Source organism: Pelecanus crispus, chromosome 1 (assembly GCF_030463565.1).
Source record: "Pelecanus crispus isolate bPelCri1 chromosome 1, bPelCri1.pri, whole genome shotgun sequence".
Classification (NCBI taxonomy): Eukaryota; Metazoa; Chordata; class Aves; order Pelecaniformes; family Pelecanidae; genus Pelecanus; species Pelecanus crispus.
The window spans coordinates 130,225,501-130,297,589 of record NC_134643.1 but is presented as its reverse complement, the minus strand read 5'-3'; the positions used below and the strand labels follow the sequence as shown (position 1 = coordinate 130,297,589).

The window sequence follows — 72,089 nt, the reverse complement described above, 5'->3', positions numbered from 1 at the left end:
TGTTACTGTGCTGGCCATCGAGTGCTCCAGCTCTTTCCCTATTTACAGGTCAAGTTCTGGCCTGCCTGTGTCACAGCCATACATTTGCCCCTAAGGCTTCCCTGTGGTATAGGCAGAGTAAGCAGCTCACCTAGGCTTATTAGGGTAGCATGCGCAGAATATTATTCCTTTCCAAAACCATGGAGATTTGTAAGAGTCTGGTGCATTTGCAAGTGGAAGATGACAGCAACAGAGCAAGAGGTGCAAACATCAAAAGAAAAAGGTAAAGAGGAGCTGTTACTTCTTAGACAGTTACTAAAACACATAGTGAAATATAGAAAAAGAAACCATTTCTCTGTTGATGTGGGTTTTGCCATTCAATCTACATGAGATCCAAGGGCAACCGTAAGGAGGTTCTTCACAGGATCATTGCCCATGTTGCCAGCACAACAGCTAATTTCACAAAACTCAAGGAGAATCCACTACTGAGCACGTGGAAACCACTGGGGATATTAGTGCTGGTTGTTTTGGGTTTTGTTTTTAAAATGAAAAGTTTTCCTTTACAACCAGATGGTCTCATCTGCATATGGGCCCACTGTGAAAGTGTGATATCAAAAAAGTAAACAAGGTACTACTGGGCTCCCAACAGGGTGATGGATAGCATATCCCTGTGCTTGCAGAAAATTTTGACTACAGACCAGTACCAACTTTCTGATTTTCTCAGAGTCCACCAGACATTGCTTTTTATGAATGCTCTATGTAAAAACATGGTAACAGGGATGTGGTCGTGCATGGCCTCATAAACAGCAATAGTCTGCCTACCTCAGTTTGGGGGACCATGGACTTATATCAAAGGTCTTGGTATATGAGACAAATTCTCATAAGATATGTCCAATATCTCTTCCATGAGAATTCAGCTTCTTTCCTGCATATATAACTTCTCTGGCTTCGCTTCCCTCTTTTCCCAGCTCCCTCATCTGCTGTAGGCTGTAGCAGTATCAGAGAAGTCATATGAGGCTTTTGAAACCCACGAGAGTGTTTTTAAATACATTGGGCTGGTGGAGGTGGGAGACTTGATCATGATGCAGGTAATAATGTGTGGGCAGCTCCTGAAGAATAGCATTCCTGGAGGCCTGATGGCCTGCAGCCCCTCTGCAGAAGCAGCACAAGGCACTGGACAGGGAACACTTTGTCTTAGGATCTATCTGCAATATACAGCACCCAACAGTGAGCCAGACCCAGGCTGTCAGAGCCTGGCTTGGAACCTCTGCCAAAAAAGACAGTGAGCCATGCTGTTCTCCTAGATCAGCCTACAAATTGAAAAAAAAAAAAAACCCAAACCCAGATTTGATCTGAGGATTGTCTGCTCAGACAGGCAAGCAATTGGCCTGGAAAGAACAACACTGGGCAACCATTCCCAGTGTGCTGGGAACAAGAAAGAACAAGTTTTCCAAATCCTTTTCAAAAGGAGGTAGACCTGGCGTCTGCTTTTCACTCTTAATTAGCAGGTATCTGCATCACTCAGTCTTCTACCCCAGCAGGGGACTTTGGAGGTGGTTCAGAGCATGTCTGCGAACACTTTTTCCAGCACCCATCTGTGTGTTACTAGCCTCCTCTGAATTCTTTTTGACAAGCATTCAGATCAAGCCAGTCAGTCTCTGGTCTGGGAGTGAGTCAGCTCCGCTGTTTTGTTCCTTTGAGGTGTACTGATATTTAGCTCAGGAATGAGGGGGATGCCTGCAGACGCCACACCTAAGATGAAATAAGCAGTCTCTGAGCAAACCCGCGGAACTTACTGGGACCCATCCACACAAGGATGGATACAGATGCAGCTAGAACCTATGTCCTTATAAATAAGAGCGAAGGGGAAAAAAAATTTGATTTTTGCAGTGTGTGTGGCTAGTATAAAATCAGAGCTCTTTCACAGCAATGTTATGGAATTTCATATCATGGTAAGTTATACACAGAATCTGTGCATGCCAAAATTAGAATATGCACATATAAGGTTTTGAATTCAGCTTACCGCAGGAAGAAAGGACTGCATTTTACAGTGGAGCTCAGGGTGTGTTGTGTCTATCACCGGCAATGCACAACTCAGAATTGTGATAAATAAATGATAGGTGAAAAGCCAAAATATAAAGTGTTTTTTCCCAATGAAGATGTATCATGTCCTTTTCTTCTACCTATATATTACCTGCTCTACCAACAACTCAGAGTCTTGATTATATCTATTCAGATTATTTCCTTTCTTGCAGCAAAGACACTTGTTCAGAGAGGCACATCACTTCTCATCTTTCTTTTGACTTGTCTCAAAGGAGTTTTCTGTTAATGTTGCAATACTTCCGGGCCCGTCCAACAGCAAAGCAGACAGATGGTGTAAGTGGGATTCTTGCTCAGCAACCCCTGCCTAGAACATAATACTCAGCTACCTGCTAAGTGACTTCCTACAATTTAACGTGAAGAACTGTCCATGTTCTAAAATCCACTCAGGTGAAAGTATAAAACAACCTGCAAATGGGCTGCTGGGGGTGGAAAAGCTAAAGCAAAAAGACCTTGGAGTGAAGAGGTGAGCCATTTCGTCTGTATCCAGCTAGCCTCTGACATCACTTTACTGATGAGGAATCCTTTTTCAGCACATTTGATCAATGTTAAGAGGGAGAACTAAAGGTTTCTGGTTGCAAATACAGCAGATTTTCATAAGAAAAGCAAATTTATTACCTTCCATTCTTGTCTTAAATACCTCGAGCAGATGCAGAATATTGTTGATTCATACTACCCGCTTAAGCAATAACGACTGAGACACAGGGCATTTCCTAGGGATTAATGAGTAGCTGGAAGAGTTGATGGCCCAAAGCAAACTGGAGGGCCATTAACCCCAGCTAGCCATTAATTCCCTGGGAAATGCCCTATGCCTCAACTGCTATTTGCTGCTATGACCTCCATCCCCTTCTTTATACTGTTATACAGAGGGAAAATACATCTTGAGCAGGGGGAATGGTAGTTGCTGTTCCTGCCGGACAAGGATATTTCTCAGCCTGGGGAATTCCTGGCCAGGCCAGGAGATACTAGCGGCACGCTGTGCTCGGTTGTGTTCATGTGCTGCAGATGCCAATCAAGAAATATTTCTCTAGATCTTTGCTGAAAAACTGCTTGTCTGTCCAAAATACACAGATAGCAATGGAGTAAGTTCTTCTGTTTTGAAAGATAAGCTTCTGAGCCACAAGGAGTGCAATGGTCAGTGCTCTAACAGCTGGGCAAGGACCACATTGCCCACCTCATCAGAGATGCAACAACAAGCTTTCCAGAAAAGAGCCATTAGAATTAGTTCTTGTTTCTCCTTTTGGAGGTGCTGTGTATGTCTCCCATGTTTGGAGTCTCAGAAAGAGCAAGGAGATGGGGACACCTTCCTGCTCCAAAGCTGAATGTAGCAGCGATGGTAGTAGAAGAGATGCATAGCATCTTCCCTGCTGCACAATACAGAATACATACCATGCTAATACTAGCTGGAAGACAACTGCTCCTATAGGGCGTGTAATGCTATGGATCACATGGTAACCTACTGCACATAGTGTTCATTCAGAGCAGAGTAGTTTCTGCCCTCCGCTTTAAGCCCCATCCTCCTGCTGGGACACCAGGGACAGCAAAATACTTAGGTCAAAAAAATCTCTCAGAGCAGCTGTGGCTGGTTCCCTTTCCCTGTAAGTGCTGGAGCTCAAAATATGCTCCTCCTTCTGGAGAATGGGGTTTCCAGGTCATTTTATTACAGTTTTTCAGAGCATGAACTTTGTGCCAATTCACAACCTGCATAACTTGGAGTTAAATTAGTGAGGCAATCTAGAACACAAGCCACTGCCTTTTCTACCCTCCCTGGTAGTTGACATAGCGGACAAAAGCCACAATCACTTAAAAACTAAACAACATTACATGAAATAAGCACTTAAAAGATATACTTATTTAAAGTAAATGTGAAATTAAAACAATTCATATCAAGGCCTAAAATTATCTAATTTATTAAAATAACATTCAGCAACATATTGCTACTGCTGAAGTTCTGGTCAGATGAACTAGATGGGTTCCCTGAGAAAAACATTTGCTGAAGTAGAAAAACAGATTTGGAAGCAGTAGCCTCTTTGCACATACAGAGTATTTAATGACTTAATTTTATTCAGTTAGTTCCATTCAAAAACTTCATTTCAAGTTGAGAAACCACAGAGAAGTTAAAAAAAAAAGAGAAGGACTTGTTTTTCCTTCTCCAATCTATGAATAAAAATGTGTGCAATGAGTTCTGCAATTTCTTGACTATGACTTACTTTAGTGACTGATAACTTAATTATTAATAGTAACAAACCAGTTAGTTACTTTTAAACTTAGAAAAGCATGTCTTTTTTTTATTTTCTTATGAGATATCACTTAAGATAGTTTATTTAAGTAACAAGGAGAGTATTAGGCTATTTTGGGAAATTTTGATTGAATTCTAATTTTCATTCAAACATAGATTCATAAAAACAAGAAAAAATCTGTAAATAAATGAACCATCCTTCATTTTCCAATTAAAAACATTACAAAATTAAGAATCTGCTAAAGTTATTCTCAATTTATCAACATAATAAATGTGCATAGATAAATACTTTTGGTTAACGAGAAGAAAGACCTCACTGAATACTATCTCTTGTTATAAATCAAGGTGTTCTAACGGTTACCAACCCATGAAAGCTAACTTTTCTTTCAAAAAAATAACTAGCATAACTTACAACTGCAAAAAGAGATAAAATCTATTACTTAAACCAAGATTTCCTGCTTGGTGATTTAATTCTTGATTTAAATCAGTTCACTGTGGGTGTTGGAGTTGGCTTACAGCCTTTAAGGGTTCATCTGCAATTACTTTCAAGTGGTATAAGACCAGCTGTGATCTACCAGTTGCATGGGCTTAAAAGGGATGCAACATCAATAATACCCAGTGTAGTGCTTAATCTCTCATCTTTGCGATGGCAAAATGCTTCACCAGTGTACAATGCTTCCCCTCGCTTCCCAGTTTCCCCCTGGAAACCTGCAAAGCAGTACATTCTCCTTACTGGAGATACGGTTGTGTTGGTATTCAGATGTGGTTTGTTCTGGTACAGATGTTCCCTTAGGGGACAAGGAACAACTATGCCACTTATTATTTACATATAACTACATCTACAATGGTATTTTTTTACAGATATGACAACACTGGTGAAAAGTCACCCTCACAACTGATGTAGTTACTTACATGCAACTTTTCAGTTCTAACAAGGGTAAAGAATGACCACATCCAATCAAATACCAATATAAACTAAAAAGTTAAATCAGTAATTTCAGGGGAAGGGGAGAGAAAGATTTGGGCACTTTTGAGCAAAGTCCTTCCAATGAAGCAACCCTTTCCTCCTCCAATAGTCTCCTGATCACTTATGAAAAAAATCTAGTTGTGTATGATGCTTGAAGTGCAGTTTGTGAGCAAGCAGTCAACAACAGCTAGGGAATATGGTACCTGCCAGAGAGCACTCTGTCTCACAAAACTTAATCTGCTTTTCTCAAAATTAGATGGCAATCTGACTGTGGCTAGACCGAATGCCAGACATATAGTAACATTCGTATTACGCCATTCACGATGGAAGGAGAGAGATAAACTTTTTCAGCCTTGCCTTTATATTGAGGCTTTGACAACTGTGGTACAGAAGTGATAGCATTTTTTGTGTAAAGGACTGGAATAATTGTTGATACACAGCTTAATCAAGAAAAGACCAATCTTTCTTTTTAAAGATTCTGTACTACTTGCAGACATTTTATCAGTCCTGCAAAACCATTCTCTGATGTAACTAAATATTATCCATTTTACAAATGGGCATGCTGTGATACAGGAGGAGACTCAGTCACACAGTTGCTGGTGCTAGATGACCTATAAAACACTTCAGTTTTGACACATGGGTATTATTATAACCATTAGACAAGGCTACCATCTTAGGAATGCAAAGGTACGTTTGCAAAGGGTTTTGAAAATGCAGCACTCACTTGACATCACAGCTGAAGTCAATGGGATTTCTTTAAGGTCAATAAACCCCAGAGCATCTCACAGGCTGCAGCCCATTCATTGCTCTAGAGCTCCTCAGAAAGGCAGACGGACTGTGCATGAGAAACGGATCTTCTCGCTTTTCAGGTTTGCAGGAGGACTCAGTGGAATGGCCAAACACGCTACTATTTGATGGGATCCATTTGGCTGCAAAATACCTTTTCCCAAAGGCTTCTCTTTACAGCAGTCTGGCTTGGCTGTGCAGGTCTGGAGGAGGCTCCCTATGGAGCTTTTCTATGCTGCTTCTCGACCGCTGCACAGTGAAGTAGGCTTTCCAAGCCTTAGAGAAACATGCTGGGCAAAAGTCCTTTACCAGACGCTCAGAGCCCAGGTGACAGTGCTAACCCTCTGGGTCAGCTCTATAGCTTATCTGTCATTAAATTTCAATCCTTCATTGTTTGTGATAAAATAGAAGCCAGAGGGTGGGTACACAATGAGCATTTTCGAGAGCCGTGCTTGTGTGATAGTTTATTCTGTGGTGGCTTAAATTCAGACCAGAATGAATGCTTAAATCAAAACACAAACTTCTTCGGCCTCAGGGTAAGAAAAACATTTTAAACATTGCTGGCCTCAAGGTACAAAACCAAATATTTGCTAAAGTTCCAGACTTCAAAGAGTTGGCTTTTCTAAGGCAATTCCTTATTGCTGCCTCTCTGGAAGGCTTTTCACTTTCTCTGCTCCCCACCCTTCAGGAAGGACATAGACAAGGACCAGGAGTACAGCCTCTATCTCCAGTTCCCTCTGCTCCTGTGGGATGATCATCTCAGCTCCACAGGTGTCAGCCAACACTGAAAGCAAAAGGAAAGCAAGATGAGAGAAATACTATCCTCTGCTGATGGTTCAGAGATGGCTTGCATTGTTCTCGTGCACTTAGTTCACTACACAGGCCTCAAGGAAACACTGATCTCATCACACCTACCACAGGATCACGAAGCTTGTTGATAATATAGGTACGCTTTTCCCTGCCTGGCACAGCACACCCTCTTACTTGGTGAGAGGGAATGTGTCTTGCAAGGTGTCAAGAATGTAAAAATGTGATTAAACGAAGACCACCACGACCACCACCTCTCTTAGCTCCTAGGTCCAGTCAAGACACAGGATTGGATTAGGCATGACATACAAGTTGTCATTTATTTATTTTTTGTCATCTTTTAGAACTTACTATAGCCTTTGTTCAAGTTCAGGTTAACCTCCTTCCATCCCCCTACCTATTACACAAACAACCTGCTGGGAACTTACCCTGCCAGTGCAGTGTCAGCTCTTTTCTTGGCACCTGAGCATGGTTTTACGCATAAGCTTAGCAGCAGACTGCCCATTAACTCACCATCTGACTCAGTTCCCTCATCGCTGGCAGCAAAGTCAGGGAGAAAAAGAAACCATTGCCATAGTTTGCTGACCATTTCCTTCATCCTCAGTGCCAATGCAGGCAGCCCCCACACCTTGCTGCTTGCTCCTACACCATGCTATGTCTTGACTGTGCTAGAACAGCTGCTCATGGGGCCGTGTTGTGAACCAGACTGAAGAACTGGTATGAGTTAAAAATAACCAATGTAAGAAAAAAACAGTAATTTTTAACCTACAATGGTTCCCTAACTCAGCTGGGCCACATATGAGACACTTACAGGATGGCCAGGCTACACCTTCCACACGGTAATGTGAGATGTTACATTGATTTTGCACTGCATCAGAGACCTAGGCACTGCAAGGAGGTACAGACTGTCCCGCCAAGAGCCCAGCGGTTAATAGAGAATTTGAGCATCTGATACCCGATACATGTCCCATGGGGCACCACAGCTTGCCAGACAGACTGAGGTTAATGTCACAGTGAACTAAGTGGCAACGGGTCCTCTTCCTTCACCAAGTGCAAACCAAGCATTTGAGACCAGGAATATCCAAACTTTTTCAGAGGACTTTTTGAAATTAAATGGTTCAAATTGAAATATTTTAGGACATTCCATCCCACTGAGAAATTCATTTCATCCTGAGTCCATGTGAAGACAGATTTTAAACATCTGAATAAAATTGAGCAAAAATTCTTATTTTCAGTGAAGAAAGGATTATATTTATGCCAAGTATAAATGACAACAGGGACAAGAAGTGTTTGCACAATATATGATGCACAAAGAGGATGAAAATCCAAGGATAAAATAGGTATTATCATCTTAACACAAATCTTTTGTAAATGTAATAAAATAACATAGCAAAATATAATACATTTAACAATTGCTATACATTATAATACATTGTCATATCATATTGTCATACAATGTACACATAACAATTTAAAAATTGCACGTATGCATATAAAATATTCACTACTTGCTCCTCTGATACTTCAGTATAATTCTAGTATTATTTTAATCATAAACACTCTGAAGTAGCTTTAGGGGAAGACTCCAGAATATGAGAAATGTTGAAGCAATAACTTAATTTCAAGAAAAGTGTATGTAAAGGGATTGGTTCTGTCAGTGCAAGGTAAAAAAGGATTTTGTTAATTTGGTCTTTTTAAAATGCTTTTTTAACAGGCAAGCAGATTAGAATTTTATTGCCAGTGATGGAAAGTCTCAAATGTTTTATAAAAAACCAGAAAAATCTCCACCAAAAGAAAGACTTTCTTCTTTCTGTAGCATATCTTGCCACTGTCTTGATCAATCAAAGATCTGCTACTCAGATATAAATGCTTTGTATTGCAAGTATTAATGCTATACAAGGATTTCTAATAATAAATCCATACGACTATATAGTACAGTCACTATGCCACAAACATACATTGAACAGTCAACAAGCTATTGGGGAAAAGCTAGGAAAAAAGAAGTTACAGCAGGTGAGAAGAAGTTGAGAAGAATTTCTGGATTAATTATGGATTTACAAAAAATAGGGCTGAAGAAAAGACCACGAGAGGTCTATACTTGGACCAGGAGGCAAAATGACAAACATTTCTGACGTGTTTATTCTCTCTTTAAGACCTGCCTCCCTAAGTAATCTACTGTAATGCTTGCTATTCTGACCTCTTACCACGAGGCTGGGAGGAAGTCTGCTGCTACAGCTTAAAACCCTTACATCCTGCCCACCCCAGCCCAGATTTGGTGAACAAACTATTCCTTTTTCTCTTTGCAACAGACTTTTCCACAGGATTCAGGGAGTGATTTAAAGTGGAAAAGAAGGAAGTTATCATGGAGAGAAAAAAGGTTAAATGGGACAGAGCTTTGGGGACAGAATAGCTGAATGTTATTTATCCAAAATAAACAAACTGACCTTGGAGGAAAAGCACTGTGAGTTACTGAAGGAATGAGTGGGAGAAATAGCAAAGAATCAGAAAGAAGTAAGATCCAAGATTTCATGAAACAACTTAAAAATGGATTATGTGAGGACAGGTGAAGCAAGTACCTCCTGAGCAAGAACAGAGACACGATGGCATGCTGAAGCCTTTGCTGGAAGTGAGCTGTCCTTTATTATATTAATCTTTTTTTTTTCTCTTTGGTGTGCCTAGAATAAAAAGACCTCGGATACATGCACAGCATCTGCTTCCCTCCATTGTGCTCAGATGCAAAGGGAGAGTAAACATTAACCAAACTTGATGCAAATGAGAGGCAAACATTTACCTTAAAACAGCCTCTGTCTGCAGGCCTGGGTTTGGAATCTCTGCACTTACGAGATCTGTGGGAATGACTCATTTTTATGGTAAATACTCAGCAACGTTCACTGGGCAGTTTCTTACCTGAAACACACGTGCCCAGAGAAATGCTTTTAAATCAAAAAACCTGCTTTATCAGAGCCTACAGTAGGTAGGATTGCAATAAATTAATTGCATACAGTCCCAGTAATAAATGCTGGCTTATGAAGGAGATGCCACACATCTTATCTCTCAAGCTCTCTGAATTATGGATTTCTCCGTACTATTCAGGGAACTCCTGGAAACTGATCCTTGCATGGGAAGGACAACGTGAGGAACCCACAGAGCACAGCTTTTTCACTCAGGGTCTTTGGCACTGGGAGGATAATCCTTGCAAACTCTGAAGCTCAGAGCCTATAATCAATGGCTTGCCGCTGTTACTAACACCTTTTTGTGATCTGCTCTGGGAAAACAGTGGTTTGTGCAGCACAGCTCCAGTGGTGCCCAAGTTCACCTATGTACAGGACCATGGAGTCAAACGCAGAGACCAAACTCTGTCCAGGACTCGGGACTGACACTTTGAGTTGTCCGTTCTCTTCACAGCATTGTTTAATTCTCACAGAAGCTACATAAACTGAACTTGAAGAAAGTGCACCTCCACATTTGCCTGGATTTCCTCCTCTCTTCCTCCCTGTGGGTGTCACAAAAGGCTTAAAATAGCTTGTGACTTGCAGCACTTTTCCTGTACTATTTATTGCAGATATTTCAAAAGGGTTGAGGGAGGTTAAGATCTGGGGTAGTGTTTATAAGCCTAGGTAAATCATTATAACTGTGCTTATCTAGCTCAGGACCAGCACCTCTTGGACCTAGAGGTCAGAGTTTTAATTCCACAGCATCTCCTGATTTTGCTGTTTCAGAAATGCACATCGTGTTAAGAAATTAGGAAGCTGTGTCTCCTTTTGTCTCAAGGGATTTGGCTTTGTTCACCATTCTGGCAGTCCTCTGTGTCCTTTGAAGACAAAACCCCTCTCGTACCTGCCACTATTTTTAGTGTGTGTTTTTGAAGGAAGAACTCTGTCTTCAGGGATCTGTTCGATGTAGACAATCTCCAGTACAGACTCATAGTGACATATGAAAATGAACGTAACGCTCTGAACGTTGTGCCTCTGCTTGACAGGCCAGTTCTGCAAATCTACCACAATTTGTGATTCACAAAGGTTTACCTTGTCCTTAGACACAGAACTCTAATTCCCCTCTTTCCTGCATCAATCCACTGAAACACTAATTCTTAAGGAACATAATGTTGTCCATTTGCTGATGTAAAAGGCTTCTGGTATGAAAAAAGCAGCTTTTCCTCTACCACCCTGTGGTGGGAAGCAGACTTTTCACAGCAAGGTGATGTATTATTATAACCAGCAAAATCCACAAAATTCCTTCATGAGATTGAAATAAATTATGTTTCGTTTGTAACTGTGTTTGCTATTTTTGTTAAACTGCCCCCTCTCAGGTCCTATCCCAAGAAGAAATCCTGTCAAGAAGAATTATTTTGGGCCAATTCTCCTTCAAAGAGTCACAATCAATAATCTCTTTTATAGAATGCAACCTTCGGGAACACAGTAAAGGATGTTAATGGTAGTTCCTATGGACATCTCACTTTCTCTAAAGGCAACAAATGAAATATTAAAAACTAAGTAGCATTTAAACGAGTCACTCACCATGAAGTCTGTCTCAAAGCTCACAGAGTAATCAAAACCAGAGCAACACAAGGGACCCTGGCTTTATAAAAATAATCTTTCCTCCTATATCATCAATTTCATAAAAGGCCTTCAAAATCCACAAGAGTAAAACTGTTTCTCACTTAGAGAGAGAAAAAAAAACCCAGTGTGTGAGCATTTCAGGCTTTTTAAAGGAAGTAATGTAGCAAATTGTAGCCTTGTGTAATTCCTTTTAAGTAAGCCAAGGTAAATACATATGGCCTACAAGGTTGTGGGGTGGGAATTTGGTAGGCTCCAGAAATTTGGAAACATTATAATCTCCTTACCATCACCTGTAAGTGGGATATCACTCCATAATTTTTTCAGCACTAAGTGGCTTATCAATACAGACTCTCAAAAGAAGAGTTTCAGATTTTGTTACATACCCTGAAAACCTTCGGTTTGAAACAATGTGTGCTGTTTATCAGTCAGCACCATGACTACATATACAAATATGTATGTTTTTGTTGAGAAAGCATAAACTGAAATATCCCGTAATACCTTTCCTGCCAATATCTGCCTATAAAATTATTATGAACCTTATGCAAATTTGGGTATGTCTGTGATCTGTCAGGTATTAGAATTAATAGTGGGGGTTGTTTGCAGCTGTAAGCAGACACAGAAGGAGGTGCTGGCGATGCTGATTCTCAATAGTAAGGCCATATATAAGACATGCTGCAGTAAACTGCCTTTTGCTTTCCTCATTCCCCCCTTGCCCCCCTCAGAGAGAAAATACTGAGCTTCACTGTATCAGGAGCAGGCTTGCCTCTTTGTTGCAGGAGCGGAGGCAAGATCTTTCCCGTTACAGTTGGTGCAGCATCGGGAACAACACAACGAAGATCAACCAGAGCCAAATCTTGTTTCTTACTAGACAGTGAGGTACTACAGATCTTCCTCTCTTTTATCTCAAAGAGGTGGTAATGACTTTTCCTTCTCCCTGTTCCCCTTTGCTCCTGGCTGCCCTGTGTGGGTTTCTCTGCACATGACCTCTGTATTGTCCACGCTGAGTTGAGCTCACTAAAACTGCAGAAAGAAAAGCAAAGAACTACCCAAACAAGCAAAAGGGATGGCAGCCTCTAGCGAGGGTCCCTCCCGTGCATCAAGTGCATCAAGTGCTGGAGAGCCAGTATGGCACTGTGTTCGTCAGCCAGAACAGGACTTTAAATACTCCAGACAGCTTAACTCAGACTACAGCTATCTACAATTTCACTATAATGAGTGTTATATATATATATATATTCTGCAGTCCCATAGCTGTGAAAATTGTTCCTATGCAACTGTGCTCTGCCATCTCTGTTTAGCTTTTAATTGTGCTTCCAGCCTTTTCATTGCGAGGACAACCTAAAACCCGTAAGCTGAATGCGAACTGAGACAGCATGGCTGCCAGAACCTGCAGGAAACCACAGCCATCAGTCTGCAAGGCCTGCCCTGCCCTGCTCCCCTCCCTGGGGACTGTAGGACTGTAGCCGTTGGTGGCTGCCCTCAAGTGCAGCCATGAGCACGGCGTGGTCTCCCAGCCTCTAGCTCGCCCCATGCGTGGCTGCTTCACATGCAAACCGCAGAAGATGTGCAGAGCACTGCAGGCAGCCCAAAGGCAGCCCGTTTGGGTGTGTGCACCGGGTACCAGGCTTCCAAAGCCTGGAGATACAGTGCTGCAGGCCACCATCCCACCCCACCGGAGGCTATGCTTCCAGCTTCACCCTCAGCGCTAGCAGGTAAATCTGACCACGTGAGCCTCCACAGGGTCCCTTTCCAGAGGCAGTAAAGATACACCCAGTGAGTCCAGAGGCCATGCAGTGTGTACCTTTCCCAGTTTGGCACAGAGCTCGCCACCCTGCTGGAGTGCAGCATGTGCACTGCAAGGCTGTGTGGCCTCAAGCATGAGAGCTGGAGTCCGCTTTGCCACAAAGATCAAGAGCAGCCAAAAGGACAGGATGGCAAACTTTCTTGCCTTGAGGTTAGTGCAGAGCTCTCTGCTACCCGGAGAGCAGGGGAGATGATTTCTTAAAGGTGGCTATGAGCTTCCCACTTTCCCAGCATATGTAAGGAACATGTGGAGAACATTGAGGAGCCCAAACTTGGAAGTCAGGGAGATGCATTGCTGAGAACAGGCATACATTCTCCCTTTTCAAGGCATGGGGCTTTTCAGATGGGCACAGAGAATGAGTCCTCATCATCTCTGCTGTTGCTGAAGGAGGGAAAGGGAAGCTCCAGCAAACAAATTAATATATTGGTCTCCTATGTCATCTGTTGGAATTATGAAAAAATTATTTGCCTAGGACACTTGACTGCAGAACTTACTTCTAAGCCTAAGCATGAAAATGTCGTGTTAATGTTCAAAGCAAAACTAACCAGCAGCAAATTCTTTGACATCATCTTCTCACGGACAAACTGTGGACCAAGAATTATTCACGGGAATCCTTCTGTTGGGACATTTTCAACAGAAACACTTCATATTTGACTATTTGACTTGAATGGAAGCAGACCTCATCCTTTCCATCCAACTAATTAAACAGGTGAAGTATTTATCAATCATATCAAAAGCATGGGCACAAGGTTGGGGTCTTTTTTTACTTATTTAAAATAAACTCATCACTACTAAGGATGTGGAAACTAAATGTTCTGTTATCACAAACATCAGAAGAAAATACAAAATCAACATACAGCAAATACTCTAGTATAGCTTTCCAAATCCAGTTTGAGTGAGGTGGGAGATGATACCAAACGGGCTGTGTCCCCCAAGTATTTGTACATGTGTTCACGGTAAAGAAAGCGAGCAATCTGACTATATATTCTTTGCTGATACTAGACAAACCGAACAATCGCAGTGAAAACTCAATCAGACATTTTAGTTGGTCTCAAGTCACTGCATGCTGCAGAGATGTGCGTGGCTCTTAAAGCATGTATTGACCTTACCACATACCTAACATTACGCACATTCTTAACTTTAAGCATGGGAATAATTCCTTTAATATGAATTATTTCTGTAAGTATTTGCAGGACTGGATCCTAACTCTGAGCTGGTCTTCACAAAGATATTCAGGAAAATTAATCCAAATTAACCAAAGGCTTAATTTAAAGCAGATTAGTTAAAGTGCATTTAACCCTGTAAAGACTTTTCAAAATTAAAGTAGTCTTAATTCAGCTTTGTATAAAGCTTAATCCATTTTCAATTTATACTTTAAGTGAATTTGGACTAATTAAGTTGAATGTCCTATGTAAATGAGCCTGAGGCCCTAATTCAGAACTGTGTCCAAGCACAGGTATAAAACTATCCCTATTCAGAAAAGCATATCCTTGAAATCAGCTGTTTTCAATAAGATGTATACAGGTACTTAAATATTTTCCTGAATCACACTCTTAACTCTTTTATATTCTTAAACCATTTGAGAATTATAGTTTGATGGTAAGGAAAAATCATAGCCCAAAGGGCTGAAAGGCAGATAAATATATTTCATTTATTGTCCTCCAGATGATACCAGTGTGTGTACAAGAAATCTTCAATCATTGTTTTCTGTTGGAAATCTCTGATTGACACAGAATTAAAAACTGGTTCTTCAGGCTGGAATTATTTTTTTCCTTAGAAGGGGAAAGGAAGATTAACCCTTCATTTTCTGGGAAGACTTCATAATGGAGTATTTTTTTCTCAGCCCAAACTGGCAAAGCATCCTATCTATTGCCAATGGAAAAGATTAATTTCAGCAATTTTATTTATCTAGGATTTTACATCTCAGATTTTGCCACTCTTCTTTCAAAGCTCCCTTCCATGGAAGTGTATACTCGAAGTGTTTGATATCTAAATTCTTTTCTTGCTGGATATGCAGCAAGAAACTGAGAAAAAAACAAGCTTTATAACAATGTCTGAATAAGTAGCCTAGTTCATATATAAGTTTAAATATTCAATGTTAGTTACATATGTGCTTAACTACTTCACAGAAGAGAGGTAAAACTGTACAATAGTATTATCGCTAGCAATGTAGCATCAAAGGTGTATTAAGTGGCAAGTTGTCTGCGGACTACCTAAAGTGAACTAAGAAAAAAACATTACCTCCACAATAGAATTTGCCAACTAAATTAGGCATGGAGCCAGAAAGGCTATTTACAGAGTCATGGAGCCTAGGCAGACATCCCACGTTTGCTTACTCAGAGTGAGTTGGAGAAGTCAGCTCACACGTGATACAGCTAGCTCCTGATCCATCTAACTTCTTGTCGAAATACAAATTCCTTCAGCTCCCCCTGGTACTTGAATAGTCATATTCACACAGCGCAGCAGCACATAGGTTAGCAATCTCCAAGATGCTAAAGACCTGAGATGTTATGATGTATATATGATGTGCTGTATCCTAACATAGAGAACCAGTACAGTTGTATTTTCATGGCACTGAGCCCAAGCAAATACTCTTCACCTCTCAGCAAGACCATATAGCTTCCAGACACAAGCTGGCACAGATATGGCTGACTTATGCATCTTCAGCTGGTCTCCCTCTACTAGAATAGGTACGGGTGGAAGAAGATTATGTCTGCACCACTGCATTACTACTACAACCTTTCCCACTTTGATTAAAAAGGTGAAGAGAAAAGATATTCACAAGAATATAGACATGGTTGCCTTCAACAGTGCTTTGCAGAATGGCTGTGTTGTGAACATAGCAGTCAGTAGTATAATGTGAATGGGGCACTACTTGTAAATGGGGCTTCTTTTTAATTTCACTATTCCCTTTTCCAGAATTTCCATGGCTCACTTTTAGTTGAAGAGATGTTTCTGCCACACTGAGCTAAAAGAGCTTTTTAGATGTGTTTGAAGGCTGTTAGCCACCATCACATGCCAGCCATTCTCTCCTTGTATTCTGTAGCTGCTTCACATCAAGCACCCAGTGGTCTCTGCACTTGCTACTATCTGCTCTTGAATCAAAAGCTTTTACTATTCTTCAGTTTGCAGACATGGTCTAGATAAGGACCAGTGCCTAGCTGAGGTGTGTACAGTAAAGCAATCACTCCAGACACAGAAAAGCAACTTCTCTCATCCACACATTAAGCTGGCAGCATTTAACTGGCACCAAGATAATAAGGACATCTACTTCACTGCAAAACATGGTCAGGACTTGCAGCCATGAAATGGACTTGATAGCCTATAAATTCTGTTTTACTGTGCTGGCTTACAGGGATGGCTTGGAGCCGATGTGGCAGCTCATTAACACTCAGTTAACACTTCTCTATATAGCACAGCATTGACTTTTACATTTTCTTATTTTCAGGGGAGCAATGCCTGTGGAATTGAAGGGAGGGGTAATAGCTTAAGACACACAAAATATTATGAACAAATCAGTTTTAAAAACATTGAAATAAAAAAGCTACAATGTCCTGAAAGTACCATTTGTGAATATAGAGTCTAGGAGAAGCATTACTTTTACCTTGCCAAGTTTCCAATGCACGTGAGTTCTGAGAGTCCTGGCTTCAGGTACCAGAGACAGACATCTACAGAAGAGCAGTTCGTTATCTGAGGAAGCATGCATCTAAATCAGCTTCTGTTTTCAACCTTATAGCAGCATCTGTTTTTTTTTAAAAAAAAGTATAACTCACTTTTAACTGTTAGGCTGCAAAACCGGGAAGAGTGCAACTCATTTTTTTTGATGCTGTAGCCTTCAGCTCTGAAAGCCAGAATGATCTCTTCTTGCAAATAAAGCAGTAAAAGAGGAAGTGAAAATGTCAGACTGCATTTGATTGCCAGAAAACTGACTGTTTCCCATAATAAAAGAGAGTAATCCCCATGTGAAATAGGGATCTTGTCTACTAGTTATCTCAGACCTCAGACAGCGCAGCGAGAGCGTGCAGGAGATTAATAGACAGATTATCTTCCAGCCCTCCCCACTGCAACATCTGTCTGTGTTAACGAGCGGCCTTGCACAGAATGTGCTGAAAACCCACTTAGGTTGCTCTTCATCAGCATGAACCCTGGTCTAGCAGCCACCCAGAGTCTAACAGAGGATTGGCAAGCAACAACCTGCAAAGCGACTAATGCTAGCCAAGGAGGAGGAGGGCATGCCGAAGGTGACCAGTAGATACGCTGACAGCCAACACAGCTCCCCAGAGAAACCACCCTCTCCCTGCCTCAATGACTTGTCTCAGGCAACTTCTCCTGGAGTGCTCAGCAGAAACAAAAGCTGCTTCTCCCTGCACGGGACTTTGGCAGGCAGCATTTCCACTTCCCCCACCCCAGGTCGAGCCTGCCAGGAGAGAACTGAACTTTTCTGACAGAAGGAAGTACCCCTCACATTCCCCACCACCTGCAGGAGGTCATGAGGAGGTCTTTTAAGGGTCCCTTTCTTGCTAATCCAGGCACTCTGTGGACACGGGGGGCCTGAGTGTGCTGCACAACATGATGCCCCGCAGAGCTGCCAAGCTAGTTTTAAGAGAGCTAGCGTGGTAGTAGGGGCAGTATAGCTGCATTACTGCAAAGTTCCACCTGGCCCAATTAGCCCCACTGGAAACCACTCTGGGTGTCTCCGTGTGGCCTTGTGTTGTGCCAAGTAAACAAATACATACAGCACATTTGCAAAGACGGCCTTTGCAACTACGCCAGAAATGTTCATGCACAGATTGAGTCATTAAGCAGATTTCAGCCGGATGGCCGTGCACGAACTCTGGCGTTTTGCACATGGAAGATGGCAGGCAACAACTGAAGAAGCAGCTCCTGGCCTCTGGCTGGGGCTCGTCTCACAATGAAGAAGCAGTCCTACCTGTGGAAGCTAAAAGGCACTGAGCTTTCTTTTGGAAATGTGATTGCCAATGGAGATGGAAAGCAGTAGAAGAAGCAATGAGAGATGACGTATTCAGACAGAAATCTCTTTTTTTGGCTACAATGCCCAAGAGGAGTGCCTCCATGTAATGCAATGAATTCCTCTTTGGTCAGGGGGCAGATGGGACAAAGGCAAGCCTGATGCATCCTCGGGTTTTGCTCATATTTGCAAACAAAGCAACTATAGTGTAAAGAGGACTTTTAATGACCTCTCCTCTTCCCTTTTCCTTTCTCCCCAGATAACCCTAAAAACATTCAGCTGCAATCATCTTTCTAGTTGATCTGTTAATGCTGGGTCTCCTGAACTTTTTCTTCCCACGTATTCGATAAACTGTAATTCATCATAATACCATCTTTGGGTTTATTTTTTCAGATCTACCACTAATTCAGTGGGGTATATTCCATCCTTGAAAAGCAGTCAAATCCTTCATACTTTTAATCAATAAATATTAAATGACACCTTATTTTCAAATATTACATCACTTATATATTGAAACACTGATTTCAAGTATTGATCCTGATGTAAGTTAAAAATTTGACATCTCCATATTCTACATTCTCCTCTAATTCTCACCTACTTTATCTTCTGGACATCAGAGGCCCAGAGTTTCCAGCAGGAAGTAAAAACATTTTACTTTCCCCAACCATAGAAAAAGCAAAGTATTGTCACAGAATATTTTACACGAAAAATTCAGCTTTGTATCTCCTTTTACACTCCAGAACACCCCAGCTCAGAAATACAAAATATTTAGGGGCTCACAAGTCGGCCAAATATGACTCTTTGTTACAGCAAAATAAAAAAGTGCACCTTGCCACAGGAAGGATCTCCCCCATTTAATACTGTGTCCCTGCTATGGATGCATGGATGCACTGAATTTCTTATATAAACTGAATGTAAGCTGTTTGATGTGGAAAAAACAAAGTTTTATAGCCAGCCTCATTTTGAAAAATGGCTAAATTATCTTATATGAAACCTCATCATCCCTGTCTCCTTCCCACAAAAAAATTATAATCAACTTAGGGTATGCAGAATGGAAAATTGCAACCCCAACAGTTAGAGTTTGATAAAAGGTCTGAAAAAAGAGTTACAGTGGGAAGTGTTAGGTGCGCTTAAGCGAAAGAGTTACTACCTGCTTCACCTGTAATGTCTTCATTATTGGGGCCTTGGATACTAAGGTGATAGCTGCTACTAAAACACCTCAGACTAATAACCCTACATTAATCTCTTTTGGTGATATTGGAAAAATGCCTGTAAGCTAATAAGTGCTCAGCACATGGGAGGATCAGATTTGATACAAGTGAACTATTTTTTCCGGGGCTTTGGCACTTAGCTATATACACAAGAAGCAGAAAATAGGACAAAAACAGCAAAGTAATATGAAAGCACATGATAGTGGTTTATTAAAAGACTTACAGCTGAAGAATATGAATGCCACCTTTTCGTCTCTATACATGATGTACCAGCCCCTCTCCTGTAGCTCTTTGAAGGCAGAGAATCCAGAAGTAACAGCTGAATTCTCAAATCAAAAAGCCAATGAGCTGGAATATTCCCCTCGAAAGAGATGATGGTGGCTTTATTGAAATGACTCTCCAAGAAGTGGCTGGCTCCCAGAGTGTGGCGGGGGAGCCAGCCATCTCTTGGAACAGATTTGGCGTAAATGAGGAATAATCCAGGGCAGTGTCCATGCCAGGCCTCTTGTCATCAGCCGACAGCGCTGCTGGGATGTTTTGTCTCAGGACCTCTGACTCCAGGAACACAGGCTTCCCCTTGGCCAGCAGCTTCACTCGGTCTCATTCAGAATAAGGAATCAACAGTAGCACAGCCAGGATTTTCAAGAAGGTACTTGGTGGGGCATAACGAAAGGGAGCCTGAGCCTGAGGGGAGAGACTACAAGGCAGCATTGGCAACTAATGCTGCTAGAAACAAAGCCCTTGCGATAGCATCTCCTCTGCCGGGAACGAGCATGAACACCAGCCAAGCTTACATTCCAGTAGACTGCAGGGGTATTTGAGCAAAAAAGCCATCGCATACCCTGAATGGAAGATCACCTTGCTCTTGCCAGTCTGCCTGATGTAGGTGAGCTGCTGTATTTACAGATACTTTGGTTTACAGAAAAATGAAATAACTACAAGTAACTGCAAAAGCACTGTCGCATTTACCCAGTATAAATAAACTTGTAACAAGCACATCTTGCACACAAACTGTTGGGGTTCTTTAGCATGCAGTACTGTGGCCCAAGACATTACAGAACAAAAGAAAACAGAGTGCTTAAAGAATTCTATGTTTGTTTCACTATACAGTATATATAACACAAACTTTGCATCCAAATTTAGCAATAAGTCTTTATTGCTTTCCATCGTGCAAATTGCCAAGTTGCATATCAACAATTGCTTTAGTTTCAGAGAAAGTTGCACATAAGAGGTGGAATTATTTGCAAAATAAGATGAAGTGTTGATGATCATGTCTTCACCATACAATAAAAGGATATTTCGCTGAGCTTCAGGATGCAGAGTAACAGCATGGTCCCTCCTGTGATCTCGCTCAGGGAAAGGTCAGCTAGCTAGAGAAATTCTATTTACTTTTGGAGCATTCAGCTACATAAGCTACCAGCTGGGAAAAAAGTGTCGAGTGACTCAGAGGGAGATGCTTCTACACCCCCAACATGAATTGAAGTTATGAAGGGTTAACAATGAGAAATGGTGGAAGATGGTTCAATCAACTGATCTATGCCCACTGTTCCAAAAAGAAAGCCCAAATGTTCCCAAAGTAGGGAGGATTCTCCAAAGCATTTAAAGCCATTCTCTATTTCATAGATGAAAAGGTGCGTACACATCCATGTTACCATGGAGAAAACTACATCTTTGCTCTCCCCTACTTGCGGATTTCAGGCTTTGAACTTTAGATTAATACAGGTCATTTTTTACCTTCACCTACCCTTCACCACAACACAGATGGTCCTGAAACTGAAAAGTAAAACCATTTGCTAATGGACCCATAGGGTTAGATTCAAACCCCAAACATTACACTAAAACTCTCAAACCTTTGGCATATTTAAACCTAGCACTGCATTTTGCATGGTATCTATTTTACTAAGGCGTTGGATCAAATCCTGAAGCCTGACTGCTTGGGCCATATTCTGATACCTTTCACAATGAGCAGCATTTTTTCCCTTGAAGGGCCCCAAACTAATAGAATTTGTACAGAGAGAGACAGGAATGTGACACTTTCTAGCATTCAAAATCTGGATTCAAATTCGTATTTTACAGGTTGGGTCTAGCCCACAATCCAACTCATTTGGCAACACTTTTTCTTCTAATTGAGATATATAGTTCAGCACGAATGAAATACTTCCACAGTTAAAGATGACACTAAAAATCCTTTTACCAACAGTTAATTGAAATTAATTTTAAAGTAGTAAAAGTCTGATTATAGAGTGATGTCATTTGCATGGACTAACTTCATTCTAACATTAGGCTAAGTCAAATGAACAAAGGTAATGAAGGTGAGAAGAGTAGCAGTGGTTTTAGCTGAAATTAGTACTTTCAGCACTGTATGTTAAAACATGTAATAATCTCCTAATCTTTACTTTGATATGTGCTTTATTATCATATACACATTAGTGGCAGGACATAAATTAATTAGTAAAATGAAAAGAAAGACGTCTAAGGCAATATTAATATTTAAAAATTCAAACAACATTGTTCCTTATGCTGTTATCTTTAATCTTAAGTTTTGCTCTTGGAAACTGAACCTAACTTCTCCAGTGCATATATTGCTCAGGGCCCCCTGATCCTAATTTGACTGCTGTTCTATATGGGTTTCAAAAGAGTGAGAACACTTCAAGTACAAAAGCAGAACAGAAAAGAGCCTGTACAAAACCGGTACTTTCTCATGCCTCATGCACCAAAACAGCAGGGCAAGGGAACTTCATGGCACACTGTGATTCCCCAGCTGCTCCCAAGGGACCTCTTGGAGAGCACCACGAACACACCCCTGACCCATCGCCCATGGAAGCCAGGGCTCACACAGGGCTTGGGGAGGGAGGTGATCTTCCGTATCTCCCCTCCATACGCAGTCAAGGCATCGACAGGGTGCTCCTTCAAAGCCAGAATTTAGGACTCGCCCTTGGATCCCATGGTTTAGATGTAGCCTGTATCTATCCACTTTATAGACAAGAGCAGCTGCTCACCACCGCACCCCCAACCCACTTGAGAAAACTCCGATCTGAGAAAATGAGCTAACTTCTATCCCGAATCCTGCTTTGTCAATAACATTTTCTGTTAATAACACTGGAGCAGAAAAGATCTCATGGGTCATTGAATTTGAGGTCCTTTATCATAGAAACTACATCACAAAATCTCTTTCATAAACTTACCGAGCACAGTCTAATAATAAGGTATATTGTTTGCCACAACCACTCTTCCTGGGACACTTTTCCAGAACCTCACTATTTGGATGACTGGAAAACTACTTCTATTTTCTAACTTTAATTTATATACCCCTGGGGATTTTTACTACGAGCAATGATAAGCAAGCCAAAAAGAGCTTAGTTTAATTCTCGAAACCAGCATGAGCAATGAAGGAAAGTCATTAGCAGAAGGAACCTCTTGGGAAGTAAGCAAGTTAGAATTCGAAGGTATAAGAGAAAATAAGCATCCGCTGTTCTCATATTCACCACTGACAGGTCTTAATTGAATTTTCTGGACCTACATAAACTTCTGTCTGGTTTGGTTTCATTACCAGGAACACGGTCCTATTATTTAGAACCAGGGGAAGTTGTACCTCCAACTCTCCTCTCAGCACCTAGCCAAGAATACATACTTCAGATTAATGGCTACCAAAGAACTGAATGATGTTTATGAGGACCATTATAGAAAAATTTAGATATAATCCAGCCTAGAAAATGTTCTGTTTAAAAATGTTTATTATTTATTTACAATAGAAAGGAGCACATGCTTTTGCAGATGAAAACTGCCATTTTCTAGCCAATTCTGGTTTAATTTCTGAGTTCACAAGTGACTCAGCCTGCGTTTTCACAGCAGTCCCTTATCCTCTCTGTCTCCATTTCCTCATCCTTAAAATATGGGTAATAATACTTCTGCATCCCTTGAGTGTTTCTTAAGCTTAATTAATTCAATGCTTTAGAAAGTGCTTTCTGATCCAGAGATGGGAGTACCACACATATCCAAAGGATTCTATTTTAGACCATTTGTAAATAAATAAAACTGTACTTTCTAGACCTTATTTTTAATACAGAATAGGCATGACCTGGCCTCAAGTGATCTGCTCTCATGGAAAACACATTGGAAGCCAGATCTGCAGCCAGCGTTTTCTCCCAGGTCAGTAGTCCTCCCTTGCCTGGGGAATGTGAGAATGTGGCTGCAGGCCAGGTCTCTCCTGCACAGAGGGAGGGAATTGGAGCACCAGGCCTCTGGCCAGCACTTGCCAACCAAAGCTGCACTTTTCTCATAGAAAGCTAATGGGAAAATGCATGTGCACGCCAACGGGTCTTGCTCAACTGAGAGCTCTGCAGCTGTCCTGCTAGGAAACGAACGTGACACAGGGGCAGCGAACTGTACAAGAGCTCAGGGGCCCCTTGTACCTTGAAGGAAGGGGAAGCGGAGGTCAAAAACTCTGGCTGGTCTTGTACTTCATTAGGACTACAGCTCCGCAAATCAGATTGCTTAAGGTAGAACATGATTTTTGGAGCTGACACTATGCTGCAAGGCCGAAGATCGGAAGCCCAAGATGGGACCAAGGTTTTCAACTAGGGTTAAAGTGTTTAGATGTATTCAGCTGCAAATGTGTGTGGAGTAGGGAAGGAACAAGAATTATTAGCCTATTACTTCTTAGTCAGGAAGGTTCTACTACTCTCTACACTGAAAGTAACCAGAGCAACTAGGATGCTTTTCCTACAATACCTCTGTTAAAGCTGGTTTTGCAGTTACACATTATGGTGAAAATTAATCAGAAGGCAGCTTCTGGCTAGCCATGATGTTTCTTTAAAAAGAAAGAATGCTTTGTCATGAGAAAAGTGTGGTCAAGAGGTTAAGCAGCACGTTCAGACTCAGAAAGCCCAGGGTCCATTCCTTACCCTACCAGAGGTACCAGAGCAGTACTTGTATTTTCTGCAGAACTCCTCACTGAGAATGCAAAGTGCCTCACACTATTTTCAGTCACCCCATCTCTGTGTCTCAGTCCCCCATGTGTAAAATCGGAGACAATAGCAAAGAAGTCTCACAGGGACTGTGAGATGCTCAGATGCTAAAGAAAGAGAGGCCATATGTGTTCCTAAAATAAGTAACAGCATGGATAGGGCTATTTTGGGACGATAGAGCTGCGCTAGCTTTGCACACAACTGCCTCCACCACAGCAGAAACAAAATCTATAGGAGTTTAAAAAAACATGTATACACATACACACTCCCCTGTAAGTTATGTTTCTAAAGTAAATGATTTGGGGTTTTAGACGCTCAGGTGATAGCATTCAGAAATTCTGGCAGCTACTGAACTCCACTTTTAAGTGGCATAGATAATGCTGTGAGCTAGTGTCAGGAAGCTCAAGAGTTACGGCACTACTGGTTGGTAGTTTCAAGGGTGATGTCCAGGGAAGGGGACAGGGGTTTGGTGACTGCCTGGGGTGCCTGGTGTACCCTGGCTGCCCAGACAGGCAGGGAGAGTGAGGTGAACACCAGTGCCATGTGCAGGACCAGAGGTGCGGTGAAGAAGCAGTGACGGTGGCAACGCTGTCTTGTTTCAGTAAGTTTCTGGCTGAGGCTCTAAATACCAGACTTAATCACCTAATGTGCCTAGTGGTGGCCTATGACCTCCTGCAGGTCTAACTTTTTATACCTACCTCTGAACAATAAAAGATCAAAGCTTTGAAATATATAGCTATAAAATAAAGAGCATGTGGGACACATATATAGCTTATGGCTGTTTGCCACAATTGGGGTCTGCACAAACTCGTTTTTCCTTGTCAGGTACAGCCATGCCCCAGACTGTGCCATAATCCCAGTAGCAGGGAGAAAAGAGGACACCAGACACGATCACTTGAACTTGTAAACAGACTTTCAGCAACTGGAGATGAGAGCAGGTCACAAGGGTTGCTGTATGTCTGGCACCCAGGTACCTCATCGCCCAGAAATAGTTTAGGTATTTATTTAGATATGGACCTAGCAATTTGGCATGTGTTCAACATAGAAATTCAAGTCTGTTTTGGTCAAATATCCCAGAGTTTCACCTTATAAACAGGTCTTTTATATGTGTGTAGTAACACATATACCCATATGATACATTTCTCATTGTGTTTAAATTAGAAATGTCACAGTGATGTTCACTGCCTTTTAAATCCATGAACAGATGCAAAACCTAGAGGATTGTGAAAAATCAATGCTGAAAATTAGCCACGTTTCCTCCAATCTCAAAAATACTCACATTTGTATTAAACTGCTTCACATATTGTAATTTATTTGCTCTTATTTATGGGTAGTTCCCAGGCTTCTTTGCCAGCAAATACAGTGTATAGGTACGTGTACATGCAAGATAAATTGTTAGACCCAATTGCTACAATCATCATAATATTCACTCAGGGCTCAGCTCCGAAAGGTGCTGAGCACCATAGCCAGATACATTTGAAGTCAAGAGAATGAATGTGCTCACAGAGATTGATGTAATATACATTAAAGATAAAGATAATTGGAATGACTTACTATATTGGGCATAATTGCAAGGTTTTGGTAGGAGAAGGGGCTGCAGGGGTGACCTGTGTAGGAGGAGATGAGGGCCTGCCCTGTGCTGGTCACAGCTGCTTCCAGCTGGCTCTGCAATGGACAACACTGACCCACCTGTGCACCAAGACCAAACCGATGAGAGGACCATAAGGTGCCTCAGCAAAACATATTTAAGAAAGGCAGTAACCACTAAACAAGAAGAAATGCCAGAGAAGGAGGGATGCCAGAGCAGGCACAGAACAAGAAGAGGTGCCCAGGCAGGGGCACTGGAGACACCAGAGGAGGGGAGATGCTGGAGAAAAAGGAGGGACAACAGGAGCCTGATCCAGAGCAAAGCAGGGGCAGAGCAAGAGGAGAGGCTCAAGCAGGGGTGAGGAGTCTCTGGAACAGGTACGCCTCTGAGGGGACTGTGGCCCGTGGAGAGCATTTGAATACAAAACAAGGAGCAGTGAAAGAAAAGGAAAAACCACGCACTGACCACCTTCTTCTGTGATGCCCATTGTCTCATCAAAGGGACGAAGCATGATGTGCAGTGAGGGGACTGGGGATGAGGAAGGGGAGGAGAGCTTTTGCAGAGGGAAGTGGTATTTTCCCTAAGTGTTTGTCATCTTTATTTCTCAATACTGGAATCAAGAATTAAAAATTTACATTAATTGCAATAAACTAAATTCTGTGAAATTCCCCAACTCAAAGACTGCTTTTTTGTCCGTAACAATTGGATAACAGAAGAATCAACCAAAACCTTTATTCCAAACCTGAAATAACTACCTACAGTTTTGCAAAAATGAGAACCTTTCCCCTCTCCTGCCTTTCTTCATGTTTACACCATACTTACCCCAGATCCAAACAGGCCTGCATTTTATGAATTGGACAATGCCCAATAACTATGGGAATTAAAAGATAATAACGTGCTAAAACACTGACTGCCAGAGCTAGACAGACACAAGGGACAAGAAGAAATGTTTTTTCCTGACTATCCAGCTGCTTTGAATTCAGCTGAAACACAGTCTCTCTCTGAGAAACCAAGCGAAAATCGCCCGCACTGTGCGAAGCCGACCTGCCTGCTTGCTCGCTCAGGACTCAGCCAACCCAGGACATGGAAGAAGTGACATGAGCTTTGTGAAGAGGGGGCCAGATTGCTCCCCGTGCCAAGATATGTTGAACCCAGGAGAAGCGATGGGATGCTAGGGAGCCTCTGCTGATTCTCGGATGATGCTGGCCCTCGCCCAGGCTCTCTCATCATGGGGTGCTTGAACTTGCGAGAACTGGACAGGGTCCCTGCAGGGCTGGAGCCAGAGAAGCACCATGAGAGTGGAGTTTCTCCCCCTCTCCACATTCATTTCCCTTGGCGTGTTGAGAATTCCCCATCACCAGACTGACCAGCCCAAAAGTGACAAGGAGTTTGGGAATGAGCCCTGATTGTTGTTTAGCACTCACAACAGCTAGATAGACCTTGGAGTTTCCCACTTTTTCCATCCTAAACGCAGGAGTACTGCAAATGCTAAAGTTAAGGTAAACTCATATTTTAACTGCAGCCCCTGCAATTCTTCCCCACATACCCCATTTCTACCAAACAGGTTCAAACTTAAGTGTGTTGTGGACAGAAGCTGGAAAGGGCCAGGAACTTTGCAGAAAGCTCCTATGGATGATTTATGGGCAAACCATTGCTAATTCACAAAGGGTGTCCAATTTTTAAGTATGATTGCCTTTTCAGTCATTCCACACAGCTCCAGACAGAACAAAGGCTGGGATTAGCACTTTAGGGGATGTATAATCAACAATCAGCAAGGCTGAGGTATGCAGACACTATTTATCTCAATGAAACTCTTTTTACATTATGATGACCTGAATTTAATTACATCAGCTTCATCCATCAGCTGACATGCAGCCTCTCCAGTTAGATTGTCTCTCAGAGCACTGAACTTGCAGCATAACCAAGACGACATCAGCCCTTAAATCATCTTCTCTAAAGCATGGAAACAGACAAGTTCTTTTAGGTAACAAAATTTTTTTTTTCTTTAGTAGGGCCTCTTTTTTAGGCATGTTGAGCCTAGTATACCCACGTCCTGTAAAACTTTACCGGCTTATTTGTTTTGTGTAAAGTAGCACAACACAGCTGCTCTTTATGGACTGAAACTTTTACCTGGCACTGAAACAATCCTTGGCTTCATTTTATAAAGCTGTGGAAAGCCTCAACCTGTGATTATTTTGTTAGCTTTAAAAATGACTTTTGTTTTCACATACTCTCTAATTGTGCTAGGGCGTTAGCTGCATAATTTCCCTGCGTTGATTTGGAAACTATTCTTTCTGCCATAAGATCCATGTGTGTGTTTGTAGCATGGAAGTTCCAGTTTGTGATTCAAAAGCTGCCATTCAATTAGATACGGACATTTCAACTTCAGTCTGGCAAAAACATTACAGTGATTTCCCAACATCACAGATGCTTTATCTGCACACAAACCCTCCAGATGCTCATGCTGTCACATACATACCATTGCAGGCTGTCCAACAATGCTCCAAGATCCTAAAAGCATTTACAAAATCAAGCTCAACTGCACTCACTAATGGAGAAATCACACTGACAAATGATGAGAGTGAGTGAGGTCATTGTAATGAAAGTGATGACCACAATGGGCAGGCACCAGCAGGAGCTGAGCACCTCTGGACAATTAGCTCAGGGTGGAAAGGGACCTCCAAAAGTCCCAGCTGTTTTGTTCTTCATTTTGACAACCAATCCATCATTTGATTTTAAAGACAGGCAAAAACAGGTTCAAAGCATTTAGGGCCTGACTCAAAGCCCCCATGTAATCAGAAAGAAAATGTCATTGCTGTAGGGGTTGGTCGCGCAGGTCTGTGATGTGTCTTTGAGAAAACGTTAATTAAAAGATTATAAAACACAATAAATTGCCAAATTTCATGTGGAAAACTGTTTTCTAAAGCTTTATTTTTCTATTAGTTTTAATTTTGCTTGTAGCCCTTTCTATTTGTTTGAAATTTTGCTGCTTGTATCCATGATCTTTCAATGCAATGTGTTGAGAGAGAAATAGTATCTGATGGAAACACCAGTTCAGAAAAACATTAACGGGTACTTAATGTAAAGTTAAATACAAAGTAAAAATTAACTGAAGGCAAGTATAATCCACAAACTTCCCATGGCTCTTTTCAGCTGCTTCTTTGCATGGATTTATTGCTTACTTGACCCAAGAAACCACCATACCCGATCTATTCGCACTTATCTCTTCTAGGAATGGGCTAAATATTTTTTTTTCTTCCCCAGAAAATTACTTCAGTAAAAAAAGAAATATTCCCCACCCTCCTGCTTATGGAGAAGATGTTCTTGGGTTATACCATGGACTTCAACAGATGCTCATAATTACACAAGTGTTTTCCTGAATCAGAGTTTGGAAGAAAAAATGGTATATAGCAGTAGAATGCTAATTATAACCTATTGAAGTCACTGGAGAAGGCCTGGCACTACCATGGATGAATTTGGTTGGGCATGTGCATATGTCAAGGATTTGTTTTAAAAGAACAAGATTACAGAATGTCAAAAGGATAGAATTAGTATACTTAGGTAAATTCTTGTCTCAGAATGCTGTGCGCAGGTTCTGCAGTAATGAGTTTGACAAAATCTCTCAGGTTCATCTGTGCCATCCTGTACTCTTTAGAGGCACGGGGAAAAATATCTGACAAAGCAAGAGGAAAAAATTTTGGATCTGAAAAATATTTAGCTCCCAGGACAGCAGCCAGGCATGCAGATACAAAGTAGAACTGAGAAGCATGTTAATCTGACCAACTTCATGTTGGCCCAAGGGTGGGAAACCTTTTCCTTGTTGAGGGTCAAAGGGACCTGTCTAACCTCTTTTCTACTCACCTTATCTAAAAATGAAAAGAATCCCACAACACAAAATTGTCACAGGTCACAGCCAGCCAACAGCCAATATTTCCCATCCTTGCCCTAGATGAAACTTTGTGGAGCATGAACCTTGTCTTCTTGACTGTAACTGTAAAGCCTAATGCATATATATATGACACTGTAAAAATTGCAATTTCCATAGTGGAACACTATAGGTTCTGAAACAGCCCACACTTTTATAAGTACTGCTCTGTTCATAGCCTTGTTTATGGAATGTAATGTGTAAAGACTTTCTGCAGACTTAGAAAAAAAAGCATGACTTAAAGATTTAACTACCATACAGATTTCAGAATGAGGCAAGGATTTTTCCAGTCTTCCTGATGTAATTCCTTTATTTGCCTGATTTACTAAGTAAGAAAAATAATGCTCGCTTTTCCTTCCTACTTCACTAGGCTGCTATGAAGACCATACATACAGCACACTGAACATGCAAAATAGTTTTTAACTGTGATATTTGATCTTGCATTCAGTAATCAGAAAAACATGTTCCTTTAAATTCCATCTAGTTTTATTGGAAAATTATTTGCTTCAGAAAATTTGTTTCTGGCACTTTCAAAAACTGTATTGTGTGATAACTTTGTTTTATTCTCATCATTTATTGGCTTGTTAAGCCATTTCATTTAGTGTTAATGATGCAAACCATCTTGTTTAATGCTTTGATGCTGCCCAACATATTATTGCTTTGGCCTGCAGAATAGGGCACTTTTAATACCTCTCTTTTAAAAAAGATTATCATTATTTAATTTTTATTACATAAGTTTTACAAAAATGCCGCCTCAGAACAAGTAATTTATAGATTAACTAATACCACAACAGCTTTTAAAAATCACTGCAGTGTTCCAGAGCATTGGCCTAAGACATCATAGCAAGAATTTTATGAGCTCTTGTGTTTGGGACAAGTACTGTGATTTATCCACACTACAATGTCCCTCTTTAACAGCCAAATGCAGTACAGTGCAATGCAGTGTCACTGCAGCATCACTACACTGGAATGCCGTGTTTATTGACACGAGAATGTTCTAGGCACAAGTTTTCCAATGAAAGAGACAGAGTAGCTTTGGGGGCAACCTTTCCTTGAACAAAGTTCCTTCTTCAATGTCAAGAGAAAGTGACTTTTCTGATTCTTAAGAGACTGCTGACAGTAAAAACACAGGCTAGAGTAAGCAGCAGTGGCAAGCTGAGCTGCTTCAGGGAAATACTACAAAGCTCTTTTATGACTACTACCAAGCTGCTGGTGGGGCATCAGCGGGACTACACTGAGATCTCAGCACAGAATCGCCAAAGAATACAGCCCTCTATTTGTTACTAGAGGTAAGACCAAGCCCTTGCAACCTTACATAGGAGAAAGAAATGGAAATAGGTTGAAAATCCAGAATTCTTGCATGGTGGCATAAAAACATAGCAGAGGTACTTTGCTTTACTCTATGTACTCAGGCTGCAGTCCCCCAGCGACCCCTCACAACACCACCACTACCTATACGTGAACTTCAACTAGAAATTTCTTGTTACTTGAGTAGTTCTTAAAATTCAGCAGGTAATTATAAAACCTCTTCAGCACCAGAACTGCTGTGATGTGCTTCAGACCCGTTGTTCTGACCTCACTTATTCCTTTCAGGCAGGTGTCTATAGCATCACAGACTGTCAGCCCTGGCTGAATACTGCTGCTGACATTTCTACCCTGTTCCTAATGGATGTAGCAGTTCTTTGGGCTTCATTTATGTTTTGAATGGTTTATAAGGAGGTAAATGTTTTTAATGTGCTCCAAGAACAAACAATATAGAGATTCAAGAAAAAAAAAGACACTGAATTCTGCAAAGGTACAACAGACATTCTCTATTACACGATTAGTATACATAAAAATAGTATACAGTGCCTGTGTAGTAGGGTCCCCCAAAAAGTAACTTTCTATCAGCACGGTCCTTGTTTTTATAGGTCTTACTGTGTTGGTGGGTTTTTTTTAAAGAAATAGAGTAAGCAAAATTTAATCAGAGGAGTCAGTCTAAAGCATCTTTTACCCACCCCCAAAGTAGGTAATTTTTTTTTTATGAGGTTTTTTGTTTTGTTTTGTTTTGTTTTTTAAATCTCTTCCCCGAGTATTCCAGGTTACAACTTTTTCTTTTCCATTCCAACAGTTCCAGTAACCAAATTGTTTACTTCAAGGCTCTATTTCTTCCTCTATGATTCTCAGCTTCTGTTGTGCCATTATATGAAAGACATTTTTGTTTGACATTTCATAGAGGCTTATGAGAATAATACACTGCATGCATCACCTTTGTATTTCATTTCAAGCCACTAAAAGGTAAACTTCCTTCAACCCCGTTGATGTTATCCGTCTTATCCCGAGTCCACACTGGCCAGGAGAGCTCTTTCACACAACTGCTCAGGCAAAGCCCTGCATTTTCCATTGCTAAGGCTGCTTCTTCACCCACAGCTCAGAGCCCTTTTGACCAGTTTCTCTCTTTCACTTTATGAACAGATATTTTTTTCTTTTTTAAACACAGGGACAACCCCCCCACCCCCAGTGGTTATTTTAAATCTGACAACAGCTCTCCAATAACCCAATGACAGACAGAAAACCATGAGATGGAAATCAACTGAACAAGTCTATAATCAGCTTGTGGAGACCACTAGGGATAGTAGCCAAAGCAAGCACCAAAACTTACTTATAGAAATTGTTAAATGAGACAAAGCTATTGCAAGCTTGAAAAGCCTTTCTGTGGCTTACTGAAAATGCTGAACCGCTCTTTACCCTCCCAAAGGTGTTTGTAGCTACACTGTGGTTTCAAATTCCATGAGGTAAGATGGAACGGGAAAAGGGTCATTTTCTCTTACGGTATATTACCAAAAACATTCTCATTATCTCCCTTAAGTTCACTGTTTCACCTTACAGATGTTAACTATTATACTGCCATCCCTTCAGCTCTCAAGCATGCTATCAAGTATCAGTAACAAACGAGACCCAGGATGCAGCACAACTGTGTATGAGTAGAACTGGCCTGATTTTCCCAAACATTAAGTCACTACTAAAGAAAGTGGGATTAACAGGCCAGCATGTGTGTATTTAGGTGTCTCATTTGGGAGCCTGATTTGAAGGGCACAGAAAAGAAAAGTCTGGCTTAAAGCCATGGATACATAGTCACTTAATTCAGGTATGAATCCGCGCTAGTGCTGAGATGGTCCCACCTCCAGCCAGTGGCTCCTGCCTCACTACTTGCAGCAATGCCAACGTTCGTATGGCCGCACCACGACCTAGCTCACGGAGCCCATCTCACCAAGGAGTGACCCACCCCAGAGGAAGAAAAGCTCCCTCGACTTGAGCTTTAGCATGAAGGAGACAGCACAAACAAGGGGAGGGAACCAGGGATTTTTCTGGCAACAGCAGCAACTGGATTAAAATGACTGTTTAATCATGGACCCTGACCGTAGACGTATGGCCAAGAGGTGCAATGCAGCCTGCGCTAATCAAATGCTATCAGGGCACTGAAACAGGGAGGACCCCACTTCCTCCATTCCCATCCACACACTCCTGCCTCTTCCCTTGCCCTAGCTTTGATACTCATCTCACCTCTCAACAAGTCAGTTCAGCTTCCTGAAGTTTAAGAAAACCAACTCCACAGAAGAGCTGGGTCAGAATAACCACACAGCAAACTCAGAGGAGACCCACAGCCCATGCGATGCAGAGTGGGGGATAACCAAACTTGGGGGAGAATAGAAACATCATCACCCCTTTCAAAAGCAAGAAACTGTAAGCTTAGCTCAGCAATCTTCACCCTAATGGTTGCAATGATTACCTTCAAAATATAGGACACATCTAAAGCACCTGGACTCTTCAACATGAGCTTCTATTGAGCTCAGGATGGAGATAACATAAAAGCTTAATGACAACAAATTATATTTTAAGTCTTAACTACTCCATTGTTAACCATTTTAGTAGAAACAGCAAGCTAAGGTGTTTATATGCTGGTAGTGACTTCTCCCCTGGGTGAACTTCAATTAAATCTCTTCAAGCATAGGGGGAAGAATGTCAAATTTAACTCACTCTCTCTCACCATATCCTAAATCTTCTCAAACTGGAAGAAGAGGTGCATTTCCAGAAAGGCTGAGTAGTCACAACAGGATATTAGGTTTGTGGGGCTGCAAAACACAAGAGGTCAGAGCAGAGAGGCCTCATTAACCAAAAGTATAAAAGACCGCATTTGTCCTTCTCAGTTGGAGAAGTCATAAAGGCAGATTTCAGAATCCAACTCTTAAACCTGCTAGCTAGGGACAAAGCGTAAATTAGCTTTACCCTTCACCGAAAGGGAGCCAAAGCACCCTGCCCTGCTGTCACAGCTGTGTATGAGCACGCATGCAAGCAGTTACTGCTGAGTTGCTGACCTGCTGGAGAGTCACTCCCCAACTTAATGTGTGACAAGTGGCTGACATGCCTACACCTACAAGCTCAGGTTGGGTTTTGATGTTAATATTAGGCAGTTGCGCCAGAGAAGGGATAATGCTCTCGGTACATTGTATATATTCTGCATTTAGGACAGGATGGAGGAATGCCATTTCACAGTACCTAAACCAGCCACCCAATGCCCCAATGTCTCCTCTCTAGCTGGTGAGGCTCTAGGGTTTCTTGGAAATTGGGGGAAAATGTAGAAACAAAACTGAATATCAAAGTTGCAGGCAGGAGACCAGGTAGAGAAAGAACTGGAGTAGGACAGAGGCTTCTGGGGAGAAGAGGATTAGCAGCAATTCTCTACTGCATATGACCAAGGCCTCTCTCCTGCTTTATGGCTTTCCTCTCCAGAGCTCAAAGCCATGATTGAAAGGACATAGGAAGGATTAAGGCCTTCCTAGAAGGTGCCCAGAACCTCTAAGAGTGGCTGTATGTCAAATAAAAATACAGTCTAACTTGTTCTTTTAGCTTTTGGATGACTAAGCTACCATCTTCAGTCTTTAACAAGAATTAGGAACAGAGATGCTTTAAGTGTTGTCAGCTAAAATGTGCTAAGCTCCCCATGGTGCAGCTTATGAGATTTTGCAGATTGTCTGTAAAATTTAGCCTGGCACTACTGAAGGCAAGTTCCCCGTAATAAGCTAATAAATTGTTGTGAATGACCTTACCTCTTACGAAAATGCGTAAGCTCAGACAAGTGGGATAGAAGAATTTAAATTCTCCACTGACCTGGAAGGAAACAGTGAATGCTGATTTCACCTCAGTTCCCACCAAATTTTTGTGTTTCCTTGTTCTGACTCAATTTCTGTCATCCACTTCAGTGATGCTTTTAGCCACTGTTTACTAGAAGGGCTGGGCAGTGGGACAGAGTGGGACACCAAAGGAAGTGCCCCTGAGAGGCTGCAGTTCATTTAACTTTTGGTTTAAGTATGAGAATACAAACCCAGAGAGGCTGCAGACGTATTTTCGACCACCAGATGGTGGCAAAAGTGCTCACTATCTATTCAAAATACCTACCAAAGGCGGCTGGCAAATCTTTGCTTTGCTTAAGTCCTTAATTAATGCAATGAACAAACCAACTACAATTCATATGCATCACACACACACATCTTAATTTCCCTCCACAATTTCAGGAAAAGCCTGGGTTTCCTTCTCCCAGGCTTCCTTCCTCATTAGTGCTACAACCTCAACATACAGAAGCTGTGAACCTTTAATTATATCAAATATCCTTAAAACCATACTCTCTCCCTACTTTCGAGGCCATTAAAATAGCACATTAAAAGTGTGTTTTGATTAAGCTGACTTGATTAAAAGATAGTGATTAATGTGACTTTGAAACTAGTGAAACTAAGTAATTTCTTCTGCGTGGATTACAGATGACCATCTTCCTCAGAACTGTTACGTCAAAATAATATTCTTAGCAGACTGCTAAGTTGTGTTTCTGTTGTGTACAGGAACAAAATATTTGTAAAATACGTTTCTAAAAATCATTTATGATTACTGAAGGCAGAGAGATCCCTAAGGGCCTGAGAGGGCAGCATAGGCTGAAGTACAGGCAAGAGCGGCAAGGTCCTCGTCCTTCCACTGATCTGCTGCAGGAGCTCGGACGAGTCAGTCACCTCATCAGTACTCTGTTCCAGCCCCTAACACTATTTGGACTGCAAACTCTGCAGGATGAGGACCGCCTTCTACAAAACACACGTACAGTGGCACAGTCACCTCCAGTGAGCCCATAGGTGCTGGCAAAGTCATAAACAAGGCCATGGAGAGAACTGAAAATGCCAAGAGTCTACAGAAGCTGCATTGCAAGACCACAATTTTCACGTTGTGACATTTGTACTGATACACAAAAAAGATGTATAGTTCTCTTTATATGATGTGCATATAGAACCTAGCAAAAAAGAACTCTAAAATGGGCTTCTCACACATATTTGGAGGCTTTAACTGTAGCTCAGTCCCACAGATGAGAAAGCTAGCAATCCTCTTTAAGACCAGAAAGTCAGCTATTGACTGACAAGAATAAAAGAGAAAGGCATTTTTCCTTCCTTTCACAAAGAGGTATAGAAGACATCTCCACCTTTTAGAGAGGGCAGCACTTACATTTTGCTTATGATTTGAGTTTTCATGAAATCAGCTCTGGTGCAGCCTAAGATTTAGCTGAGTGACAAGTTGGTTTTTTTTCTCCTTTTCTTCTTGTTTTCAGGGCTTTTTTTTTCAGTAATTTAGAAATTGTTTGAGCTGCCTTTGATTAATTTAGTCTTGGTGTCCACATCCGCAGGAACAACGACTGTTTCTGCTTACATAGATGGAGTCTGCAAACAGGGAGAGGAGAGCTGAGACCGAAAAGCAATTCAGTGGCAGGGACTAACAACTTTTCATGCGAGACCTGTCTGTCAGTTGCAACCAGTATAAATCGCCAAGCCAGGCACAATCATCTCCAGTCTCTCACCTCCCAGTCTCCCACTATATTCGCAGCCCCAAAACTAAATGCCTGACAGAGAGGCTTTCCAGCTTGTCCTGTTCTGCCACCACACCAGGACAGGGGGTGTCCAACTAACCATACGGCATTAGAACACGTTTCATTAGTGTGTCAAGGTCAGAAAGCACCACAAAACCCAGTGTCTTATCTTCTCAATTTTATTCTAAAAGCTTACGCTTAGCTTCTGTGCACAAATTTTCTGTGAGGCTGTAAAGCCTAGTACCAAAGGGGCTATTGCTCACCCCATGTGCTTCTGGACCTGGTAACTCCAAATGGGACCTGGCACTGGGATTTCGTTCTTTCCCGTAGGATATGACTGGCCTGGTGTTTGCAGCAGCTAGGCAAATATTCTCCAGAAAAAGCACCATTTTGGAAATAATGGTTGAGGCAATTACTTCTGCTAACAATTACACTAGGTTTAGCAGTGACACAGTGAAACCAAATGATAACACAGTAGTATAGTACAGACAAATGGCTGGCTCTTTGACTTAGCCTTTTCCTCATATTCCCTCTCCTACCATCATTCATCTTCAACGCTGTTTAGTACAGACAGGGCTGTAGGCAAAGGCAGCATCCAAACACCACATGAGCAATTCCTGCTGAAGACATTTTTGCACAGCACTCTACTAAAAGAGTCAGTGAATACTGGTATTTTGCCTACAGCTGGCACTTTGATTTTGTGACTGCTACTAGTAGTATATGGCTTTATAAAAATTATTTCTGACCTAATGTGCATGTTGTCTCATTTTTTTACTTGCCCTTAGCGGAAGCTCAGAATGAAATCAGTTTAATAGAATAATTTTACTGTGCGTAGATTTTGTCACAAATGTTGCTTACAGGATTACAAAATTCAGTCTCTTCAAAGCACAGCTGGGATCTAAATGAAGCCTAGAGAAAATAGCTAGAACTCTGCCAGCCTGTAAAGCGATGGTATTATTCTCTTGTACTGGGCTTCATTGACATACAGATATACCCAGTGGGCACTGAAAACCGGTGTACAGAGTTAGTGAGACCTGACTGTTTCATAATGAAATGTATTGCTTCTATTTATTATTTTCCCAAAGAAGAAATGAAGATGAGAACATGAAAACGTTAAGATAGAAGAGTGAGTTCTTCACAAACCATGTTTCTATTGAGATTTCAAGAAGAAAAGAAATTCAAGTAGCAGAGAAGGAATATAAGAATATCCAAATGCAGAACTCTGATTTCTCTTCTATTTCTAGAATTAAATTATAGTATTGCCAGCACCAAGAGTTCAGAAAAAAAGGGGAATGTGAACCCTAAAGTCTCAAAAATACAGTTCCTTCTGCAAATATGAAAAAATAAGATGACACCCTTTGGTTGTAGCGTGACATACAGAGTGAACACTTTATGGAAAACAGTGCCAAGGTAATCATAACAAAACTTGAAAGGATTGCTAACGTGCGTAGATATGAAACAGAGAGAGAGATAGTAACAGATGTAAGAGAAACAACTTCTTTAAAACAGTCTTACTGCCCTGCCCCCTTCTCTTACACATGATATTTGTAAGAAATCATTGATTTAGATGGAGAAACTTCTTCCTTCACATGTTCCTTTCCCTGCTCTGCACTTTCCGCTACATTCCCATCTAAAACACCATCACATCCACCTAATGCTCTCTAGTAGTTTCACAAACTTACTGCTTTGAGCCACCCTTCTTGCCCTATTTCTATGAACATTTTGGGTGTAGACCCAATCTGATGGGGGCAGGGGGGAGTAAGGGGGACGATGCAGCTCTACAGCTGCTACCGTGACAAGGCAACCCAGTGTATACCCATATTTGATGTCCTAGGATCACCTACTTCAGACTACAAGCATCTTGGTGCAGGAACTGTATTTTCCCAGATAGGCAAAACTTCATGAAACGATGCTAAAATATACACAGCAAATACGAGCACACTACACTTGCAAAGTAAAGCACCCAAGAGCCAGGAAATGCCAAAAATAAGGTAAGCCACATAACCTTAATCCAGAACCCATGGGCATACATATTGCAATATCATTGTCAGCTTACAAGATAGTATTTTTTTTAGTATCAACCTGCCTTGCTCAGTGCACAAAACAGACTGGGCTCATTGAAAAAGCAATCATTCAATATCTTTGTTGTTCAGTGATCCAGGCCTTGTCTCCTGTATGCTCTTCTAATCCTGTTCTGATGGCAGAAGAGCCCATAAGGAAACAAATATTTTGATCATACGCTTTGCTATAGTATCCAAGCAATCTCACAAACATTTATTTGCATTTATTTTACAAAAGCTGTTATGTGGTGCTGCTGTTGTGATGCACAATACAGAGTAAAGAATAAGTATTGATTTGAAGTGCCCAATACTTGCCTGGCTGCTGAATTTGAGAGTAGTCTACGCATTTGGCCTGCTTTTCATATTCAAAGTATAGTTTCCACCTGACAAGAGCAGGAGCAGTAGCTCCTCTTCATTTATGCAAATCATCTCACAGACAAGGAACAGACTATTATTGCCACCTATGAAAAGCTGGGTTTAAGTGATTTGCCCATTGTCATACACTATCATGTGGCAGATGCAGGGATATAACTTTCTTCTTTTAAATACTGCTCAATTGTTGTACACACACATTCATTTTACTACCTGCCATTCCCCAACTCATTCACTGATTCTCTTAGACACGGCCCCTTTTTTGGTACAGAAATGTTGCTCTGGCAGATTTTCAAAGTATTTCTGTAGTTGGCTGGAATTTCTGAATACATAGGAGAATAGCTCTGGTCAGATAGCTCTATGGCCAGCAATCTCTGGCATGTTCAGCACATAAATACAGTCTTACCATGTGGATGTGACACAGTGGATGTGACACAGCTGCTGTATTCCAGCAAAGCAGATAAAATACTCCCTAGCATTGCCGGATTTCCTGTGAACATGCACTGCTTTCTGAGGAATCCAGGAGAGAAATAAGACAGTCTTACTTATAGGATGTCCTCCACAATGAAGCAGAGGTCTTAACCTCCTACTCTACATGACAATTCACCATCAAAGCCCAGTTTTCTCTGCCTCAACTTGCAGGGAGTCTCATCAAGACCCCTGAGCCTAATAGGGTACAAAGACCCCAAGAAATACTCGCAACTTGATTGTTCATGGCCTATTACCGGAATACTGCACATACACTGAACAGCAGGCACCCAGCTGCCTGCTTCTATTACAACCAGGAACAGCTGAAGTGAGATGAGCAGGGCTGGGGCAGCAAGTGCGTATGTTACTGTAACTGTTCTCAACAACAAACCTTCAGGGAAGTGGGCAGGGATTTTCCGGACAAACACTTCATCTTGGCACCTCTTCTTCACCAGCTTAATAAACCCTCACAAGCTTAAGGGACCCTGTGAAGACCTTGAAGGCAGCTTCGCCCCTAAATATCCAAACCACAAACTATATGGAGGTGCGCAACTCACTGATTCAGCTCCTTTGCTTGCCTTTCATGGGTGAAGCGCTAAGGCAGGTGACAGGCATAAACACACAAACTTTTTATTATTTCAAACCCCACTGAAGAGAGAAACAAAGAAGACAACCAGCAACTGCCACCCTCTCCCCCCTCCCCGAAACAAGCCCCCTCACTAAAGGGACTAACCACCTTTAACATGGATGCTTGCCCTCCCCTCCTGTGCCTCCTCAGGTACGCCAGGCACGCTGCCAGAGGGGCACAGGGGAAGAACTGGGACACCTTAGCGCCGGTGCTGCCGCTGAGGGCGAAGGCGAAGGCGAAGGCGAAGGCGAGGGCCAGGGCCAGGGCCAGGGCCAGGGCCAGGGCCAGGGCCAGGGCCAGGGCCGGGCGTGCCCTCATGGCCAAGGCCTCACCGCCAGACAGCCCCGCGCGGCACAGGTGCGAAGAGGGTGGAGGAGGGGCGCCCTTGCTCTCTGAATGGAGCATTTAACTGTCAATCAGCGCTCCTTCCCTCCCCCCGCGCCGAGGCCGCCCGATCCAACCGCACCTCCGGCGAACGCCGTGGCGGTCGTACTGATGAGCGGTGGGAGGAGGGAAGGCCGCGATCCCTCGCGCTCCGATTGGCCGAACCAGCCGTCAACTCATTCCGGCGAGGCTCCGCCTCCTCGCCGCTCCCCTCTGAATTTACGGTGGGGGGAGGAAAAATGGTGCAGAGATCCTTCACGATCTGATTGGCCAAGCGGAAACGCCACTCAAATGAAGACCCCGCCCCCCCGGCGGGACAGCGGCTCAGCTGATCGGCCAGCGCTGTGACAGGCTGGGGGTGGGCTTCACTGGCGAGTGGTCAGCTCCGTCAGTCACTCCTGCAGAGTCCCGCCCAGCCGCCCGGAATCTCACCTGCAGATTGGCTGCGACAGTTGTCCGTCAGCGCTCCCTAGTGGGCGGGGCGCTCGGCGTTCTCTGTCCGACGGTGCGGCCCGGCGTCTTCCCAGAAGAGGCTTCTCCCAGCGCGGCGGCCGGCAGCGCGGCGGACATGGGGCGGCGCGGCGGGGCTCCCTGGGCCCCGGAGGTGGCGGTGCTGGTGCTGACATCGGCTTGTCTCGCCGGTGAGCCAGCTGCCGTGAGAGGCAGGCGGGGGGGGGGGGGGGGGCAGCGCTGCGTAGCCGCTGCGGAGGGACGTTGAGGGGGAGGGGGCGGTCGCGCGCGCCTCGGCGAGCCCGGCCGCCGCGGTGGGAAGGGGGCGCGTGAGCGGTGGGGGAAGGGGAAGGGAGGGCGGGAGGCGCGCGAACCTTCCGCGGTGGAGGCGGGGGGAAGGTGACCCGGCGAGCGCCCCGGGGTGCCTGGTGCACCCTCGGAGGGCGGCCGGCCGGCCCCGGAGGTAGCCCCGGGGCTTGTCCCACCCGTGGGCTGCGCTTGGTGGGTGTGCGCGGGTGGGTGGGTGCGCGGCCGCCAGCTTCAGGGCGGAGGGGCGGGAGCGGAGGGCTGCCCCCTGAGCAGCGGCTGCCGCTCCTGCCCCCGCTCTGCCCAGCCGGGCCAGCCCCGCGGGAGGCCGCGCCGGCCGCCTGCCCTCTCCCTTCCCGGCGAAGGGCCGCGGGGAGCGTTTTGTAGTTAGGCGTCGTTTTGTTACCTGCTACGAATTTTCATGTTTGGCCCGGCTGCTTTTTGTGCTCGCCGGAGGCTTTCTGTCGGTTCGTTGCGAGTCAGGCTTGTGATCTGCACTTGAGGCTTCCAGGCTACATAAATGGTTTTCACTCGGGTATACCTTAGCTCTTCAGTCCAGGTTTGCAAAGGCTTTTGAGAGCCGGAGTTCTGAGGTACCACTCTGGTACGGTAGAAGTTCGATTTAAGTTTTCCGTAGGTGGGTGGATAACAGTATGCAGGATGAATTGCATCTCAGAATTTACTCTCTAGACTTCATGGAATATGTGGCCCAGTGGGGTATCATGGTCAAGCAATTATAGCTTGTCTGAGGGGAAAGGCTTATGTTCCCAAGTTCAAATTCAGTTTTGCTCACTGAGACCTTGAACAAGCCTAGCAAGGCAAATTTGGTTAAAAAGGGTAATGCTGTAATTTTATCCACCTAAGCAACCTGTCCCAAGTAAGCTAACGTGTCCTAAATAATGTGTGTGACTGTCTTAACAGGCCTGTGGAAAATGAAAGCAACATGTGAAATCCTACACACTGAGTAAAAATGTTTGCAGCAATTCTGTAAATTCCTTCCTAAGCAAATTGGTCTGGAAACACTTCTGTTCTTCCAAATATGGGTTGCTACACCATTAAAATTGATAGCAGGCCATCCAATGAATGCATATCAATTTAAAACAAAAAATGCTTGAATCTGCTCCATATACATCTGTTGGTTTGGCCTGTTTCTGTCCTTTTCCCAACCATCCCCAGCCTGCTTAGCAGTACTTTGTTCCTTCAGAATTTTTATCATAATACAGCTCAGATTTACTGTCAACATTTGTATGCATGATCATGATCCAGGCTTTAAAACAGCATCTGCAAGGTCAGATTGGTTAAATTAATGTTAGGGAAGATTACAACTGCACCACACATCAATTTACTATTGCATTATTTCTGTAAATAGCCTTTAGATTTGCAGATGCCCTGGAAAACTACTTTATGTAGCTGCTTGGATTGGTAACTAATTTTCAGTGATCATATGAGTAAATACTTCTGGTTTGTTGGGTGGGTTTTTTGTTTGTTTTTTTTTTTTAAGGTTACCTTTATTGATGTAATTTTTGAGTATGTAGTCAGACTGATTATATAATGAGAACTTAAACTTAGATGGTCTGCCAATACTTACTGTCCTCATACTTGATTTTCTTGAGTCTTGTATCAGATTAGTTTTCTGGTAGAAACATACACAGATTGCTCATTGGGGGGGATACGTCTGAAGTTTTGCATTGTGCGTGTTACTGCTTATATACACCAAATATGTTTTAAAATTTATTTAGATAAATGTTTGTGTATAGAGTATTGCAGTTATGCTTAAGCATGACTTTAAAACAGCAAGCTAGGCTGAAATAAGCCCATCTCTTATTTCCTGGAGTCCTCTGTGACTTTATTACACAATAAATTACTGTCATCATAATACAGATTAGAAATAATACTTTTAGTCAACTTTGCTATCAAGGTAATGGGGAAAAGAGGGAAGGGGGGATCACAAATAAGTGAAAACCCAACATGAGAAGTATTGCAGATTGTGGCTTCGCACAATCAGCTTAGGTCCAGTACCGCATCTGAGCAAGGGAAACGTCTCACAGCGTCATGTGGTTGAGAAGGCAGAGCAGAGGCACTGGAGCTGTTCTGCAGAAGCCAGATTGTTCCTGGCAGTGCTCTGTTTAAGCCGGCACTGACAATGCTGATCCTCCTGGCTCTGGGTTCAGTGGCTCAGGCTGTTGTCTGCATGAAAAGAGGTGTTATGCCAAGCAGTCCTGGAAGCAAACAGAGCTGTGTCAGTGCATAGCTGCTTGTGAGCTAACAGGATTTTGGAGTCTGCCTGGCTCTACTGAGAGTTAGCTTTACCAGGTCTGAACTGTAACGCTGCTCACAGCCTGCTAGTGAGTACACAGAAGTGTACTGTGCTGTTGCTTGAATAATTGTCCTGCTTTTGTTAATGCGGATTTGTCTATTCTTAGTCATCACTGTGTAGAAACCTTATTTTGTATTCCAGAGCATTAAAACGATCGGTTCTCGTTACTTATGTTACATAAATTGGTAGGTATGAGAAAGAGGAATAAGAAATCTTACTAAGCTCTAATACACTCTTTTTCTGTGGTGTAAGGGAAAGATTGTGAAAACTAACAGCTTTTTTTCTTTGGTTTTAGGTGTATGCGCTGATGAATTTAGCGTCTTACGATCACCTCAGTCAGTTGTTTTTCGAGATGGAAGTTGGCCCATTCCTGGCGAGCGGATCCCAGATGTAGCTGCATTATCCATGGGCTTTTCTGTTGAAGATGTATGTTTCAGGTCTTGATTTTGAAGTGCCTCTAAAACTACGGACCTGCTCACTTAACATGCAAATCTTCCTGTCATGTGCTGGAATATATAAAATATCATGCTGTTTGTCTTGAGCAATGCATGACTTGTCAAAGTGTGGTTTCCAAGCACAGAGCTGTATCAGTCATATGAGCAGCAAAAGGCTGTGCTAGCTGGCTAATTTGAATCATCAGCTACAGAAGGAAGCAAGCCTGTGGAGTCTTTACTGTGAAGTTCTTCGGGTCCTCTGAGACCCAGCTACATGCTGTATCCTCCCATCTGTAGTCACGCACTGAGAATCTGTGGAAACCACTGTTGTTTCTTGCCTACGAGCTATATCTGTAGGGCTCTGCTCTTGAGTGCTCTGAAGATTGTGAGAAATGGCTTGGCTAGGCAGGCATTCTGTCAGGTCAGCAAGCTTGTCTGCTGAGCATAGTTAATAAGAACAAATAAACCGAATAGCTGGGAAGTAATCCAAAGACTTGAAAACCTAATTTGAGGTAGTGTTTCCCAAATTAGGTTTCTGAACATAGCTTTGGTGATGTTTAAAGTGGGGCACATGAGTAGGAGCCCTTGGGTTGATTCCATCTTGCCTACTGAATTTTTTGCTGGGCTTCAGCAGGGTTGAGCAGCTGTTGAAGCAGTATGGGAAAGCTTGATAGCCAGGCGTCTCTAGCAGTGTCTGTGTGTGGCCAGATACTCAAAGCTACAACTGGGATAGTCTCACAATGCTGGTGAGGGAGGCCAGTTCCCATTTCGTCCGTACTGCAGCTAAGCGAGGGGTCTGATAAGTCTGGTTTGAATGCAGGTCTGTTTAGCCTGTGTTTTGGAATTTGTCTGAAAATATCTTGCTGTCAATTAGTTACACTTTTTTGTCATTAAACTAGTAACAGAAATTCTTATAAGTAATATTCCTACGAAGTATATTATGATTATTTTATCAAGAAAAAACAATACATCAGATACTATTGTGTGCATTGCATGTAAAGACATGCAGCAAAACAGTAGGTTTTGGCCCCTTTTGAACGCTTGACTTTTGGCATACTGGTCACCTGGAGGTATAACATGGTTATTGTGGAAAAAAGTGTTTCAGTACTCACTCTACACCTTTGCCAAAATTTGGAATTCATTTGCTGTGATGGGTCCATAGCATCCTTTAGAAATAGTTCTCTCTTAGTATTATTTCAAATCCTAGAAGCAGGCAGGGAAGGAAGTGTTTAAATTACTCTATTCAGTTAAGCCCTGAGACTGAAAGTTATCAGCACTGTCACTAAGGCAGAGATCACCGTGTAGGCAGCTTCCAGCCCTGGTATGGAGAATGCTGCAGGGCCCAAACACTCTTTTTGCAGTTTACATCAAGGCTGTAGTCTAGGAACATAAACTGACAGTGCAGTAGGTGCACTGTAGAGAATTTAAAATTCTTACTGCATTACGTTGGGGATTCTTAAAAACAGTCATTCAGTATTCTTCCCTTGTTAAGGCAAGATAAAACTGAACCCCTTTTTTGTCCCTGATGATGCTTTAAAAGGTTTTTGTTTCTTTGAGTTGATACAGATCATAATGTCAATGACATTTAATTCTAAAATCCAAATAAATTGGTTTCATAAAATTTAAACAATCATTTATGTCTTTTACACAAATGAAGAAATCTGTTTGAATTCATTCCAAATAGATTAATTTGTATTTTGTGCCTGAATAAACCAGCCAGGTAGCCTTCACTGTGCTCTTACCGATATATAACCATAGTAAGCTACTAAGGAATCTTTTTATGTTTCTGTGCAAATATGTGAGTTTTAGATTAGTAGGCTCTTGGTATGATTGACACTCCCCTCCCTTTGCCCCCCTGCCCCGTTTCTTTCTGATACTGAAAATACCAAGATGTTAGTGGGGTTTTTTTGTGCCTAAACCTTTTCTGTGGTGTTTTGTGAAAGGGTTTGGTTCTGATTTTGCTTTTTGTTTTTCTTTAAATTCAACCTTCATTTATTAAATACAGACTATGATATATCTAATTTAATTATGGGAAATAACTCTTGATATATCCAATATGTATAATGCTTTCTCAGTGTAGACTTTGCTATGAAGTTACTGGCAGCTTTTAAACTAACAGTTTCTTCATGGTTAACTTGAGACAGCATTATTCAAGATGAAAGCATTCTAGTATTAATTTACTTCCCCGTGAAATTTCCAATAGGCTGTTCTGCACAGAGTTATTAACCAGATTGTAAGTTATTTTGCTGTGTTGATGGGGGAGGGCTCCTCTCTTTTCTCCCTGTGAAATACAAAGGTTTTTTTACTATTTTGTAATAGGACCTTTCCTGGCCTGGGCTTGCAGTGGGTGATCTGTTTCACAGACCACGAGCTACTGTGCTGGTAACAGTGAAGGGAGTAGACAAGTTGGCGTTGCCTGTGAAAGGGGTTTCTTACCCTATTGAGAATGTGAGTATCCACATTTGGAACTGTCGCACAACTTCTGTGACTCTTGTGATCTAATGAGAAGTACATGACTCTCTACTGTAGTAGTCTGTGACGTTCACTTACTTCTTACTTCACTTGAAGTTCGCATATCCCCTAGGATCAGGCTGTATAGATAAATAATCCAGTCAGACTCCTGTAAAAGGTGAGAGGCCTTTAAGATCACCCAGGGCCTCCTGTCTTGAGTTCAGTAACTTGTTTGACCAAAGCATGTTCTCCTTGAAAGGCGTCTAGTTTTAATATGTTTGTATCAAGAGGCAGAGAATCCACTGCTTCCCATGTTAACCTACTGATTCATAGTCAAAGTTACTAACTTTTTTTGCCTTGGCTGAGTGTGTGTGATAGCATTTTATATGATGTTGATTCTTTGATGTACTGTATCACCCTCTAAGTAGTCTTTGAGTTTTCCTCAAGTACTTGACTGTGAAATATAGCACTTTGAGACACAGGTCAATTATACTGTATCAAAAAGAAAACAACAAACAACATTACAGTTACCTGTGACTGACTGTCTTTGCTGAGACTCTTTTCTCATGGTTGTCACAGTATCATTAAGGTTGGAAGGCACCTCTTGAAATCGGTCTTATCCAAACCCCTGATCAAGCAAGGTCAGTTAGAGCAGTCTATCCAGGACTGTGTCCAGTCGGGTTTTGAATATCTCCACAGATGGAGACTCCACAACCTCTCTGGGCAACCTGTGCCAGTATTTGACCACCCTTACAGTAAAAAATTCTGGTCTTGTGTTCAGATAGAATTTCCTGTCTTTAAATTTATGCCTGTTGCCTCTTCTCCCGTCATATGATTTTGTCCACACACCTCTTAACAGGAGCACGGTAACTTACAAAATACTGGTAACTGTACAGTGTCTACTCACTTCTTCTTTATAAATACATTGTCTGCTTTAGTCCATTTTGCTGCAGTATTGGACCAGTTCTTCGTTTTGAGCTGTTGTTTGTTCAGCATGAACCCACAAACCCTTTTCAAATAAGTTCTTTTTCAGGTTATTTCTAGTTAGTTCGTTCTGCTTCTGCCCATCATGGAAAACTTTGTTTTGCACCAGTTTACCATGCATTTTGGCTCTGTGCAACTGCTGCACTCCTGTTAAGAATTATTATTTATAATTTTAGTATTTCGGTCAAACTGTGGAATTATCAGTAACAATGTTGAATAGCGTTTTATGTTGACACCCTATTGCACACCCCAAGATGAGGTGATGATTTCCCTACGAAATTACTTTTACAGCTATCAGGCAGTTTTTTAATCTATTTTAGAATATTAATGTTTAATTGGAATGTTATGTGGCTTTACATTGAACTCGGGTCAAATTCGGCTTAACACAGATCTGCTTTCACATCAGCTTTCAAGTACAGCTCACTAGTTCAGACACAGTTACATGTTGGTATCACTGAAATGGTATCTGGACCAAAACTGATTTAGGATTGTCTGCACCTGATCACGTCTGGTTTCTATATTTGTTGGTCTAGCTTTACTGATAAACAAAGGTGTAATCTTAGCTTAAGTAAGCCTCTTAATTACACAGTCATGGCCCCTTGGAGTTCTTAAAAATATACTGTGTCTGCCATATATACAAATAAATTGTCTGTTCATAGATACACAGTTGATGTTTTGTTTTGCACATTGCTTCCTATTGTTTGTTATTACCACTTTGGAAATATTCTTACTCTTTGCTCAAAAAGAGGCTGTCCTATTTTTCCAGACTTCTGTAGTTAAGCAGATTGTCTCCTTTTATATCGTTAGGCCCTGTTTTACCCGAAAATCTGACTAGACTTTGTCTTCCAGGCTGTTCCTTTCAGTCTTGACAGTGTTGCGAACGCTATTCATACTTTGTTCTCTGAGGAAACTCCTGTGGTCTTGCAACTGGCCCCCAGTGAGGAAGTGAGTATTGCTTCACTTCTGATTCCAGATGTTCTAAATAGTAAATCTCTTTCTACTTGTGTGGCTGGAGCAAAACCAATGGTTTAGATGAAATATTTTGCATTGGAGAGAGATTGCAAGTATGATTGATTGTTAATGTGTGACTGGAAAAACTAAAAGGTAACCTCTGTTGTTATTAAAAAATGGCTATTCCTGCAGAGAGTGTACATGGTGGGCAAGGCAAACTCTGTATTTGAAGATCTGTCTGTCACGCTGCGCCAACTGCGAAACCGCTTATTCCAGGACAACTCCATTCTCAGCTCCCTTCCTCTCAACTCCCTCAGCAGAAACAATGAGGTAAAAAACTTTAATCAGTTGGAACTTTCATGATTTTTTTTCTAATATTCTTAGTTAGCTTGTGCTTCCCCCACCCCTTTTTTTTTCTGTTTCTGCCCTTGCTTTGCCTAGGAGAGCCCACTGTATTTTTTTTTTCTGACTGAATTCTAAGAAGTAAGTGTTAAGTTCTTTTTAAAGTAACTTTATTGAAAGAGTTATTTCCTTCTAGCATGTTCTGATGCTGTAACAGATGTAACCTGTTAAAAAATACTGAGACTTGCAACAAAATGAGACTTCCCTAACTTTGGTTTCATCAAAGGAAATACCTGTCTCTTTCTTCCTGCTTCTTCCCCTCAGGTTGACTTGCTTTTTCTGTCAGAACTACAAGTCCTACATGATATTGCAAGCCTGGTAAGAATTTTTTTTTTTTAAACACTTTCCCCATCTTATGTCACAAACTTCAGAGATACCATTTAAAGGTAGAGAAGCTGTAGCCAGGATACTTGGCAACCAGTGGTATATATTCAAGTGTGTCATCAGTTGGTTGCATCAGTTTAAATAATGTATTCTCAAGCTATTTGTATCAGCCCTGTCACTGACAGAAGAAGATGAGAACCTTAATCATCTGTAGTTTCTTTTGCATTGTGTTTGGTGAGAACAGGGGGAATTCTGAGCTGCTGTTTGTCCATACCTAAAGTCACAGGAAGTACTCAATGAAGAATTTGCTGGGACTTTTCTTGTTTTCTTACTTGAAGTACGATGCTAGTTGAGAACATGTTCTTTGCCCTGTCCACTGTTTTACTTCAAAGTATCACCATAACATTTTATCTGAAAAGGCTGGAGTGACTTTTGTAGCGTGAATAGTGGTGGTGATAGAAATGTTCCAATGGACATGGAGGGGTGAGCTTTTAATTCTGATCTTTTTAAGCAAAAAGCTTCTTATGATCTTTTTACTAAGAAGCTACTGTCTTGTTGTTGTGGTTTAGGGTTTGTTTTGGGGTTTGGTGGTTTGTTTGGTTTTGTTGGTGGGGTTTTTTTGTCCCTTAAGCTGCAGCTCTCAGCTACTTAAAGGGAAAGAAACAGTTATGAAGAACTTGGAAGTTCACATTAGGTGAAGGGCTGCTGGAGAGAAATGGGGCTCTTGAGGAAATGTGGTAGAACAACTTGTTTTTGTTTTGCGGACTAGAAATGCTGTAGTTAAAGTAGATGGGAAGATAGGAACAGATTAAATTCCTTGCTTTCAGAGACTGTTCTTTTGTGCAGGCAAATGTCAGTGCTGCAGCTTCACGCCTGTAGAAGTGGAAGAATATGACTATTCTCCTTTGAGATAACTTGGATTATACTGGTTGGATTTTACGACAGTGGGATGATACTCCTTAAGTAAACTACTTTAGTACATGGGCAACAGCAAGGCAGAAGTTGCAACCTACTCAGTTTTGCAAGGGCCAGCTTCAGTGGAGAGAATAGTAGTATCCAAGTATTGCAGTTATGTATTTTTTTTTCCTCCAAGTTTTATTTTTATGGCAATTACAGAACAAGTATTGTGATGTGAGTATGTATAATGTTTCTTTTTAGTAGAGCTCTATATTACATGCATATAACCTCATGTTAGGAATAGATGCTACGTGATGATCATCTGCTTTCTGCTGTAGGATAAGAAAAGAAACAATTGCGGACATCTAGTTAAGTTGGCAAGAAATTCCACTTCCTAATCAATATGGAAATGACTGTGGAAAGTGAGGCTGGGCAAACTGATTTTCTGAAATGTGTTTTTAAAGTAACCTGTGTATGAATTAATTTCTTTCTGCCCTCAATGGTGTGCCAAAGCTGTCTCGACACAAGCATTTAGCCAAAGATCACTCTCCAGACCTGTATTCTCTGGAACTGGCTGGTTTGGAAGAGGTTGGAAAACGATACGGGGAAGACTCTCAGCAGTTCAAGGATGCTTCTCAAATTCTTGTAGACTCTTTGCAAAAGGTATATTTTCTACCTAATGAACGAAACTCACAGGAATACGAAGGAAATAATTTTTTGTGTTAACCACAAGGGAGTTAGTTTATTGTGTGTCTTCTGCTTTGAATTGTCACTTCATTAGTGATGGCTTGACTGATGCTTGGTTTTGTTGTTTGTTTTTTAAAATGCAGTTGTTCAGTTATAAAATTGGATGTTACCATTTGCCACTCTGGAAAGTGTTGACATGATTCTACAATGTGTTAGATATTTTGCTTAAAGCAGTAGGAATATATTGAAACCGTATATCAACATGACTTGATACGTTTGTTTTTCCTAATTAAATATCTTGCATTTAAAACAACCAGTATGTTTCACAAAAACTGGCTCTCAGAAATGTGGAGATATCTTTATCCCAGGATACAGTGGTTAGTTTCACCTTGCCCACAAAACTCTATAAATCTAGATTTCCAAGCCTCTAAAATAACCGCTGTTCATCTATGAATGTGCTCAAGAAAGTAGTTCTTTAGCAGTTCTTATGTAATCATTAGATAAAAATCTGTATTAAGACCAGTCACTTTTGAGAGTTTCAGAAGCATGATGGAAGAGTGTAAAAGCATGAATTTGCTAGGCCAAATAACTGTTTACTCTAAACATTACTCTTCAGCCTCTTTGCAGTTAAGCAAATATATTTAAATACTAGACATACTAGTCTTTGGACCAGATTAAAATATTCAGGTTCATTACTTTCCAGTGGAAGGTTGAGAACCTAAATATTTTGTTGAAACTGACATACAATTGAGAAACTATATGGTGATGGGCCTTTTATAAAAGGGATGAAAGAACGAGTTTCAGCCCAGAAAGCAGTCATAAGCTACAGTCTGCTGAACAGTGGTTGAGGGGTTTTAAAGAGATGTGGTAAACCAGGTGAAAGTCGGCACTTTGTAGTGGAATTCTAAAATAGTGTAAATTTTTACAACTTTCCATAAGCTTCTTATTCCTGAAGCTGAAATCTTATGGTTTAGTACATCTTGCTAACAAAACTCTCCTTAATTCCTGGCTACAGTGTAGGTTTTAAATTAAATCACTTTTGCTTTTCCAGTTTGCAGATGAGATGTTTAATCTGTATAGCGGGAATGCGGTAGTAGAAGTGGTGGCTGTAAAGACATTTAATTCTCCCCTCACGAGGAAGACTCGTTCCATTCTCCAGTCTTCGCAGGTAGTAGATGTACATTTTTCTATATATCATTTATCAAAAGTGGTCCAAACTGCATCACGTCTTCACTTGAGCGTAACTTTTTTAAGGACTAGAATACTCACTACGATTTAGGCATGGGTGCGAAGAGGTCAGCTTACCTGTCTTGATCTTCACTTAATCATATAGTAATTTATGTTGAAGAATGCCTCTGGAGGTCATCTAGTCCAACCTACTGCTCCGAGCAGGATTTATTTAGGAGTTAGATCAGGCTGCTCAGGTCCTTGTCCAGCCAGGTTCTTGAAAAGTCCATGGCTGGAAGTCGCAGAGACTCTCTGGACAGCTTGCTCTAAAGTCTTAACCACTTTCACTGTGAAAATGTTTTCCTTTATGTCTTGTTAGAATTTGCATTTCTGCCATTTTGTCCCCAGTACAGTAGTGCATGCAAGGGCTGCCTCACGGGTGGGGAAAAATTGTTTTCCTTGACTTGCTGCCTATACTCCAGATGCAGCCTGGGATGCAGTTGCCTTTCGTCATTGCAGGGGCACGCTGCTGACTTCTGTTCACCTTGTCTGCCAGGACTTCCAGGTCCCTCTCTCCAGAGCTGCTGCCCAGCTGGTCAGTCCCCAGCCAGCCTGTGCTGTCACATGGGGTTATTCTGTCCCAGGTGCAGGGCTTTGCGTTCATCCTTGTTGAATTTCATGAGGCTCCTGTCAGCCCATTCCTTTGGATTCCATTAATGTCAGTCACATAACCACTTCTGCGTTTTGTGCCCTAGCATCAGAATTGTCTAGACAAAAATGCATCTCTCCTATTCAGATTGCTCAGATTTTCAATGTAGTCGGAATGTGTTTTGTATGCAAGCTAACTTTTAAAGTAATACACTTTATTTTCTTTATTACAGAGTGAAACAGAAAATCCATATAACCTTGCCTATCCATATAACTACAACTACTCTGTAATCTTCAACATTATTCTGTGGATGATGATAGGTCTTGCTTTAGCTGTGATAGTGATCTCCTACAACCTCTGGAACATGGATCCTGGGTATGACAGCATTATTTATAGGATGACAAATCAGAAGATAAGAATGGATTGAACTACACTGTATTTCAGTGCAAGGAAATGAAGAAGAGTAAGGTCTGCTTTAAACTGTGTGGAAAACAAACATTCTGACATGGTTAATTGTGGAATTTTTTTAAAGGTGTATTTATTTCTAAGTATTTTTTTCCCTCTCAAGCCTGTTTTAAATGTTAGTAGTAGCACCAGATGGGAGTTAGAAATTGAAATCTGCTTGTTTAAAAAAAAAAAAAAATCCCCGAACTAATTGTTATTAAAGTAACATCATTCCATTTTTTTATTATGTAACATGAGTTTTTGAAATGCCCTGTACTGCCTGTGACTGTGTGCAAAATGGATAAATTGAATTACGATAGCAACATGTTGTTTGAAACTTTTACACTGGAAGATTAGAAATTATAGCTAAATTGTTGTGTTGTATATTATGAATCAGTTGTAAATGTCTGATGTAAATATTTATAATGGCTATATGTAACTTCAGAGAGGGTAGTAATTATTCTTTAGCAAAATACTAAATATAGAGATATTTCTACAAGACTACGATTCTAGTGGCACAAATGGCATTTTGATCCCATGTTGATGGCTCAGATGTGAGCTGTAGACAGAAGAATCCTTTACCTAGAACTTTAATGATTTGGAGGTAAGTAACACCAGCAGAGCTGGTCTATACAGTGGAGAGTATAAATATTGAAGTAGCACCAGTCTGATCATGGTCTAACATCACATACAGTTGAAAGTTCCTGTTATGATGCTGCATATTCCTTCCATTTATGTTGATGTTGTTATAAAAAAACTAAATCAGTTCTTTTTGATGATAAGAGTGGACCAACACTTGATTTAAATATACCTGGATTATAGTCCTGCTTCAACCGTTCAATAAAACAAAGAACAGTTGTTCTGGAATGCATTTATTCTTTGTGGCTACTTCTGTTTAGTATTAGCTTAGCTGAATAGAGAGGTGCCAGCAGCCTCCTATATGACAGTGGGCCTAAGTCTATAAGGGTGTAGTTTTAACTGTCTTTCAAAAGTAAATGTTGGAAGATCACCTTGTATGGATTAATTTTCCTAAACCAAATAGTGAGTGTAATTAAAACAAGTGGTTAATCTCTGGCTTGAATCTTTTTTAGAACTAGCTACTTTTTAGAAACTCATTTGCTCTTGTGGTAAAAAGAATTCTTCCAGAGTACAGCAACATGAATGGAAACTACTTTTTTCATCTTGTCCTCTGATGTGCGTAACTTTCCATGTTGTTAGGAGAGATTTGTTCAGCTTCCGGAAGAGATCTGCTCATTGAATTAATTTGTCTCGTTTATTGGAAATGTCAGATTTGGAGGGGTTGAAGCGGTTCCTGTCTTGGAGATCCTGGACAATTCTTCATGGTGAATTGAGTTAACATGCTGCAGCTTTGCCCAAGTCCAGGAAATCCAGTTTAGTATATGTTACAATCATTTAAAATTACTTTTAATGGCACTTAATCTGGGTGATTAAGATCAATAGATAGAAAGGAAGAGTTGCACTGCCAGTTTCTCAGACAAGAATGTGTAGTCTAATTATTGAATGTCCTGTAACACACTTGCAGTGTTTTGATGAGAAATCCATCTGATGAAGCTGTACAACTTTATTATGAATACAGATCTATCATCTCATTTGATAGGCATGAACCCTAATGTTTTAAGTAAACTATTATGTGATAGTCTCTATGTTGTTTTAAATTTCTTTGGCTGTTTTGAGATCACTTAATATGGAAGATGATACCCCAGAACTTCAGCAGGAAGCATGATCTAGGTTAAGAAAGGGGTGGTACATTAAAAGAATCTTTCCAACTAAACTATACCTTAAAAAAAAAAAAAAAAAAAAAAGTGGCAGGAGTAAGAATGACAACTGTCAGGTTACTGTCAGATTGCAGGGACTAGTTTGCAGTGAAAGGTTACCAAACACAAAGGTAAGGCAAAGATAAAAGCTCTGGGAATATTTAGAAGCTTGTGTTGTTTTCAGCTGTCTTGGACATAAAGCAGTTGAAATAGAGTAAGCCAAGCTAAGTCAACAAGATTCTGCTTGTCCTAAACAGTACTAAGAGGTTTAAAATGGTAAAATACTCTTTAAAAAACAATGTCACAGTAGGTTCCCTGATATTTCAAATCACTCTCTGAAATTTCTAATTACTGATTTAAAGTTAAGTCTTTTTATATCAATTCCCTTATTCCTTAAGGAGGTGCTTAAGCTCTATTTCTGAGATGCGTTGCATGAACTTTCTGGTCAATTGCAACATCTTTGCTACAAGGTACAGTGATCACAAAATGTGCTAAGGTGACCCCATGTGCTATTGGAAATGAGGAGCTCGGCTCTGCCACAAGAGTAAAGCTGCCATAATTCATTTAAAGTAAATGGGAAGCATTATTGTGACAGACTTTTTCTGAAGAACATCTCGGAGAGGTTCTCGCATATGGAAGAACATGATGTCTGGGGTAAAAATATACTACATCGTGATTCTGATAGGCCAGCAAGCGCTGTAGTATCAGAAAGTTTGATCTCTCTCACCTGCTTTTATCAGCAATAACTCAAATTGCAGCTTTGCAGAGAGTGTTTCAGCAAGGCCTTTTAAAGTAAAAAAAAAAGGAATAAAACATGTTGCACATCTACTATGTAGTACTAGGACTCCCAGTGCTTTTGCAGGATTAGGCTGGCTGGGCTGTGGGTTCTTAATTTTAAACAAATAAAGTGTTGATTACCTGAAAGTTAGTCATGCTGTAGACTCTTTGGTGAGGATTTGCTTCACCTTGAGCTTCTTACTGGTCTATATTGAATTAATGCATTCCTAGTTTACTTAATTCAGAGGTTTAATCAAATTAATAGTCCACTTCAGATACTGGTGCAGAGTTTTCAAGAGCTAGTTGTTTAAAGTGACTGTGTAATTAATTGGAAGTCTTTTAATGTCTGCATGCCAGGTGTACCTAGGTAGCTATATTGTAATCAGTCTGAAGTTGGCAGTACAGAGTTCGTTTAAATGCAGGGCCTGCTGTTGAGCTGGTCATCCTGTCAGCTCTGTTCCAACTGCTTGCTGCTGCCTAATTTTACTTTTTAAAGCGAGTCTTAGACTACTGCCACTTTCTGCCATCTGTTTCAAGGGCACATTTGGATTCCCACTTCTCGTGTTAGTACCAAATTTGTTCGTTCTTATGGCTGCAGGCCCCCCAGCTGGTACTAAAGGTGCTTTTGAGCACTCCAGTGTGCGCTATTTCTTAAATAACGGTTGCTTTGTGCAGCACAAGCTACTTTTTGAACCACTCGAAAGCCGCTGTGCTTTAGTTTGAGCTAGGTAAGCAAGACGCGTTATATCGTACAACAGTACTGGTCCTTAACTGCTTATCAAATAGGCAATTACAATACTGATCCCTGCGCCAGGAATAGCCTTTTTGTATTTAGAATTCAATTAATTAGAATGAAAATGCTGTCTACACCATTAGACCTGCTGTTGATCATTCTCTTTAAATTTAATCTTCCCAAGAATATAAATTGTAAAAAGATGTATGTGATACAGCAGAAATTGTACGTTCTGTGTACAGCGCTACCAGGAAAGCAATGAAACTGTCACGTGAAGCTCTGTGAAGGAAGACGACTGAGAGCAGAAGCCCACAGTTTTGTTTTCCAAAGGGAAGTTATTTTGAGGCACTCCTGCAAGGCCAAGGGAGGGAGAGGGATGCAACGAAAATACGGCCTGCGCTGGGATCCTGTCCTCTCGAAGTGATGCGGGCAGGAGAGTCATTGTGCAATATTCAGCAGCAAGCAACTTTCAGCCAGGCTGGGAAAGGCTTGATGCAGTGCTGTCTGTAGGATTTAGGATATAACTGCTGTAGGGAGTGGTGATCTGGTCACCAAAGAGAGTTTCTCCTCGGGGAGCTCGGCCTCTGGCAAAGAGGGTGAGATGTATTTGATGGGGTCTGCTTCAGGGCTTAGTCGTGTACTGTCCAGTGTTTGGACTGGTGACTACTGCCCCCGGTAGAGTCCGGGTAGCTGTTCCCATGAAGTGCTGACCTTTCTGAAAAAGGAGAGAGTTCCGAGTCAGAATTGAAGCCTGAGCATTGCTTTTGGTAATTAGATTGAAAAGAGACAGTAAGCCATAAAATAAAGGGTGCTTTTAAGAGTCAGTATGCTGCTTTTTCTAGGTGATCTCCCAAAGTCTAAACTCGGCAGAAGGGAGGTATAATCTAGGCTTTGCGTATGCCTCAACGTTCCAGACTTCTCTGTGGCAGGCATGGGAACTTTCAAAAGTTCTTCCAGCCAACGCACTGCTGTTGCAACACACAGGCAAGGGAAGCCTAAAGCAGATCTGAAATGTGTAAATGTTATGTTCAAGTCTTTTTTTTTAAAAAAAAAAAAGGAAGTGGAAATGAGGAAACCATGTTGAAATGTAAATATTGAACAACGTTGCAAGGGATGGCTGGGATTTATGGGTCATCCTTACAGGAGGCAACAAGGACACTGCCAGAGTCTAGCGTAAGGAGATAAGCATCTGTCTCAAAACAAAACCCCCACAATAACAATGACCTTTGGAATCCTATTACTGACACAATTTTTTGGCTATGGTGAAGTGGGTGCTTTTGAGCTACAATTCACAAATATTCTCTAGAAACAATTAAATGTGCTCAAGTAAGGATTGGGGACTGTCCTGTATTTTTTATTTTCTCTTCTGCAGGCCCTGAACCATATTCTTAAGAATTTTCATCTTTACAGAGGGGGGAGAAGGGATCCGCACAAGGATTGCAGGACAGAAAAGGAGGCAGATGAAGGAAGACTGAAGTGGAGCTATAGGATTTCACATCCAGCAGAACAGAAGAAACTGGAATAAATGGGGAACCCAGAAGTTTATTTCCTGTCCTGTTCTGCCACTAATGCAAGGTGTTGCTATGGAGGAACTACATTTGCTTGCAAGGCACGCTAAACTATAAAGGGCTCCTACAGCTTGCGGAGCGAAGGATGGAAGAGAGTGAAAGCTAGCCCATGTACACAGAAGCGCTATCCCTGCAGGAGCGGGCGGTAGGTGGGGTGTCATGGGATCGGAGAGCAAAGGCTCCAACAACTCCCTTTGTGCAGAGCTAGCACAGACACCGGCACCACTGCTGCCAAACCCTCTCCAGGCACTGCTTGCAACCACGGACCACAGCAGGTCTCTGAACTAGGACCGCTCCTGGGCGAGTCTTTGGTCTTGTAAATGACTGCACTCTCCTTGTCCAGTGACAAATTTGGGTCCCTCCGCTTGTGTTCTTTTTTTTGGGGGGAGACCTCTCCTGTAGTCAGTGGAGCACCAGCAGATACTACAACACTTCCCATGCTTCTCAGAGACTCATGCCCTGGCACAATGCAGCTGCTGTGAAATCACTGTGCTGTTCTTTCTACTCAGACTTGTGTTACATGTGTCCTGCCTGACCGATGATGAGGTACAGGGTATGGAAAGTCCAGGTGACCACATTCCTCTCAAATAAACAGAGCAGAGACGGATGGCATGAAGCCATGCATCCAAATAGCCCGCTCCAGTGTGCTCTCCTACCTGAACTGCTGGAAAATCAATTGCTACAGATGGTGTCTGTCTATGATAGGCAGAAGATGGGTCTGCTGAAGGGCATCTAAAACAAGGAACAGATAGGCGGTGCTCTGAAACTGGAGCAATTCTCATAGATGTCTGTAACAAAATTAGCAGGAATTCTTTTCTAGGCTAGGTCAAAAAGGCATGCTAAACTGCATCTGTACTCAAGAGTGGTTGAGGACAGCTTTTAGAATATAAATGCCATCCTTAAATAGGGACTTACCTTGCCAGTGTGCTTTCAGAGTTTAGAGATTCTCCTATTGCTGAAGAACAGCTTCACGCTAAAGGACTCCGGCAATCAAATTTAGTAATGCCATGATGTCACCCAACATCACCAAAAATACATAGCCAAGTTCTCGGTATGAATACACATCCTAAAATATTTAGAATGCTTCATAAGGGAAGTAAAATTCATGGTTGCACCAAATGTTTTTATAAAGGCAGTTGAATTCCACTTTAATTATGTTCCAGTGCATGAATTTATGATGACAAATTTACATGCCCTTAATCTAGTGAGCATATGCTTTTCATTAGGCAATGGGGATAGAAGCAGTATGGCTAGGATAAATTTATAGTATTTTAGTTGGTAGCTTATAGCCCATGCTGTAAGGTCACTGCTGTAAGGTCACTGATGTAAGGTTCACTGCTGCCTACCTACCTACCTGATCAACCTCCTTATTTTAAGTACTTCCTTAAAATGCCATGGTAGAAGTACCCAAGGAATTGATAAAAAAAAGTCTGTCGCAATACCCATGTAATCAATTACAGCATTTGGAACACAGCAGAGCTAAACGGGAGCTCCAACTACATCCTACAGTAGGTCATCAATCAAAATCTTGACTAATGTACAGCATCAGCTTGGAAAGGGAAAAAAAAAAAGTTTAAGCGACCTGACAGCTCTCAACTCCTAGGAATCTATTTCTGTCACACTCAGTCTCTGCTGCAGCAGAAAAAAAAAAGTGGAAAAAAATATATAAAAACAGCTGTACCAATTATTTTCCATCAACCTATCTCAAGCGTTTCAGCTATTGAGAGCTGACCGAGCCAGGAGGAGGCAGCTAGGCTGCACTGCCTGGGCTCCCCATAGCTGAGCTGCCACCTCCACGGCTGCTGGAGCACCTCTGACTGGGGCAGCCGGCCCCGAAAAAGTCATCAGCTTTGCAAAACAGGTGAGTTAGGATAACCGAAGCCACGCTGGTGAATGTGCAGCTCTGTCCTCTGGAAATCTTCAGGTTATTTTTTATATATATCCTTGGGAGCAGAGAGGCTCTGCTTCATGGCTGAATGTGGTCTTATTTCCAAGGGAAATAAGTCAGAGTAGCTCTGGGTAATCTGAAAGGAGAATGTGCTAGAAAAAGGAAGGGAAATCAACTGTCAGTCATGCAGAGAAGCAGATGGGGTGAGGAGGCATGACTGGAAAAAGCAAAAACGAAGATAAGCACTCTCTATACATGAATTGGTTTCGATGTCTTTTGTGTGCGTACGCACGCGCACAGACGGGGAGTTATATTGGTCTTTACAAATGAAACGTTGGAAGAAGAGGTTTCATCCCCCTGTTAAAAACATTACTTTTATTACAAAGGGGAAAAATTTTTACATTCTCTCCATATTTTAAAGGGTATTTTTAAAAAAAACTATGCTCAATATTTTGTAAAAATGAGGATTTATAAACTCAGAAGGCTAATAGGAATACATCCACCTAAAAAGATGCCCAGTAAAAACATCTGCAGGAAAACTGTGCCCGTACCACTAACATCCCAAAGGTGATGCTGACTACCAGAAGCTGGCTTTGATGTGTGTTACTTTTGGAGAAAAAACAAAATAAGAGTACCAAAAATAAGCATGCCAGGACACAAATAGCACCATCGAAGCATAATGGCCTCAGTGTCAACCCGCAGCACAGTGGTCGCTTCAATTTTGCCTTTGCCCCCCTAACTACTGTTTTTAATCCAAGGGAATGGAAGAGTCAGTACTAGAGGCAATACGGAGGGAGTCACAGGGGCCAGGCACAAAACCGAAAGAAATGCTATCTCCTGCAGGCAGCCGCCGATGCCGCGGGACGCGTGCCAAGCCTGTGGTCGCCAGCCCCCTCCGTCCTCTTCCCTGACTTTTGGGGAGCCCAGGGGCACAAGCTGCCAGCGTCCCCGCAGGGCCCCTGCGCTGCCGGGCACGGGCAGCCCCCAGCCCACTGCCGCCTCCTCACGCTTCCTCAGGGCCCGCCGGGAAGCGGCTTGTCCAAACGGCACCAGAAAGCCTGAAACTTCAGCAAGTCGTTTCAGGGCAGTGCTCCCTTGAGGTCTGTCTGCCCTGCCACCTCAGGGCAGAGCCGGAGCCTCCTGTGCTCCTAGGGAGGATCTAGCCGCGGGACAAACCTCTCCATCCCAGGAACCTCGCTTGGGAAAGCAACCTCTGACGCGTTGCAACAGGAGCCATGGTCATCGTCATGAGACCGGCTTCCTTCTCTTGAACGGACAGTCGGGATTTCAACGCCACAAACAGCCGTTCTGCGTTTTACTTCCTCCTCTGCTCCCTTTTCTTTTTTTCTTTGTTGTTTTTTCTTTTTTTTTCTGTTATCCCAGAGGTTCCCAGGACTTCATCCGCACAGGAATCGCCTTTATTTCTTCTTTCCACCCCATGTTTGGCCACTTTCATGCCGCAGACCTGATTCTTAACAAATTCCACAGCTGCTGAAATATTAAGATTGTTGGCAGTGGTAAAACAAGTCCCAGTTGCTACCATTTCCAGCACTGTGTAGGAGTCATTGGTTACTGTAGCCTAAATTAACTATTTGGCAGAGGGGGAAAAAAATATCTGAAAAGCTTAAGTCTTTAAATCCTATCACCTGCCAAATTCCTTTATGAATTTCCCTGTAACATGCAACATAAACTTAGCTAGAAAAAAAAATACTTTTACATTTTTACCTTCATTTTTTTTTCCTTATCGAGCTCTTCCTCTCCAGTCTCTGTTAAAATTTGGTTTCGGTCATGTTTCTATTTTTCAAAGTGTTGTAGCCTCTGCACTGCTGTCCTTCAAAAAGTTCTTTACAATCTGCATCTCTTCCAAGCGTTGGAGCAGCACAAATAGACAAAAATATTCTGATGGAATGAAGTATTACCACATAAAGTGCCTCATCTTCCTGATGTCTAATGTGAAACTGTGTGTTCTCTAGCCAGAAATAAACATTTCTGATCTTGGACTCTTCCGTGAACTGCGAAAAGTAATGGTGGTTAAAATTATTTTAAAAGCTACAAATCAGAGTGGGGATCCAGAAAAGACCAAGATAACAGGAAACACCTGAAGCAAACAGGTTACGGTGATGGCAGGTTGTTTAACACCTCCCAGTGTTAAAAACCACTCAGGCTGCGACCACTCAGTTTCTGGGACTTTTCCATCTGAAGAACTGGCATTTTGCCGCATGCTGTTGTGAAAGCGGAGGCTCGGAAAGACGCAGGACGTGGTGTGAAAGATCCAGTTGTTTCTCAGCCCATCAAAGTCGGACCAGCCGCACAACTACACCGCTTTTCCGCAGCCCTGACCCGACCGCCCGTGGCACAGATCATTCATTCATCGTCTCACTTTGTAATTTACACCCGTAACTGAATGTACCGTCGCACGTGGAGCCCCCCCGCCAGACCAGGAGGTCCCTCTCAGCTGCCCTTGCCCTGTTTTCAGCCGTGTCCCCCGGGACCTGTCCCAGGACGGCCTGAGCCCTCCCCGGCGGCTCCCCCGCCTGCCTGCTCGCCCGGGGAAGGTGGGCGAAAGGCTGCTGAGGTCCCCCGAACTTACTGCTTCTGCCGTGTTCGTCAAAATGGACTGGAGCAAGCTAACATTTAATACCCAGCCACCCGATGTGCACAGTCAGGGGAAAATAATTTCCCGAGCTTGCAAAGTTTTCTTTTACGCTACGGCGTTGAAAAAGAAAATCAGTTTGCAGCCTTACAATCAAGTTGTGCTTGAAAGCAGCGAGGCTGCTGGGCACACCAGCCCGGAGGAATGCCTGCTCGGACCCGGCAAACCTCACTGCTGCCCCGAGAAACTCCCACTAGCAGGGCAACTCCTGGGAGCAGCGATAAGCTTATGCAACGCATATGTGCTGGGGGGCAGCGCTGGACCGCATCTCCACGCTCCATGAGAGTTCGAACAGAGGCACAATAAAATTTCTGCCGTGTCCAACGCCGAAACGCCAGAAGGATTTTTGGTGCTGAGAGTACAGACGAAATAAGTTTCCACGTCGGAAACAAATTTATGAAGATAATCTGTGAAATGAAACAGGGGTTCTCAGATTAACATCTATGAAATGCCAGATTTTGGCAACAGAGCACTGATGGTCAAGATGTGGAGGGATGGAGGGAGGGATCCACGCACAGAGTGGGTGCTCTTCCTCTAAGTGGACAAGGAGAACAGAAGCGGAAAACCCCTCCAATACAAAATCTTGGGTTTGAAATACTGAAAATAGTCCATCTGAAGGGATACTTCTGTATCCTTACCGAGCATACAGCAGAGCCAGATAGCAAGTAACTGTGATATATTAAATAATTAAAGGGAAAAATATTTATTTTCATTTTCCTACAGATCCAGGTATGTCCCAAGTAAACATGAGGTTAAAAGTACTCATATAAATGGAAAACCTACTACAAATTTTAGGAAAATATGTGGAATGCAGAGAAAGCTAGGCTGAAGGATATTTTTCCCCAGAAAAAATCAACACTTCATTTGAAAGAACATTTCCACTGTCATTGTAAGAATCGCTGTTTAAAACAACAACAACAAGGAAAAGAAACCCAACAAAAAAATACCCCACTTGCTGAAGGTAAAATTAGATTTGTTCTATCAAATCATCTGTGACAATAGAAGAGTGGAGGAGGAGGAAATGCCACATTTGCTAAAAGCTGTATTTTAATTCCTGATCTATGGAGGAAAACAACCAAGAGCTGTGCAGGGAGGAGGGCTGGAGGAAGCTGTTAGCCAGACAATAGCAGAGACTGTCAAAATCAGAGTCTTATTCAGAGCAGGAAAACGGAGTTCTGACAGCACAGTTTTTGTAAGTGCATATCCAAAATTAAAGGTCAGAAATTACCAACGTGGGCAGTGGCTCACAACTGAACCCCAGCTATTATTTGCTTTTTGTTCCTAAGGCTCCCACGTCAGCTTCTGCCCAAAGACTTCAAGGTGCAAGAATGAAATAGAGGCATTACAGGGGAAAAAAAAATAATGACCCAATTTCTCTGTGCAGAACATTATCAAAGCAGTCAAACACAGCCAAATTTGGGACAACGCTGCAAGGTGCAGTGGGTGGGTTCACCTCAAGTAAAAATAGAGTGTGTGTGTGTGTGTACGTGTATGTTAAGCATCCTCCTGCAGCTGGAAAGGAAAGGGTTAAACACATCTTCCTTTCCACCTGGGTTCAGAGCCACATTTTTATTTAAGAACAACAAAAAAGAAGTCTTTCCCGCAGTCAAAGTGTTTACGGAGTTCAGAAAGGCTCCGCGCGGTCCTGGGTGCAGACCTGCTCTGGCTGAGACAGGTCTCCCGCGGGTGCCAGCCAGAAGCAGGCCCCTCAGGACACCCCTTGCTCACGAGGACGATGTGAATTAATTCTCCATGGCTGGCCTGCTCCTGCACAGCTTGCACGATCTTCATTTCGTCAGCTTTAACCTGCGCTCTGCCAATCCCTGAACCAGGCTAATCCTGCATGTTCTAGCATGTGGGGCACCCTGGAAAAGATTTGGGATGGGATGGAGTGGGTTGCTTTTATTTATTTATGTATTTATTTATGTAAACACCCATGCAACTCAAATGCGGAGGCCAATTTGGAAAGTCAAAGAGAATCAGAGCAAGATTTTGATGTCCTTCCTTAAAAACTAAGGTATGAAAAGCACTGAAGCTAAACAACAGTGCAGACTGGTCAGCCTCACTTTCTGTTCATCGCTGTCGATCAGCACAATGTTTGCAAAAACACAGTGATGTTCACCTTGAAAAAAAAAAAACCCAAACAACACGATCCAACCCCAAAACCCAGTACCCCTAGTATCTCCACTGGAATGAGAACCTGCATAAATGATTAATTTTGAAATAATTCTGGTTTAAACTTTTTAAATGTTTAAAACTTTAAATGTCTTAAAATTTCCTCATAGTGTTAAATCAAAAGATGTAGATATAAATAGGCTTTCAAATAATTACATTTGCTCCAAAACCCAATAATGACAAGTTAGCTTTATTTTTTTTTTTTTAGACCATTTCCTTGTATAAGCTTTGCTAACTTAAGTCCTCCAGAGTCATAGCGTGATGCACGCAAAATCTTGACTGTAGGACAAAAATCTTCGAGAAACTGTGGGATAGGAAAAAAGCAGAGAAAAAGACATTCCTTTTAAAAATTCCTTTTTGGGAATTTATTTTGGTTAGTTTGGTTAACAGGAGCCCTGCTGCTGGCAGAGGCAGGTAAGAAGTGTCTGAGAGTGCTGTACAACGGCACCGAGGAGCGGGAGAGCAGCTCACAAATGCCAACAATGGAGGCAAAGGCGAATACGCGAGGCCTTCCCTGAAAAATTGCCACGATGGGCAAACAAGAGAGTTGGAGAACATTGCTGATCCCTTTTGGAGGGACTGCAAGTTTGTCACATGGCAACCTAAAAGTCTGCCTTTGCTCGTGCAGGCCTTCATCAGCAAATACTTTGTTTAAGGTCAAACAAGGAATCCTACAGAGCTATCTGCTTGCTGCTTTCCTAAAAGTAACCTCTCTAAAATGATAAACTGAGTTCGATGGGGGGACTTGAAGTACCCTCTCAGACAGCCTCTCCTGCTCTTCTAGATCTCTTGAAATCTCTCCTTTATTAATTCCTGCTCTTGCACAGAGATCAAGCACCCTCCCATCTCCCAATCCATCTCATGGATCCGCCGCCTCCTGTGCATGGACAACCCAACCCAATGACCTGTCTGAGGCACGAAGAGGAGGACAGAAGAGGCAATGCCAGCCCAAGAGAGGTGTTCCCGCTCCCTCTCAGTTGCAGGGAGGTCGTCCCAGTGCCTGGGGCCAGGAGAGCGGCCATGGGGAAGGGGAGGGAGGAAAGCAGCCGGGACAGTCCCACCCAGCCCGTGGTGGGTCCTCCCCAGGATGCTGAACACCCCTGGGCCAGCCTGCGCTGCACTCCTCCCGAACTTTAAGCTGGGTCTTTAAAAGAGAGCTGTGGCTGGGTGGGTTTCGTCGTTGTTATTGTTCTCGCAAGAGAACAAATCAAGATGCTTCTAAAATCATGTTTTAACAGCTGCTGCCTGACTGTGGTCCTAACCCTGCCCGAAGGGACTGGAGCTCAGAAACAAAATGGAAAAAGGGCAGTTTTTTCCTTGGATGCTTAAAAATATCACATCACGCTCATAGCTTTCTGGGGCTGACATAGTCTCTGTAGAGCACCACAACGCTCAGAGCAGCGAGCATCTCCAAGAGCCTCCCCAGGGGATACTAAGCGGACTTTGTGAGTGAGTTTAGGCAAAAGCATGTAACTTTAAGATGGAGCCTGCCAGTTTATAAACAGCACTTTACAGTGCATTTGCCTGCAATGGATCTGGGTTTGGAGACACAGGAGGCTGCTGCTAGCCCTACATTTCTCACTAAATGCAAAGCAGAACCCCTTGTTTTACCTTTTTTTTTATAGCTGTATGAACGATCAGACCTCTGATCAGACCTTCTGCAACGTGCACAGTGAATCTTGGGTCTCCCTCCCAAACCCATTCAGCCAGGAGGAAGAAGAAACTCATTTCTGCAGAATGCATCAGTTCATTGCAGCCTCCAGTCCTCCAAGGAGAAGGTGAAGAGCAGCAGCAGTGCCACCACAGGGCCACGACCGCTCTGTGCCCAGCACTGGTACTGCTGCCCACAAATACCCCACACAACGTAGGGCTGTACAGTACTACATATTATGAAAGAAAAGAGGACTCTTTGGAGTACTCTGGTCAGGACGACCTCTGTGACTTTCTGTTGAGGTATGTCTGTCTCTGAGGCAGTCACAGAAGATAAAAAGATGGAGGAGTGCTGCTGCATCCCACCGATCTGGTCCAAAAACTTTCTTCTGCCCACAAGCTAGGTAAACCTGCACAACAAAACCCACACGGCTGATGGGTCACCTTGGGCTTCAGCTGCATACTCTGTCCAGCATCACTACCTGACTGTGAATGCCACTGGTGTTTCAAGGGCATATCATCTGAAGTAGATGAAACAAACTGGAATAATCCTCGCCCAGGATGCCCAGAAGTCCCTGTGCTGTGTTTGCTAATCAACAGCGTGTTTGAATAAAAGGTTGATGCCTTCAGACTTAAATCTTTCCCTATGTGAGCAGCTGACTCTTCGGTAAGGTCACAATGTTGAATGTGGATGGTACCATACCGCGCCAAACTGCGGCGAGCAAGAGGTGGGGGTGTGTAGCCAAACTTTTTTTTTGTAAAGCACCCATCTGCAACAGGAGACAAATGCAGAAAAATGCAGAAGCGTGTAGAGGAAAGCGACCTACAAACCTGATTTCAGACCCAACGAGTGTGCTTTAAAATTTAAGGTGAATTCAAGTTGACTAAGACCAACTATGTATAGACCTGGACACCTGGAGCATAGAAAAGAATGACTTAATTTGTAAAGCTTGCCCTGCTCCCCATTCGTGAGATACCATGAAAGGAAAGGCACTACCCAGCACAGTAATTGCCCCGTAGGTAAATTCCAGCCCACAGAAATAAAAAGGAATTTAACATTTCTGAACACCCAGAGCTACCCCAAGCGCACACACGTTATGCCTGTGCATTCAGCATGGAGCTAGGTGAAGGTGAGGGACTGCACCTACGCTGCCACGTGAGAGGGACAGGACCTGGGCCTGGGCTTTTGGGACAGGTGGCCCCAATTGACTCACATCCGCATGCGCCCAGACCCCCCTGAGCAAATCCAGCTTGCGGAGAGCCAGCCAGGGTGGTCCTGCGCAGAGCCGGGAGCCTTGCTAGCCAGGAGGCTCTGCAGGTCAGCAAGGCAAGCCCGAGTTCGCTTTTATTTAGCAGGGGAAAACGTGCTGAAACTGAGCCTACCCTTCGGAGACTCCCGCTAAGCAGAAAATTCAATAGCGCGACGGCTGCGGGTTCCCAAGAGCTGCCTGGCAAAAGCCAAAGCCTGCAGCTCGGTTTCCCCAGCCGACTCCTGCATCCCTGCCGGTGCAGCGCGACGGGGTGGGGAACACAGGAGGCGTTTTTCCATGGCGGCAGCAGCCCGGAGGGCGCTGCCGGGAGAGCCGCTCAGCAAACGGCTTCTCACGCGGTGTCCTGACACGTTAACCGAGAGCTGAACTGGGAAACTTGAAGCCGGGAGCGCAGGGCAGGTGGGAAGGGTAGAGCTAGGTTCAAATGCAGGTTAGGCCTCGGCTGGTGGCAAAGCTGGCGGCTCTCCTCTGGGCACTGAGGTGACAGCTAAATAGGGCTCATGGCTAAGATGGTGTCCTGGTTTCGGCTGGGATAGAGTTAATTTTCTTCCTAGCAGCAGGCATAGTGCTGTGTTTTGGATTTAGTAGGAGAAGAATGTTGATAACACGCTGATGTTTTTAGTTGTTGCTGAGTACTGCTTATGCTAGTCAAGGACATTTTCAGCTTCCCGTGCTCTGCCAGGTGCACAAGAAACTGGGAGGGGGCACAGCCAGAATAGTTGATCCAAACTGGCCAAAGGGCTATTCCATACCATGTGACGTCATGCTCAGTATAGAAACTGGGGGGGGGTTGGCCAGGTAGCAGTGATCGCTGCTCGGGAACTGTCTGAGTATCGGTCAGCGGGTGGTGAGCAATTGCATTGTGCATCACTTGCTTCATATATCATTATTATTATTACCATTATTATACTGTTACTATTAACATTACTATTTTACTTTATTTCAATTATTAAACTGTTCTTATCTCAACCCAGGAGCGTTTCTCACTCTTACTCCTCCGATTCTCTCCCCCATCCCAGTGGGGCAGGGGGAGTGAGCGAGCGGCTGCGTGGTGCTGAGTTGCTGGCTGGGGCTAAACCACGACAGATGGGCTCAACCAGGCTGCTTCAGTGGGAAGGGAAAGATGGCTCGGTAGTATTTGAAGTTACGTTTCGGTTTTCACACAGTCATGTTACTAAAGTACCTATTTTGACATAGCTAAATCCTTAGGAAATGATCCGCTTTGCAGGTCGAGCTCATTGGTGCCACGTGTATGCAAACGCTTCTTTTCCTCGCAGCTTTTGATGGGAGAAGGGCAGGGGGGTAGATGTAATTAAAGAAGATCTGGTCTGTCCTGCTAGCTGATGTTTTAACAGATCAGCAAGTCAAAGTGCTAGCTCTTACTTAGCAGCACCAGCGTGTGATAACTGCGGTATCATTCCGTATTGTGGAATTGCTTCTGTGGAATAACATGGCTTCTCAGCGGTGTCTGAAAATCATGACGCCTTCCTACGACGTTACAGCACTTCATAGCGGAGGACAAGCTGCCTGACGACAAGTAAGGTGGAGGAGCAAGGCGGGAGCTCCTGTGCAGAGTGGCACCAGCCACCACCGGCAGATCCCAGCCCTGTGCCAGGCTGGCTCCGTCCCTGCTTTACGGGATCGACGTTGCACAGATCTGTGCCGAAAATGCCGCGGGGCCCAGGCTGGCCTGCAACCCCCAGCCCGCCCCCCCGCCCTCCCTCTGCTGCAAAATCAGCTTCAAAGGATGGGAGCGCTTTTCTCTGTCTCTTTTAAGTGCAGCACTTACAGCTTGGCTGCTGCTTTGCAAGCTTGCCAGCTGCTTTCAAGGCTGTATTCGTGACGGAGGAAGCCTCAAAAAATAAAGATGCAGAAAAGAGCACGCTGCCTGGTTGGGGAGCAGCCCCTGCGGCAGCAGGCAGGACGGGGGGGGGCCACAGGCAGGCCAGGCTGCTGGGAGGCTGGTCCTGGCCACGGGGGCCCTGCCAGCAGGAGCCCCAGGCAGGTGGGGGGCTGCAGGCGAGAGCGGGGGGCTTGGTGCTGGCCTTCCCCGCCCATGCACGCCAGGTTATGGCAATGCAGAGGTGCGAGCCCTTCAAGGCCACGGGGCAGGTTTCCTAAGGGTAGGGTAGGACTCCTCATTTATTTTTGATGAGCTGCAGTGACCCTGAGAGGAGTCAGACATCAGGGAGGCAGGTGCAACCCCAGGTGTGGCGGAGGAGAGGGAGGGGACCCCTTCTCACCTGGACCCGCTCTGCCCTGGGACCTGCCTTCCCTAACACATGCAAGGATGTCAGCAAAATGCTTCCCCACCTCGGACCGGCCTATTAGCACACCGCTTTTTTGTAGTTTCCGACAAACTCCTTTAGCCTCTGCTCTCCAAAAGAAAGCCCCAGGTGCAGCTGAAACTCCCCCGCTCTGCTATTCGCAGCCTTGATAATGGCCTTTTAAAAACATGTGTGCTGTGGAGACTCATAGGAGGAGTAAAGCCAGTCAACGACAAGCCTAAACATCATGCTTTTTCACCCCTGTGAGAGCCCTATTTCACATAGCAGAGACCATCTTCCCAGGAAAATTTGCAGGAATTTAAGCTGTCCAGGCTTAAACTGCCGTAGCTTTCCGCGTCCGTGCTGCTCTGGACAGCCCCCAACCAACACGAGTACAACCCTTCCTCGCTCAGCATCTCTTATCTTTCAGAGCAGCAGCCGGACGTTTCCTGTAAAACCTATTATGCGGGGTAATTTCCCAAAGAAGTTAATCACCGCGCTGGAAGAACGTGAGGGGCTGGGAGTACGCAGGGAGAGCGTCACGCAGGGAAGGGCAGCACAGCGCTGCTTCCCGGGCTTGCGATGCTCCTGGAGGCAAAGTTAAGTCTTAAAAACATTCCCAAAAAATTATGATCTACCCATTGAACGCTGAACCACCAGCAGCTGTTGGAGCGTCTTAGGAAAAGCCCTGTGCTATCTGAAGTCAATGTGATTTAATCTAAACATGAAACTCTCAATTATATTGCTATTATGGGGTTACACAGCAGTCGCAGCTTTGTAACTACAGTCTAGATGCCATGTACGGTTAATACGTTTCAATTACACATTAATTTATTGAAATATGTTCTCACCTTAAAAACATTCGAAATTCTGTGATACATGGAAAATTTGGGCCAGGGGAGCAACTATAACCACTTGAGCTGAAATAACCAGTGTAGCACAACTTCTGAAGTGACACCTTTAACAGTTTAATCATAAATCTGATTAAAATGTCCCAGATATTCTCCTAGTAGTCCATCTGCTATTTTTCATACAGAAGATTTTGCTTTAAAATGCCCACTAACTAGAGTAACTTTCAACTAATAGATGAAACCAGGCACATGCTTAGAGACAAACTACAGCTCTTGAATGAAAAACAGCTGCTAGTTTTATGAAGCTTTGTTTTGTCTCAGCTACTTATTATCAGAACTTGTTTCCTGCAATCTTTGTAAACACAGTTAAAACATCTGCAGTCTCAAAGGCAACCTGCAAGACACTCAAATGAGTAAGGAGAGCAAGTAATTTAAACTTAGTTTCAAGCAAAAAAAAAAACCCCAACCCAAACCTCATCTTGATTCAGCTCCTTGTCTGAGCGTTTGCAGGGCTCAAAAATGCCGCTCCCCTCTTTTCTGTATTAAGAAAACCTTTAAGACAACTTGATCAATATTTGTTATCTGGAAGGCCATGAAATCTATTGCTGTCATCTGGGAAGGCTTTTTAGATAGCTAAAAAGTTGTGTGTTCCCATTTGACACTGGCTAACATTGCTATGCCAGATCCGTGGATTGGTTCAGAACTGCTATTTTTCTCTGTATAATTTCTCTCACACTTGGCCCACAGGCAGGTTTATCAAAAACAATCTTTGGATACCCCAGGACGTGGAGTCACTGCAGCATTTTTAGTGAAATATACGGACAACTGAATCTCCTGTAACAATTACAATCTACAAATAGTCCCAATGCAGCAGGTAGGTGTAACATCTGGCTACCAGAAAACTGGACTGAACACACAAAAAACTAAATTAAAACTGCACTTGTAAATACACACAGTCATTTCTTTGACAGGAACAAGTGTCACTGGTCAGTGGAAAATGCTTCCTTTTACTAGTAGTGTCTTCCTTGAGAGTTAAGTTATTTAGGATAAAGGCATAACATGTGGTGTATGTTAAGAGAAGTGGTGCGTGTAACAAAATTCCATCTTCCCATAATCTCAGGTTGGGAATGTCAGTTCATAACCACCTGCCCCAAGCTTATATATTTTGTCTTCTCTGCCTTATGGGTGGACCTTCCCCCTCCCTTTTACTTTCAAGTGCTGAAGCTCTCGGGGGGCCTTTGCCCGCCAGCACCCTCGCCTGCCCCCAGCACAAAGAACAGCAGATACTTCTCTGCGTATCAGAAAGCTGCTTTTAGGCACGGCAATGC

At 42.7% G+C, this 72,089-nt stretch overlaps 1 protein-coding gene across 1 annotated transcript; it reads left to right on the top strand.

Annotated features, from left to right (window-relative positions):
• Positions 1–41,258: 41,258 nt before the first annotated feature.
• On the top strand, positions 41,259–54,772 carry ATP6AP2 (ATPase H+ transporting accessory protein 2). The gene is made up of 9 exons (XM_075712981.1): positions 41,259–41,331; positions 44,059–44,189; positions 46,517–46,645; positions 48,482–48,577; positions 48,776–48,913; positions 49,250–49,303; positions 50,720–50,869; positions 51,945–52,061; positions 52,942–54,772. Exons 1-9 carry the CDS (start codon positions 41,259–41,261, stop codon positions 53,134–53,136), a joined length of 1,083 nt encoding a protein of 360 aa, XP_075569096.1. The 3' UTR covers positions 53,137–54,772.
• Positions 54,773–72,089: the final 17,317 nt, after the last annotated feature.

Bases quoted from the DNA above. Each gene is read 5' to 3' on its own strand.
- ATP6AP2 (XM_075712981.1), top strand. From the start codon at position 41,259: ATGGGGCGGCGCGGCGGGGCTCCCTGGGCCCCGGAGGTGGCGGTGCTG. The intron at 48,914-49,249 runs GTAAAAAACTTT...TCTTCCCCTCAG, and splicing joins CCCTCAGCAGAAACAATGAG to GTTGACTTGCTTTTTCTGTC. The intron at 49,304-50,719 runs GTAAGAATTTTT...GGTGTGCCAAAG, and splicing joins TACATGATATTGCAAGCCTG to CTGTCTCGACACAAGCATTT.